This window comes from Apium graveolens, chromosome 4 (genome assembly GCF_009905375.1).
Source record: "Apium graveolens cultivar Ventura chromosome 4, ASM990537v1, whole genome shotgun sequence".
NCBI classification, from domain to species: Eukaryota; Viridiplantae; Streptophyta; class Magnoliopsida; order Apiales; family Apiaceae; genus Apium; species Apium graveolens.
Genome location: NC_133650.1, coordinates 81,697,184 through 81,769,272, shown reverse-complemented (window position 1 = coordinate 81,769,272; position 72,089 = coordinate 81,697,184). Strand labels below are relative to the sequence as shown.

The following is a 72,089-nucleotide window of genomic DNA, read 5'->3' as shown; positions in this document are numbered from 1 at the left end:
TAAAATATTTTATAACATATCACAGATAATCAAAAGATAATAAAAATAGAATTTTCAAAATTTTAAAATAATTTTCGAAACACAAATGATACCCGTTTTTTAACGAATAAACGAAACAACACGCGGGTGAAATTAATCTCAAAAATTCCCAAAATAATTTTAAAATTCTCGGAATATTCCAAACTTAAATAAATATGAGTTTCATAATTTTTAAAGAATTTTGGAATTAAATACGGATTTAACAAATAATTATAATTAGAAAATCATACATGGCTAAATAATTGAGGAAATGTTGATTTCTCAATTTTAAAAACTCCTAAAAATAATTAATAAAATTATGAAGCCATAAAATGATTTTAGGGATAACCCAAGTATTTATGGAAATAAATCCTGAATTAAATCACCTTTAAACACAAAAGTAACGCAACACAGCTTCACGACGAATTATACAATTAATACACGAACACCACAATCACACATAATCAATTAAAATATTAACAAAATAATATCCAGCCGACTGAACCCATACACATATTTTATTTATGTAATTATTTAATAATTACATATTTAAACAATAAAAATATACGAGTCGTTATAATCTTTCCCCCTAAAAAGATTCTGTCCTCAGAATCTGATTTTTAACCAGCAAGTGAGGATATTTGTCAAGCATATCTGACTCTAATTCCCAAGTAGACTCTCCGACTCGAGGATTCATTTAAAGCACATTCACTAGGGATATAGACTCATTCTTAAGGACTCACTCATAACGATCTAGGTTCTGGGTCGATCATTCCACGCAAAACAATTTGGATGAGAGTCCATTGGCTCCTACTCAACGACTTAGTTCAAATCAAGAATATATCGCTTTTACAATAACATGCAGAACACTTTATGAATTGCTGTAACTGTAATTTCAATGCTAACCCATGAGCACTTCATCTATCTTCCTCGATACCCCACGGGTACATATATTTAGGGCTCAACTCGCCCCTTCTAACTAAACCTAACCAATTTCTTTCAAGGTAAAATTTTATCAACACCCACGATCCTACTTTTATATCCATACTCTTTCGATGCAAATCCTTCTTTCTAATCTTCATAGGGAAGTCCTTAAGCGCTCTATACCGACTTTCTCATTCTTTAGATAGCTGAGGATGTTATCAATAAATACAATTTGCTTGTCCAACCACTCCTCATACACCATGTTCTTTAAATTCTTAGAGATGACTCTTACACCTGTTACTTCACATGATATCATCAAATTTGCAACACTCATAACTCGTTCACATCGCAATCTTTGACATGTTCTCAGGCTGGATCTCGAGTAAATTCCCAAGAAGTTACACATTTCTTAAACTAATTTACATAAGTAATCAATTCCTGATAGAAGTTATTTATTCTTATACTTCGCTTTGTTAAATTTCCGATAATCGGTACACAATCTCGTAATTCCGTCCCTTTTCTTTTTCCAGCAATATCCCTAACTTATTTCTTCCTTTCTCGCATGATTGAAAGAACTTCTTATATTGCTTCTATACACTTACAATTCGCTTCTTCTAAAAACCATTCATTACCTTATCACATGACGACCAGCCCGATCCTAAAATCACATCAAACTTTACTAGTTCGAAGGGAGTTAAATCAGGTGCAACTACATTCGAATTCTAAATGCTCGATCTTTTAGTCCTTTTAAAATTTCTGCCTCTAGCTATGCTGGATGTTGGCCCTTGAAATGTAGCATCTTGAGTAACCGTTCTACAACTCCTTGCAATATGCCCCACTTTTCCACAATTATAACACGTAACTCCCGGATTTTCTGGATTACATTCCGATGCATATTGACCCTTATGTCCACACTTGAAACATTGCACATCCTTTTTGCATGAACCATTATGTCTCCTATCGCGGGACTTACAATCCACTGTTGACTTGACTGATGGAGCTGGAGTGGAAGCAATTGAAGTAGCATTTGACCTAGCCTGAAATAAACTCTGTCTCCGGAATCCCTTACTCCTGTTTCGGCCAAACCGATTCTCAAACTCCTGACTGGATCCTCCTTGGTCTACCTTATTCATAACACCTTCCGACTTCCTTTTCTTATCACTTTCTTCCTTAACAACCAGCTTCTGATCACTTTCTACTACCAGGGCGGCCTGAATCATAGAGGAGTATGTCTTAAGTTGCAATGCCACGACTCCTCCGTGAATCTCAGGCTTCAACCCTTGCTCAAACCTCCTTGCTTTTGGAATCTCCATACTTACATACTCAGGTACTAATCGGGCCAATTCTATAAACTTGGCCTCGTACTCCAACACACTTTTTTCACCTTGTTTCAATTCCAGAAACTTGACTTTCAACTGATTCCTTAAACCATCGGGAAAATACTTCTCCAAGAATAATTCGGTAAATCTTGTCCAAGAAACAGGGCCTTCTCCTTCCAACGCTCGAGTTGACCCCCATCAATAATTTGCTTTATTCTTGAGAAAGTAACTCACATAATCGGTCTTAAGATCCTCATTTACTTGCAGGAGGGTAAATGCCTTTTCCATTTCCTTTAGCCAATTCCTGGCAACAACAGGATTTACTTCACCCTTGAATTATGGGGGTTTAACAGACTGAAAGGATTTAAAACAGGTAGTTTGGTTTAGCTCTCCTTGTTGATGTTGTTGCTGCTGAACCTGGTGGATTAACTGCAACTGTTGTTGCTGTTGCTGGCGCAACAAATCTAGAATTTCATTTATAATTGGACCCTCCGCCAAACAACTACTATCTTCTTTAGACTGAGTAGCTTTCTTGGGTGACATTTTCCTGAAATATAACAGGGAATTTTTTCAAAATCATAACAAGATTGTATATCAAAATGTCACCGTTCAAATAGTGCACTTATGTCAGGAAAATGCTGCCCAATCAAAGCACCCATGTTTTTATTCTTAGGATCCATTTGTAAAAGATATCTAGATTAACAACACTAGCAACATTAGCAATGATAACAGTAGAAAAATCAACAACAGTGCAGAAAACTAGAATATAAAGGTACTCAGCATCATGGTATGCCCTCTCAGTGCAACCACCAAGCCACCTTCTAGCGCCATTAAGTTACAACACTAACAGGTTTCCTATACTGCAGGGCTAGACGGGTTATACTAGGCATCACCCCATAAAGGGTAAACTGGTGACTCAAGTTAATCTTAATAATCACAGGCTTGGCTAACGCACTAGTTTGAGCTTCAATCAACCATCCTTCCCAAGGCGACTTCTTATCTCTTACAATTGATCTATCTTCCACGGAATCAGCTTTTCTAAAGATACAACCTTCAACATCGAATCATGAATCCTCTCTTTTAATTGATCAATTGGAGTATCAACAGAAACATCAGTAACACATCATAGTATACGTTGTATCTTTAAAAGTAGGGTATTTTCCAAAAAATTGAGCGGCATTTCCTCTATATTATTGACTACCAGTCGGACTCAAGCCGACACCAATAATCAACCAACAATCCCTATCAACCCATCAATATCAACCATACCACCACCCCACTCCACGGTTCGCGATACTGTGACACATAACATATTAATAACCATATGTATCACTAACCAACTAATAAAACTGGAGTTGGCTATTTCAGCCACAATTACCAACAAGCAACCTCGCAACTAGGTCAACTTAAGGACCTCTGCTAGGCCTACTAGTCCAAGTTTCAGCCAACCATTCTTCTAAAGGCGGTTCCCTATCATTTGCCATAGACTCGACAATCACTGAATTAACTTTTCTAAGACAACAACCTTTTCCAAAGGCTCACAAATCCTTACTGTTGCCATTATTCCAAAATAGCAACCGGATACATAACTTTTATTTCTCCTGACGATCAATCCTTCGTTTACTCCCCACAACTAGGATGATCTGACCACGGTGGTTACCGAAGGAAATTCATTGCCATAACATACCCAATAAAATTTCAAAATCAGGATAATCCATTCTAAAAGAGATGTGAAGGAGATGCGGATATGACTGGGAGCAACTATACAAGTACGTAAGATGGTCCAATCTTAGTACCATACAGTTTACAACACATAATTCGGTGGCGTCCCACCAGACCCTTTGTCACACAGACAAACAGTCCCATCATATGTATTGTTTACCCCAATCAACCGATAGAACCTCCAAGGAGAGAAATATAAGAGTTCAAGGTATAAACCTCAATACTAATCCATATTCACTATAGGACTCGGCTGACATAGGCAAGGCGCTGACTATTACCCTTCCACCTGAACTTTCATGGTTAAATTCAGCTCGCTCGAGAAAAGAAACTAGAAACCTCAACTAGACATTGCTAACGATACCTATATATAAGGGAGACTTACTAAAATCTAGGGCAGTTCCAGCCAATCCCCAGCAGACATCAGGGTTACACCTTCGAACCCTTGACTAAACTCACGGACTCGCTCCTCTGGTTGAGTTGCTGGCTCATATCTATATAGAATAAACCTTCTTGCACTCTTCTGACTCTATTCCTAACCTAAATCGGGGACTCAAACCTGTAGCTCTGATACCAACTGTGACAGCCTCAACCCCGGGGTCAGGAGTTGATGTCACTAACAATAATACTAATAAACAATATAACCCAAATTATTAATTATACATAATTTCGACCCCTTTACCAAGACCTTTTCCAGGTTTAAGTATGACTTAGGTTACAACCATCACAAAACCAACTTACTAAGGAAAATTCAAACAATACTATCTTTATTCAGCAACTCAACAGACCCACTTAGGTCCAACACAACTACCTCAGAGGAGCCTGACACGGAAGGAACTGGAACTCTGCCCCGACTACCACTGAAGAATCTCTTAAGTATCTACAATACATATATAAAACATTTTTGCAAGGGTGAGCAATCAATTGCTCAGCAATACCACTATATGAATAATAATCAAAAACAGTTTATGTTAAATAATTATAGGAACAGAAATCATAACGTGCTAGATAACAAGTAAAACATGTGTGAACTGGATATCCAAACTAGCATGCTCTATAAAACCAAATCATTAGTTGTGTGTTGTGCATAAATATCAATTTCAATTTTTAGCATGCTTCTTTCATTTTCAAATCTTACGTCCCATCACAGGACTCATAAAACCATTTGTCCCGTTACAGGGATCCAAAATCATTTGTTCCGTTACGGGAACCATAAAACTTATCCCATCACAGGATCTATAAAACTTGTCCCATCACAGGACCTATAAAACTTGACCCTCTCCGGGAACCTCAAATCACCTGCTCAGATATAAAAGTATTGGATGATCCCTGGTGAGACAGCTGATCAGGCTATCCTATGAAAACTTGTTCCGGAACTCAGAGACTAGCTAGGTCTCTGTCACACTGGGCTGGTGGTTATAACAGGGTGCGCAACCACTTCGCCTCTTACGCTAACTTCCAGGCCGTTACGGGCCTTCTGCGCACACTCATCCAATTATCTGATCATTTTTTTATCCAGTTTTCCAAATCACTTACCTATCTCTTGTCAAAACAATTATAACACAACACATTTTCCCAGAACATTTTCATTTTATCCAAAACTTAGAGATAGGTATTTTCAGAAGTTACTTTTTCCCCAAAAACACAAGTTAATAAAATAATTTGAAACCCAGGGGATACGTAACTTAAATCGTTTTGTTCCAGTACGTAATTTAAATCAACAATTATTCATATATACTGAACCGTAAAAGATTTGTCCAGGGGTACTTGCCTTGCAGAGCTTTACAAATAATATTGATTGACCTTGAGCCGACACGGACGCTCAGACTTTAACGTCTAACCACTAGATTACCCTGGATTCGACTTCAACACTTAGGTCCTTCGATTGGAACCTTACTGAACTTGTCGACAGTCCACTAGGCTATCCAACGCCAACTCCTGGACTTTCCGACTAGCACCTACAAAGTCGAAATACCCTAATTTAGACTTTCGATTATGCTTGACATATCCTCGCTAACAATCTACCCGAATGTTAACAAAACTCGACTCGTAATACTTCATATAATCAGACACGTATCAATTAGGGTTCACATTTTCGAAAGTCGGTTCAGTGTTCAGTATTTAGAAATAGGCATATTTATCCTTTATGAAATTAGGGCTATCGATATTCGTAAAGTATTTCATCACAACACATAATCAGATTTCGTATAAGGTATGTACATATAACTGATCGACGTCCCGATAGTCATTGGGTACGGCCCCGTATTTTCGTAATTATATTTTCTCGGAAATCGAGCAGCACCTCCTTTGAATATCGGCTAACCCGTGAACATCCCGACGTCCAACAAACACAACTACAATCAATCACAATCTAAACCAAACCACACATTTCAGCCATCAATATTAGTCCAAAATTCTCAATTACCAACTAAATACAATTATTAATTATTAGTCCCATTTTATAATTTTAATCACATTTTATAGTTTTATTCGCAATTCGCATTTTAAATCGTATTTTGTATTTTAAATTGTAGGACTCAGAACAACATCATCACTGTCCACCGTCGACTCGTTCTAAAACTCATTGTCGACGGCGATAAAATTTACGGGTTCCCGTAAATCCCGGGCATCCTACGTAAATTCCATCGATTAACTAATAATAATAAAAATTCTGCACCAAAAATCTTTTCACGAAACAAACTCAAATTATACAGAATAATTAACCAGTCATCAACAATCGGCAAGGAAAATAATTGAAAGCCGGAAAAGTGACTGGAAAAAATAACACCACTGAACAATTGAACCAACACATACACACACACAGCCAAACACACCCAAACACACGCACCCACACGCACAACGCACACACAGCACACTCACACACGCGCACACGCGCAACACGCACACACACAATATCACACACACAAACCCACATACTCACACTACACACACATATACACGACCACATATATATATATATACAGCCAAACGGAAACCCACCGGAGAAACAAAGGCGGCGGCCGGAAACCGCAGAAACAGCAGGCGGGGAGGGAGGAAATAGAAAGGAGGGAGAGAGAGAGAAGAAAGAGAGAGATGGAGAGTTGCAGAGAGAGAGAAGAGATCGAGACTGGAGGGAGAGGGAAGTCGAGAGAGATTGATGGGGAGAAAGTGACATGAACTGAAAGATATAAAATGGGTTGAACCCGATTTTACAAGCCCTTGCCCCTTTTTTTTATTATTATTATTTTTTTTACTTTCATATAAACCCCGCAATAAAATTTTATCTGACCCTCACTTTAACTATTTAACGAACAATTCACGGGTAATTAAAACCCGGACATTAATAAAATATTTTATAACATATCACAAATAATTAAAAGATAATAAAAATAGAATTTTAAAATTTTTAAAATAATTTTCGAAACACAATTGATACCCTTTTTAACGAATAAACGAAGCAACACGCGGGTGAAATTAATCTCAAAAATTCCCAAAATAATTTTAAAATTCTCGGAATATTCCAAACTTAAATAAATATGAGTTTCATAATTTGTAAAGAATTTTGGAATTAAATACGGATTTAACAAATAATTAAAATTAGAAAATCATACATGGCTAAATAATTGAGGAAATGTTGATTTCTCAATTTTAAAAACTCCTAAAAATAATTAATAAAATTATGAAGCCATAAAATGATTTTAGGGATAACCCAAGTATTTATGGAAATAAATCCTGAATTAAATCACCTTTAAACACAAAAGTAACGCAACACAGCTTCACGACGAATTATACAATTAATACACGAACACCACAATCACACATAATCAATTAAAATATTAACAAAATAATATCCAGCCGACTGAACCCATACACATATTTTATTTATATAATTATTTAATAATTACATATTTAAACAATAAAAATATACGAGTCGTTATAATATTAATGACTTACTAATCATAAATTTCTCTCTACATACAACAACAGATTCTGAGAAGATAGGTGTGTCCTGTAACACGTTGGATAATAATATAATATTTTAGTGATTCATTATTAATTATAATATTCTCTCTCATCATCAATCCCTAATTATAATATTAGTCATGACGATCAAATTATTACATTTTATCTCCTTTATTTTAATTATATTAAAAGTATATTTCACTAATTTCGATAAATTACCAACCGAATTATTAATAAAAATGACTTTGTCTTGCAAAACAAAGCTGAAAATAAGTTTTTTTTTATGAATTAATGGAGTAAGACAGAGAGAGTTACATATGTATTAAAAAGACTACTTTCGCTCTTCGTAATTTTTTATTCATGTTACAAAGTCAGGCCCGTAAATGAACCCGCCGCGTTTTTCCTTAACACGTCGAGTTTTACTTTCTTTTCTTAACAAACCGAGTTCAGTTGAGATTTCCTGTCAAATAAAAAATTGTGTTAGAGCTTGTTACAGGCTGCACTCGAATTTTTATGGAACGGAAGAGATCCGAGCCGAGCTGAACTTGAGCCTTTAATGAACCGTTTGCGAGCAATAATATTTATTTTTAAAAAAAATAGCTAAACCTATTTGGACCAACTTATAATTAGTTTCGACACAATCAAAACTCAAGTTTTAATACATTATCCTACAATAATCTAACTTAATCGTGAATTGAATATTTTAGTGTAATTTTAAACTTAAAATATTAAAAATATTATTAAAAATTAGAATACATTTATGAGCCACAAATATTAAAACTCGACTCGAGTTCGTTAAAATTAACATATATATTTTAAATTATTAATGAACAGAACCGAACGAACCCTTATCGAACAGAGATTTCGATCTCCTCACAAACATCATGGTTCGTTCACGGCTATATCCTCCCTAACCACATCCTCAGTTCCCATTTACATTTTATTTTCGGAAAAAATTATGTCGCGTTCTCTTTTACCTTTTCTTGATAAAAGAATGTAATAGAGGCACAACATTAATAAAAACTTTTACTAAAAAATGTTGTTACTCCTTTTTTGTACAATAACTGCAAACAAATGGTTTTGCATTTTGGAAACAGGTAGTTCGGTACGGGTTTTGGGAAGTAAATTTATATTTTTATAAGCTAAATTAGTATTAGTATATTAGAATAGAAATAACGTGCAAGCACCAAACCCATGCAATTAACATATGGATTTCGGGGATGACAATTGGGAGTTTCGATATCGATGTTAAATGAACGAGTTCTTATATTATATTATTTTAAATCCCTTGCGATACACGGCATCTGTTAATATTTAAATAAATTTTAAATTTTATTTATTCAAATTATATATTAATTTTAATATATTTATATAAAATATATAATAATTATAAATATATAATAAAAATAATAAAAGAATTAGGAAGCAGATATAATTGTAGTTTAGTACGACGGGTTTTGGTCGTTGTTTAGAGGGATAAGGAAACTAAGTAATATAGCATTTAGTAATTTAACACGTGTATGACACTATTTATTTTTAATAATTAAAATAGTGCAATAAATGTTGAACCAAAATATCCTATTCTGGCTATTATATTATATTATAGATTTTAATTAAATGAAATTTGTGTAACTATCATGAAATTATTTTTTAATGTTAGATTTTTGGATTTTGGGCATAAAGAAGAGGAATATCATTTTTGGTGTTCTTTAAGCAAGGAAGAGGGACGAGAATAGAAGTAAGGAAATAATAAGGATACATTATAAAGAAAAGCAACAAAGTAACGAGTTGAGACCCTTCCATTTTCATTACAAGTCAAATGATCCCCTTCAACCCACAAAAGTTTGCATAAACCAAATTCTTTTCATGGTAAACTGAAATTTAAACACGAGTGCAACTTATGTATCACTAAAAATGGTTCAAAGCAGTAAAAGCTCAGTCACCCTAGTAGTCCAGTAATGTCTTCACTCCTGCCTTCACCACCCATCCAGCACCAGATTTACCAAAAGATGCAACGCTGATTCAAACTCTTAGGACAAGCTATCAATTCTACAAGTGAAAATCAGAGCATATAAAGATTGGTAAACTGTAAAAATACACACACTAGAGCCAAGTCAATAACTTGTCCATACCGAATGAATTGTAGTGTTTGTTTTATACTGGGGAGTTACTAGATGGTTGTGGCAAAAACAATTCAACAAAGAAGCTGCATTGAAAAAATTTCAGTTCATTGACAGTCATATGAGCTGCTGTTGTACATAAAGCACAAACAAAATCACCAAACAATAATCGTACCAGAATATCGTGTATTGATAAAACTAGGCAGTTGTAGAGCATTGAAGTTCGTCATTATAAATCATGGATTCATGATGTGAATGGAATATGATTCTAACATTCATCTACAGTATTGCAAGCACAAAATAAAGCATTAAGACTAGGTAACGGGCACGCACACATTGAACCAACTCCGAACTACAATGTTGAAGGAAGAACACATTTTATTGCATGCAACTGCATAAATTACAAAGATAGTCTTTATCAAAACGAAACACATTAAAACGGTCTGTCATGTGTATATACAATAATTAAATAAACCATGACACTAAGCTACTCCATTGATGACAATGAGGAAAATAGAAGATTAAAGAAAGTTTAGGTAACTATAAAACACAATCTAGTTAAGGCTGGAGACAAATGTATGTCGTTGCTTCTTGTTGTTGGAGAGCTCGTCCTCATGTGATAACTGTGAATCTTTTTCTTTCCTAGAGAATCGTTTCACCTCCTTCAAAGTACTGTTGTTGCAGCCCATAAAAATAATCGAAGTTTGCCACCAGATGAGTAATTAAAGCCTTTCTTTCTTTTTCTTGCCGCTGTTCTTCCTGCTCCTCCTCAGATAGTAGTTGTTGTTGTTACTGCTCCACAGGTACTACTTGTTGTTCCTCCGGCTCTGCAAGTAATACTTGTTGCTCCTCATGCTCTACAAGTAATACTTGTTGCTCCTGCTCTACTTCTTTTCCTTCTGGTTCTGCAGGTTTGCTAAAGATGTTATCGTCGGAAAGCTCTTTCAATGCCACAGCATCAATTTGATCACATGCCTCCCTTTCTTCTTCTTCTTCTATGTCCAAAATTGTGTTCAATGTCTCCGTGTAAGACCTCCATTCTTGGTCCAATACTGGGTCCGCCTGTAGTTCTGCCTGGTCTTCTTGGGGTTCAAAAGTTTTTTTCAGTGTCTCAGTGTTAGACGTCCATTCTTGGTCTAATAGTTGGTCCGCCTGTGGTTCTGCCTGGTTGGACACGTAATGATAAGGAAACCCCTGTACTACCACATCTGAACCAACAAGCTGTTTGTCATCAAAAGCAATACTCTCCTTGATAATCCCAAATCACCCCGGGGCCTTCTCATTGCCGGGCCCGGACTCAAACTCCTTTTGGACGGAAATGGCGGCGGCGTGAGGTGTAGCTTTAGGGTGGGAACCTACAAAACAGAACCAGAGGGGGTGGGGTCCCCGCGGCACCTCCGGCGTGGGAATGAGAAAGGGTTTTAAGGAGAAGTAGGGCAAAACGGGGATTATGCGAATATATATTATGGTGTACGCGTGTGTGTACGTATGTATAGGTGAGAGAGGGAGTATGTGAGATTGTAACCTGTAACCTTCCTTCTGTTCTACCTTTTATAGGCCTCCTACTAGGGTTTAGGGGTTTGTACCTTTTAATCTAGACCGTAGGTTGGCCTTTTGGACTATAGGGCGTCTGGACGTCTGGGATGCGTCAGAGTACTACCAGATCCGGACCGTAGGAACGTTCTGGATCCCGGATACCTGGACGGTGGTGATGTTGCCACGTGTCCTGGGCCCTTCAAGGTCAAAGCGGAGTACTCCCTGGGCTCTTGTACTTGGGCCCTGGGCCTTTGTTATTGGGCCTATATTATTATAGGCTATCATTTGCCCCCCACTCCCTTATGCGGGTTTACCCGGATGGGGGAGTATAGTAGTTATACTGTAGAATTTTGGGTTTTTTGATTTGTTGCCCCCTAACCCCGGGGTCAAATGGGGATGAGACTCCGGGGTTGACTTGGCTATTTGATTTTGAATTTGAATTTTGGGCACGGTTTGGTGGGCAAGTACACTCTCGATATTTGATTTGACCGGACTCTGAAAAGTTGACGCTGCAAATCCGGGGTGTCAAACGACTGTTGGGATTCCAGTCGGGGTCAAAGATACATACGTTTTATCTGTATCTTTTGATTGTGCTAGTTATTTATTTTCCCCCTTTTTTTGCCTAAAAAGACGCGCCGTGACATGATTGCGGTAGTGGTAATAACTGCTGCAGTATTAAATTGACGCCAATCAGGGGGTGCCACGTGGCCCCGACTATTCCCTTAACCAAAAAACCGCTCACATCTTCTTTCTTCCTTCTATAAATACTGGTATTTTCACTCCCATTTTTATTTTACGCAAACATTTCCACAGAGAGAGCTAAGAGAGATTTTACAGAGATTTTTGGAGCCTTTGTTGTTGAAGCCGCATTTCTTTCTCCTGCAAATTTGTAAGTTTTTGTCTCCTTTCTTGATCTTTCATGTTCTACCACCGTGCATGCCATAGTTTTATACTGATTTTGCTTCGCCATTGTGTAGTTTTTGTTCCACCATTCTTTCTTGAATCTGTGGTTGCTTTGCTGTTTTAACCTTCAATCTGTGTAGTTGTATAGGTTTTGCATATCTTTTTCAATGGTTGTGTGCTTGATTTGTGTAAATAACATGGATTTTGGTAGTTTTGTATGCGAATAAGTGGGTTTTTAGTAGTGTAAAAAGTTGAAGGGCCCGGGGTGTGTTCTTGATATATGTTTTTGGTTGTATGTGTATATATATGCTGTAGATCTTGTTTCTGAGATAAGATACATACGCGATTTGTTTCTAAACTCTTCTGTTTTTTGTTTTGTTTTTGTTGTTGTTAGGTTCGGGTTTGGCATTGACTCGGGGGTGCGTTTATATAGATACACATAGTTTATGCCAGGTACCCATTTTAAACGTACAGCTACCCTTAGGAGTCGGTATCCCGAACGGCCTAGAGGTTTAGGCGAACTTAACTCCTTCTACCCTTCATCTTCTTCTTCCAGTAGTAGCTCCGTAGAGATGCCTTCCCGGGTTGACCAGCCCCAACAAGTTTTGGCCCAGACACTAGTCTTAGGTCCCGGGGGTACCCTCTCCAATCCGGATGGGTCTTGGGAAGATGTGGACGAATACTTTGTCCAGTGCCGAGTGAATCCTAAGCCATTGGGATTTTATTACCGAGATTTGTCAGAGGCATATGAGGGCCCAGATGGGCTTGGTGGTAGGGAGCCTTATGATGAGAACGATATGAATAGGAAGTTTTTTACCGCCCCAGGGACTAGGTATGAGTGTGGGGCGGTTCATAAAGAAATTCAGGACAAGTACACAGATGCCGAGGTAGATAGTGCCCTTAGGCTCGCATTTAACCTTGAGGATAAATATCAATGGAGATGGCCCGAGGAGCACGAGAGGGTATATCACAGACCGGAGGGGGGATGGGTTGGTATTCCCTTAGAGCACCTCCGGGGCATGCGCCTCGGATTACATCAATTCACCAAATCCTTATGCCGGGATGTTTACGGGATTCCTTTCACCCAGCTGGCCCCGAATTCGGTGAAGTGGATAAGTTGGTTTCTGGCCTATTGCTATGCCAAAAATTACCTCCCTACCTTTAAGCTATTCCACCATATTTTTAGGATCAAGAGGTCCACCTCCCGACCCATATACGAGTTCTTGTTTAGGATCGAGGACTGCGGATATCCTTCCGATAAGATGGTCCTCCCGGTCAGCATGCTAACATCGTTAAAGGGATGGCACCAGGAGTTCATTTTTGTCCGGGGTGGGGATCTGGAGTTCATGCCACTCCATAAACTCAAAATTAAAACAGATAGATTTCCGGTCCAGCGGCTCGGGCAAGCAGCTCTCGCGATGGTTTACGCCTTCTGTGGGGCACTTGGGACGCAATGGACCCGGGATACTTTTAATAGCAATGAAAGTATGCATGCTGCCGGCTGTAAGTCTTTTGCCTTAGCTTTATTTTGTTATTCTAACTTTTATTGGTTGTGAAAGGAATATGTCCTAAGTCCAATCATGTACTAGGATTGAGGAATAACTTTTTATGTAATCTGTTTTGATTTCATTGATATTAATAAAAGACTTGTTTTGTTTTTATTACGGGCTCTATCTATTTAAGTGTTTAAATAAGATATACCATAGTTTAGAGTAAAGCTTTTTATGGATTATGATGAGATCATAATAGTGAGACCTAAAAGATGATAACTCTAAACTTAAATAGTTCCTGATCATAGGATTACTAACTGGTAATTAATAATCCGCAAAGATCGGTACACACTATGCTTTCTTCATTATGAAGGATGTCTGTTCTCATAGACATTTGTGTGGTGACACTATAGCTAGTATGTAGGTGCTTATTATAGAATAAGTTCACTGAACATGACTCGCACAGCTGAACAACTGATGGAGTTCACTCACGTGTCAGCAGTTGTTCACATAGTGATAATTGTACAAGTATCCTTAGACTTGAGGTCATCATAGTCATCTTGTGTACACTGAACTATGCTTTGGTTTAGTTCTTAGTCTCCAGGGACAATTATTAGGGCTCTACTGGGTATAGGAATTTGTACACGAAGATAGTGTATGATCAATAAATGATCTACCCCTTCCAGTGAAGAAAGCGAATGTTCAAGGCTGATCCACTTATGCTAGTTCAGGAATCTCTGGCCAGAGTGAATGAAATTAGAAAGGAGTTTCTAATTTGAATAGAACTAAGCATAGTAAATGGTAAGCAAGTGATTGAATTAGATAGGCTTGACACGAGATCCATGCCTTGTATTTAATCGGGACATTGTAGGGTAGAAGGAGTTTATTGTACGGTAACTATTCACTGAATAGGTTCCTGGTATTCTAAGCAGTGAATTCGTATTATCCGGATAGTCGCGATATGCTGAGAAGTATCCCTCACGATGTAGAATAAATATGATTAATTAATTAATCATATTTAATAAATTAGAGAATTTATATAAATAATGATAAAATAGTTTTATTATTATTTATTTCTACTACCGGCTTAATATTGAACCTACAGGGTCACACCATAAAAAGAGAATGATTTAATGGTGGAGGAATTAATTAATAATGGCTAATAATTATTTATTTATGAAATAAATAATTAATTGGCAAATTTTATAATTGATTAAATGAGATTTAATTGATTATAAATTAATTAAGAAAAGTTCTTAATATTATTAATTAAGAATTTAATTTTTGGAAATTAAATCAAGAGAGAGAATTATTTCTAAAGTGTTTAGAAAAAGGATTAGTAATTAAAAGGTGTTTTAATTATTAATGAGAATAATAAATGAGTTAATAATAATAATATTTTATGGGAAAATTTCAGCTGAAAATTTTGCCTATAAATATACTATTATAAACCCTATTTTTTTATTCTAACCTGAAATCCAAAAGTTTTTAGAAAACCTAATTCTCTCCACCTCCTCCTCCTCCTTAACGTCGTTTTCTTGGTGGATACCGGTGGAGTGCTTCACATTTGAGGAGCAGCTGCTAAGGATCTCTGATCGTTGCTTTTGGATCGCTATTAAAGGTTAGTAATCGATCCATATGTTTTTACCATAATTTATATGCTTTTATTTGGATTTTGTATGTGTAAAAGTATTTTACCATGCCTCCGCTGCGATTAAAATCCAACAATGGTATCAGAGCATAGGTTGTATGCATATAGATCTGTGGTAAAAATTTCAGAATTTTATGTGCTTGTATGAATTATTTATGATTTTTACAAGTTATATTATGGATTAATTTTGTCTGATGAGAAATCGTTTCTCAGAATAATTTTGAATGTTGATCTGGGTTCTACAAGTGTTGTAGATCGTCTGGGTATTTTTCTTATATTTTTATGACGTATAGATTTTTTATTATGAATTTTTGAAGTTGTTTTAATTAAATTCGTAATTAAATAAAGATATATATATATATATATGAATTGTAAGTATGTATATATATATGTACATCTGCTTGTCTGCTGTCATTTGTTGAAGCAAGAAAAGCACGGAAGCACAGTGATGAACAGCTGTCAGGCGCGGCGATCGAGAGAGAAGACGGCGGCTGTTGCAGGCGCGTGTGGCGCACGCACGCGCGGGGGGGTGTCGTGCATTCCGGGAATGCGTTACACCCTGTGGCACATTTTTGCATTCCGGGAATGCGTTACACCCTGTGGCGCATTCTCGGAATGCATTACACCTTTTAATGGCTTAAAAGGGTTGTAACGCATCACCGGAATGCGTTACAGGGCTTGTAACGCGTTCCTGTAATGCGTTACAGCCCGACTGTCCACATTAAATTTGATTTTTTGGGAGTTTCGTAACTCCGTTTTGGGCGTGCAATATATCGTTGGATTCGTTTTTCCGAGACGGATCTAATGGAGTGATCAGATTTTAGTTTATATAATAGTTTTGAACTGTTTATATTTCCGAAAGTGTTTTAAAGCTATTTTTTAACTATTTTAACTGCTTTTAAATGCTTCATGTGATACATAGAGATGTATAATGCTTAGACCAATATGCTAGATGATGTAACATGCCTACCTTGATGTTTATGCATGTTGATATATGTGATATATGCTTAGTTTATCATGCGATGATAGATTTAGGTGAACTTAAATGAACATAAGGCGTTTGTTAGACAACCTAGTATAGTGAAATTGTTTCATAACCTTAATAACAATATTATAAATACAATCATGAGATTCTTGTATTTATGAAACACGTAATTGAATATGAATTTTAGATATGAGAGAAAGGATGATTCTGTCAACAACAGATTTCTATCTGTAAGAAAGGGTTATTAAGTGACGCCTCTTGACAATGCTCCACCCGATATGGGAATCATCTGATTATCGATTATTGATTTGAAATATTTAATTTAAAAGGAAGAATTTCTTTATAATATGATTATGATTGTAACATAATATAATCCCTTTAAAATTAAATAATATCAAGTAGTAATTGGCCAATGATACAACGGGCTTGTGTCGGTCATAGCCTTCCAACATGATAGAAAAGTAGTTCTCATTTTTGAATCATTGTCGGTTCGTGCTACAGCAGAGGGCTTTGATTTCGAAATAAGAAATACTTGTCTATTACATAGAGATGTGTACATTGAATAAGAATCTAAAGGTCGGTACGTGCCACAGCCGTGGGCCTTTGGGGACTGATTCAACTGTACGGAATGTTGGGTTAGACTTAACTTAGAATATTGAGTTTGTCGTGCCACAGCCGTGACTCAATTATTCAAGAGGCTAAAGTTTGATTAGGGAATAACATTAGATGTAATTGACAAAAGTTGTCTGCCTATTGAATATTACATGGCGGTTCGTGCTACAGCCGGGGTTGTGTAATGGAATGTAGGATCCCTATTCCCACTAGCATTATGAATGCTTAATTTTTCACGTAGGGGGTTGAATAAATTAGATAAACTATTGGGAGCCACTTATGAATAAAGACCCGATTCATATAGTGTTTTAAAATGAAATTGAATATTTGCTAAGTGTTGTTATGTGTTTATCATTTATAGATTTACTTTGTACGTCATGTCTTCTGCACTATCACTCAGGAGCATACTAAATGCTCACAAGTTGACTGGTCCTAATTATGTCGACTGGCTTCGAAACTTGAGAATTGTTCTCAGGACTGAGAAGCTGGAATACGTGATTGACTCACCTAAGCCTACTGAACCTGCTAGCGATGCGCATAATGATGAACATGTTGTGTATCGTAAGTGGATAGATGATGCAAATGTTGCTCAATGCATTATGCTAGCTTCCATGAACATTGAGCTACAGAAGCAACATGAGCATATGGATGCTCACACTATCCTCATGCATCTACAAGAGTTGTATGATGTGGCAGGGAGGACAGCTTGATATGAGATATCGAAGGAGCTGTTCGGTTGTAGGATGTATGAGGGATCATCTGTGAATGACCATGTACTTAAGATGATCAATTTGATTGAACGTCTAGGACAACTTGGTTTTGCCATGGATGGGGAGCTGAGCCAAGACTTGGTCTTGCAATCGCTTCCGAGTTCGTTCTCGCAGTTTGTTGTGAACTTTCACATGAATAAGTTGGATGTTAGCCTGCTTGAACTCCACAACATGTTGAAGACTGCGGAATCGAATTTCCCCCCTAAGAAGAGTTCTGTTCTTCTAATTGGTGAAGGTTCCAATCCTAAAAAAAGGAAGAGGAACTCTTCCAAGAAGAAGAAAGTAGGTGAAGAAAAGCCGGTTCCACCAAAAGATGAAGACCCCAAGAGCAAAGTTGTTTGCTTTCACTGTAACAAGGTGGGGCACTGGAAGAGGAACTGTAAGGTTTACCTTGCAGAATTGAAGAAGAAGAAGGGTAGTGAGACTGCTGCTTCTGATTCAGGTATGTTCATGATAGAAGTGAATATGTCATTAAATCAAATTTCTACTTGGGTATTAGATACCGCCTGTGGCTCTCATATCTGCAAATTTGTTGCAGGGACTAAGGAGAAGTAGGACTCTTAAAGAAGAGGAGGTGATTCTACTGATGGGAAATGGAGCAAGAGTTGCTGCTGAAGATGTAGGATTATTTCATTTTCATATGTCTACGGGCAAGACTATTGTTTTAAATAATTGTTATTTTGTTCCCTCGATTGTGAGGAATATTATTCTCATGTTAGATTTGGCTGGATTTTTATTTATTATTGAGAATAATTAATGTTCTATTCTTAGAGATAATATTCTTTATGGATGTGGTACTTTAAATAATGGTCTGTATGTATATGACATAGAGCATGATTTACTTCAGATTGAACAAACTAATAAAAAAAAGGGATGATAAAAATCTCACTTCATTGTGGCACTGCAGTCTCCATTTAGTAGACATGGAGAGAGGGCTGCAAATTTGCTAGGAATGGTACACACAGATGTATGTGGACCAATGTCTACGCAAGCCATGGGTGGATTTTCATACTTCATTACTTTCATGGATAATAGATCTAGATTCGGATATGTGTTTGATGAAACACAAGTATGAAGCCTTTGAACAGTTCAAAAAGTATAAGTATGAAGTGGAGAAACAAACCAAACATAGTATTATAATTCTTCGATTAGATCGAGGTGGTGAATACTTGAATGAAGAATTTCTGGATTATCTCAAAGTAAATGGTATAGTCTCCCAGTGGACGCCTCCAGATTGGTATCTGAAAGGAGAAATCAAACTTTGTTAGACATAGTTCAGTCCATGATGAGCTATGCAAATCTTCCAGTATTCCTATGGGGTTATGCATTGAAAACCTCAGCATATTTACTGAATAAGGTGCCTTCCAAATCTGTTCCTCAAACTCTGTATGAGATATGGAAAGAAAGGAAACCGATTCTTAAACACGTTAAGATCTGGTTGAAGCGCCTGAAGGTGTTAAGCCTATTGGGTGCAAGTGGGTATATAAGAGAAAGATTGGAGCAGATGGCCAGGTGGAGACCTATAAGGATAGTGGCAAAAGGATTTAATCAAAGACAAGGGATTGACTTTGATGAAACCTATTCGCCTGTAGCCCTGTTAAAATCAATTCGGATTTTGCTTGCAATTGCTGCTTACTACGACTATGAGATCTGGCAAATGGACGTGAAAATGGCCTTCCTCAATGGGGAACTTGAGGAGGAAGTGTATATGACACAGCCGGAAGGTTTTCTTTCCAAGGGAAGTGAACACCTAGTGTGTAAGCTGCTGCGAACCATATATGGTTTAAGGCAAGCTTCTCGTAGATGGAACACCCGTTTTGATGAGACAATCAAAGAGTTTGATTTTATCAAAAAACATGGATGAACCATGTGTCTACAAGAAGGTTAGTGGGAGCGCGGTAACATTTCTTGTATTGTATGTGGATGACATACTTCTTATAGGAAATGATATACCGATGCTGCAATCAGTCAAAGTATGGCTATCAAAGAACTTCACCATGAAGGACTTGGGAGAAGCATCCTACATTCTCGGTATGAAGATCTATAGAGATAGATCTAGAAGAATGATAGGTCTTACCCAGGGTACATACATCCAGAAAGTGCTTAAAAGGTTTAGCATGGAAAACTCCAAAAGAGGTCTCATACCGATGAGTCATGGAGTGTCCCTTTCTGAAAAAATGTCTCATAAGACACCTGAGGAAAGAGAGCGTATGAGTAAGATTCCTTATACTTCAGCAATAGGATCTATCATGTACGCGATGTTGTGTACAAGGCCTGATGTTGCTTATTCAATTAGTGTGACGAGCAGATATCAGTCCAATCCAAGTGAAGACCACTGGAAAGCAGTGAAAAACATCCTTAAGTACTTGCGAAGGACTCAGGACATTTTTCTTGTTTTTGGCGGTGAATCTGAGTTGAAAATAGAGGGTTATACTGACTCTAGTTTTCAATCAGAGAGTAATAACAAATCCATGTCAGGGTACGTGTTTACTCTAAACGGTGGTGCGATAAGTTGGAAAAGTTCCAAACAGTCGACAACGGCTGACCCCACAGCGGAAGCGGAATATATAGCTGCAAGTGAGGCTGCAAAAGAAGCTGTTTGGATGAGGAAATTTGTTTCTGAGTTGGGAGTTGTCCCTAGCGTCAAAGAGCCTATTGTGTTGTATTGTGATAACAACGCTGCAATAGCTCAAGCCAAGGAACCTAGGTCTCATAAAAATTCCAAACATGTCCTACGGCGCTTTCATCTGATTAGGGAGATTGTTGAAAGAGGAGATGTCAACGTCGAGAGAGTTGACACACATAACAACGTAGCAGACCCACTCACAAAGCCACTTTCTCAGAGTCACTTTGATCGTCATAAAGACAAGATGGGTATTAGATACCAGAGTGATTGGCTTTAGTACAAGTGGGAGATTGAAAGGAATATGTCCTAAGTCCAATCATGTATTAGGATTTAGGAATAACTTTTTATGTAATCTGTTTTGATTTCATTGATATTAATAAAAGACTTGTTTTGTTTTTATTACGGGCTCTATCTATTTAAGTGTTTAAATAAGATATACCATAGTTTAGAGTAAAGATTTTTATGGATTATGATGAGATCATAATAGTGAGACCTAAAAGATGATAACTCTAAACTTAAATAGTTCCTGATCATAGGATTACTAACTGGTAATTAATAATCCGCAAAGATCGGTACATACTATGCTTGCTTCATTATGAAGGATATCTGTTCTCATAGACATTTGTGTGGTGACACTATAGCTAGTATGTAGGTGCTTATTATAGAATAAGTTCACTGAATATGACTCACACAGCTGAACAACTGATGGAGTTCACTCACGTGTCAACAGTTGTTCACATAGTGATAGTTGTACAAGTATCCTTAGACTTGAGGTCATCATAGTCATCTTGTGTACACTGAACTATGCTTTGGTTTAGTTCTTAGTCTCCAGGGACAATTATTAGGGCTCTACTGGGTATAGGAATTTGTACACGAAGATAGTGTATGATCAATAAAGGATCTACCCCTTCCAATGAAGGAAGCGAATGTTCAAGGCTGATCCACTTATGCTAGTTCAGGAATCTCTGGCCAGAGTGAATGAAATTAGAAAGGAGTTTCTAATTTGCATAGAACTAAGCATAGTAAATGGTAAGCAAGTGATTGAATTAGATAGGCTTGACACGAGATCCATGCCTTGTATTTAATCGGGATATTGTAGGGTAGAAGGAGTTTATTGTACGGTAACTATTCACTGAATAGGTTCGTGGTATTCTAAGCAGTGAATTCGTATTATCCGGATAATCGCGATATGCTGAGAAGGATCCCTCACGATGTAGAATAAATATGATTAATTAATTAATCATATTTAATAAATTAGAGAATTTATATAAATAATGATAAAATAGTTTTATTATTATTTATTTCTACTACCGGCTTAATATTGAACCTACAGGGTCACACCATAAAAAGAGAATGATTTAATGGTGGAGGAATTAATTAATAATGGCTAATAATTATTTATTTATGAAATAAATAATTAATTGGCAAATTTTATAATTGATTAAATGAGATTTAATTGATTATAAATTAATTAAGAAAAGTTCTTAATATTATTAATTAAGAATTTAATTTTTGGAAATTAAATCAAGAGAGAGAATTATTTCTAAAGTGTTTAGAAAAAGGATTAATAATTAAAAGGTGTTTTAATTATTAATGAGAATAATAAATGGGTTAATAATAATAATATTTTATGGAAAAATTTCAGCTGAAAATTTTGCCTATAAATATACTATTATAAACCCTATTTTTTGATTCTAACCTGAAACCCAAAAGTTTTTAGAAAACCTAATTCTCTCCACCTCCTCCTCCTCCTTAACGTCGTTTTCTTGGTGGATACCGGTGGAGTGCTTCACATTTGAGGAGCAGCTGCTAAGGATCTCCGATCGTTGCTTTTGGATCGCTATTAAAGGTTAGTAATCGATTCATATATTTTAATCACGATTTATATGCTTTTATTTGGATTTTATATGTGTAAAAGTGCTTTTACATGCCTCCGCTGTGATTAAAATCCAACAGGTTGCCTGTATCCGGGACTGATGTTTTGCTGTTCTTCTTTTCAGGTATTCCGAAGCTGATTCCCTATCCCCCAAACATGTCTGCTCAGCTTAAGGATCTGTCGGCCAAGCTGCGAAGGATTGGAGGGATGACGAGCTTAGACTCCGGGAAGAAGAAGGTTGGCGAGGGTGATGATGCAGCCCGGAAGGTGGCGCCGTCTCGTCCGGGGAAGACAACGATCGTAATCAACGAGCCCCGGGTCGAGGACGTGCAACAAGGGGATGTGACAAGGGTCCCCGCACCCCGGAAGAGGAAGAGTGCTCCCACGGGTTCCGGGGAGAAGGGTGATGATATATCCGAGGGCCCTGTTTCGAAGAAGGCTGTTGTTGACCTGGTCCCGGATACTCCAGAAACTTTGAAGGCCCTGCTTGTTAGCTTCACCCCGGAGACTCGCCGGAGGGAGCTGTTTGAGAACTATGCTAGCACGGCGGAGAGGAAGAAATACAGGAAGGAGCCTCTCGACGACTTCTTGGTCGGGCTTCAGGAGGATATTACTGCTGTAAGCCCTTTTCTTACTTGCCTTGTTCTTGTTTTCTTGTATTCATGTCATGTAATTGCGATTTATAATTTTTTCAGGCTAACTCCCGGGTTGATGGACTGGTTTACATAACACGGAGCCTACAGGCGAAGGCTGATGCTGCCGAGGTCTACAAGACTGAATCCGAGAGGCTCTCCCGAGAGATACAGGAGTTGAAGGAGGCAAGTGCAAAGGAGGCTGCTGCTCATAAGAAGCTTCTAGACGAGATCCGGGAGAGGTAGAACTGTGCCAAGGCTTCTGTCCGGGAGATGAGGGCTGAAAACAAGAAGCTGAGGGATGATCTTGCCGCCCGGCCCACTCCCGAGGAGGTTCTGGCAGGGTTCCGGGGCACTCCCGCATACTTCGAAGAGCTGAATGACAAAGCGCTGGAGAAGATCCAGATCTGCTGGAATGTTGCTTCGAAGTACCTCGGCGAAGAGCCTCAGGGTACAATAGACGTCTTCTTGGAGAAGTATATTGAAGAGGAGACCCGGTTGGAGCAGGAAAAGGAAGCTATCCGGGCAATGGAGTCCGGTGTCGGAACGTCTAGTAACATCCCTCCATCTCCCGGATCGCCGCTTGCCCAACAGCCTCTAGTTCCAGAAGGTGATCCCGAGCAGCCTACCTCTCCTCCCGCCGAGCCTGCAACAGAAGCTTAAAGACTTTGCCATTTCTTGGCATGTAACTTTCGTTTCTTTGTTTTTAGTACTGTATGAACTCAGCCTGTTGGTTAATTTGTCTGTAATTTAAATGACTTGGATTTGCCCCCCGGGTGTGTTTCCCCGGGGTTATTTAATATGATCGTGCTTTTCTTTCTTTCCTTTCTTATTGACTTGTGTATGTTAGGAAATTTTTAAAGTACACATGGGTTGTGTTTTTGCGGACCCCGGGTTAGGGTAAAAATATTTAACTTGTAGAAATTTTATAAGTACTCATGGGTTGAGTTTTTACAGGACCCCGGGCAGGGGTAATTCTCCATTTGATAGAAATTTTCAAAGTACACATGGCCGTGTTTTTGCAGACCTCGGGTTTGGGTAAAAATATTTAACTTGTAGAAATTTTATAAGTACTCATGGGTTGAGTTTTTATAGGACCCCGGACAGGGGTAATTCTCCATTTGATAGAAATTTTCAAAGTACACATGGGCTGTGTTTTTGCAGACCCCGGGTTTGGGTAAAAATATTTAACTTGTAGAAATTTTATAAGTACTCATGGGTTGAGTTTTTACAGGACCCCGGCAGGGGTAATTCTCCATTTGATAGAAATTTTCAAAGTACACATGGGCTGTATTTTTGCAGACCCCGGGTTTGGATAAAAATATTTAACTTGTAGAAATTTTATAAGTACTCATGGGTTGAGTTTTTATAGGACCCCCGGCAGGGGTAATTCTCCATTTGATAGAAATTTTCAAAGTACACATGGGCTGTATTTTTCCAGACCCCGGGTTTGGGTAAAAATATTTAACTTGTAGAAATTTTATAAGTACTCATGGGTTGAGTTTTTACAGGACCCCGGGCAGGGGTAAATTTCCATTTTATAGAAATTTTCAAAGTACACATGGGCTGTGTTTTTAAATCTGATGGTAGATAAATAAACAGCATAATGAAATTGATTCAAATTATGGAATGCTTAAAGTAGAGTTTTTCATTCATATCGAAAACAAAAATTACATTCTGGGGCGAATGGGAATAGTGCTTACATCTAAATATCATAGTATAAATATAGAGGTGTTCCCAGAATGTGCACCTTTCTCTTACTGGTAGAATTTCCTTTGCCGGGTTCCGTGCCAGGTGTTGGGGACCTCGGTTCCGCTGAGGTAGTTCAGCTTGTAAGTTCCCGGACGGAACACTTCCTTGACTATGTAGGGGCCTTCCTAGTTCGGCTGCAGTTTCCCTTGATTAGTTGGGTCCGAGGCTTTGGTGTCCCGGAGCACTAGATCTCCCGCCACATATTCCCTTATCTTGGCCTTCTTTGCAAAGTAAAGCTTTGTTTTTTCCTTGTAGTTTTCCATTTTTTCTATGGCCCGATCTCTTACTTCATTCAGGAGTTCGAGGTTGGTTCTGAGGCCTTCTATGTTGGAGACCTCGTCAAAGTTGGCCACTCTATGACAGGGGGATCCGGTTTCTACCGGTAACCGGGCCTCGGTACCATAGGCAAGCTTAAGGAGTCTCACCGGTTCCCGTCCGGGAGGTAGTTCTGTATGACCATAAAACCTTCGGGAGTTCATCCGGCCAGTTCTTTTTAGAGTCTTTCAATCTTTTTTTCAGCCCCCGGAGTATGGTTCTGTTTGTGACCTCGACCTGCCCATTTCCTTGTGGATGGGCCACAGATGCTTTTCTGTGCCTTATCCCGAGCTCTTTGAGATAGGCTTCAAAATCCGAACCCACGAACTACGGCCCATTGTCTGAGATTAAAACTATTGGGATCCCGAACCTCATCACAATCGTATCCACAAATTTGATGCAATCTTGCTGATTGATGATTCTCATAGCCTTGGCTTCCGCCCACTTAGTCATATAATCTATTGCTACCAGAACATAGCGAAGATCCCCTTTTGCTCGAGGGAAAGGGCCCATGATGTCAATTCCCCAGACAGCGAATGGGATCGGGGAGAGAACGGACCCGGGGAGGCTTGAACCTTGTTTCGGCACATTGCTGAACTTTTGGCACTTGCTGCATTTCTTCACATAGGCAACTGAATCAGCGTGGATTGTGGGCCAATAGTAGCCTTGTCTGATGACCTTGTAGGCTAGAGCTTTAGCGGCTAAATGATCCCCGCAGATTCCCTCGTGCACCTCCCGGAGACAATAATCTGCCTCATCCGGATCAACGCACTTTAAAGTCGAGGCAGAGAAAGTTCGTCGGTATAGCTGATTATCTTCCAAAAAGAAGCGAGAAGCCTTATACTTGAGGTACCGTGCTTTGTTCTGGTCTTCCGGAAGGGTGTCGTCCTTAAGATAGGCTATGTAAGGAGTCATCCAGTTATTCAGGCTACTAATACATAATACCTCGGGCCGATCGATGCTGGGGGCTCCGAGCTCCTCGAAGTAAACCGAGCTGCTTAAATCTGAAGTATTCTGGACGAGCTTGGACAGTTCGTCTGCCTTCACATTTTCCTCTCTGTTTATCTGCAAGATGGTTGAGTCCGGGATGGTTTCCAGGATTGCCCTAACCATCTCCTGATACCGGGCCAACTTGAGATCTTTTGCGACATATTCACCATTGGTTTGCCTTACCACAATCTGAGAATCACTATAAATGGTTAAACTCCTTACTCCAAGGGATTTGGCTAACCTGAGTCCGGAGAGTAGAGCTTCATATTCAGCCTGGTTGTTCATTGCTTTGAAGGCGAAGGTTATGGCCTGCTGGATTGTGAATCCGCCCGGGCTGGAAAGGATCAGGCCGGCTCCGGACCTTTCGGTTGTAGCCGAACCGTCGACATGTAGTGTCCAAGGATCCCGGTTGCTGGGCCCTTCTTCTTCTCCGGATTGGGGTTTAGGTGTCTCCGGGACATCCGGAAAGGTGCATTCCATGACGAATTCGGCCAGCGCCTGGGCATTTATAGCTGTCCTCGGAATAAATTTGACATTGAATTGGCTCAATTCAATCGCCCAATTGACTAATCTTCCAGAAGCATCTGGCTTATGGATGATTTCGTGAAGCGGTTGATTTGTGATTACTCTGATTTCCCGGCCTTGGAAGTATTGCCTTAGCTTCCTGCTCGAGTGCACAAGAGCCAGTGCGAATTTTTCCAAGTTTGGGTACCGGGTTTCAGCGTCTTTCAGGACTTGACTTATATAGTATACCGGGCTCTGTGAACCATTTTCCTCCCAGATGAGTGCAGAAGATACCGCTCTTTCCCCGGCTGCAATGTAGAGATAAAGAGGCTCTCCGGGCTTTGCTTTTGACAGAATAGGCGGGTTCATCAGATGTCGCTTGACTTCCTCAAACGCTGCTTGGCAATCCGGGGTCCAGTCGATCAGTTTTTTGTTATGGGCTCCTTTTAACAGCTCGAAGAAAGACAGGCATTTCTCTGCCAATTTTGGGATAAATCTTCGAAGGGCTACTAGGCATCCTACAAGCTTTTGAATGTCCTTTTGAGTCCGGGGGACTGTCATTTCCATTATAGCTTTGATCTTCTCTGGGTTGGCTTCAATTCCTCATTCACTGACCAGAAAACCAAGAAATTTCCCGGAGGGGACCCCGAACGCGCATTTCTCTGGGTTCGGCTTCATTTTATACTTCCTCAAATTGTCGAAACACTCCCTGAGGTCCTGGATGTGCTCTGGGATTGTGACCGACTTGGAGATCATGTCGTCAACATAAGATTCCATGTTCCTGCCCAGCTGATTTTGGAAGATGGTATTCATCATTTTTTGGTATGTTGCCCCGGCGTTGATTAACCCAAACGGCATCATAACAAAAACATAGACAGCCCGGTGTGTAATGAATGCCGTTTTCGCAATGTCTGCCGGATTCATCTTGACCTGGTTGTATCCCGAGAAAGCATCCATGAAGCTTAGCATTACATGGCCCGAGGTTGCGTCTATCAGCTGGTCAATGTTGGGCAGGGGGTAGAAGACTTTAGGACACGCTGAATTGAGGCTTGTATAATCCACGCACATTCGCCATTTTCCATTGGGTTTCTTGACCAGCACAACGTTTGCTAGCCAATCCGGATACTTAATTTCACAGATTATGTCTGCCTTTAACAACTTTTCAACTTCTTGGTCAATTGCCTGCTGTCTCTCAGGGGCAAAGTTCCTTCGTTTTTGCTTTGGATCTACGTCCAGGCTATGCATAGCTACGGATTCATCAATCCCCGGCATGTCTTCCGGGGACCAAGCGAACACGTCAGCGTATTCCTTTAGTAGATCGATGAGCTCCTTCTGGAATGTGGTTTCCAGGCCTTTGCCAATTTTAATTTTTCGGGTGGGGTTCCCGGGTTCCAAATCTACCTCGATTGTCTGTTGGGCAGGTTCTACCTTCGTCTTCTCCTTGTTCTCTACAAATTTCTGAATCCGGGCATCAGCGTTGGTTACGCTGTATCCGGAGTCCTCAATCATATTCACATCCAAGCGGGCCCTTTTACTAAGGTGCTCTCGATGCTTCTTTCTTCTTTGTCCCTTGGTAGAGACATTATTTTCTTCCGGTTTTCCGGTTCCGTTTCTGCCATGACAAGTGCTTGACCATCGCATCTCCCTGCCATCTCCCTGTCTCATTTCAATTCTCCAACACCTCCCGGGGTGGGGAATTTGAGTTTTAAGTGAATAGTTGAGGGGATTGCCCTGAGCTTGGTGATAGTGGGCCTTCCAAGGATCATGTTGTATGAGGAGGTTACGCTTATCACATAGAATTTCATCATATGAGAGACCTGTCGGGGTGCTGTCTCAAAGATGATGGGGAGATAAATGATGCCCCGGATTGGAATCATCGTGTTCCCAAATCCGTACAAGGGATCTTCGAGACAGGGGTCCATTCAGAGGTGGCCGAGCTCCATCCTGTTTAGTGTGTGCTCGAATACAATATTGGCAGATGAACCATTGTCAACTAGAATTCTTTTTACCTCGTTGTTTGCGACATCAAGGGTTACCACCAATGCCAAGTTGTGATCTGGATCGAGCCCCTCATAATCAGAATAAGAGAAGCAGATCGACTCTAAAAATTCTTTTTACTAATGATTTTTTTTATTAATATTGTCTTTGTATAAAATTTCAAACTTTTACTAATTTTATTAATTTTTATATATATGTTTTTAGTAAAAATAAAAATTTTAAATTTACATTTATATAAAATTTTAAATAAATCTAATTTTGAAGTTTTTATTTTTTTTTGTTATTAGAGTAATGAATACACGTGTAATTATTATTATATATCTTGATAATAATAGTTGTATAATAGAAACATGTTTTATTTATAACTAATAACATATTAATTTAAATTTGTTACCAACGGCATTTGAATCTGGGACTTTCAGTATAATAACATAATTATTTCCGGTTGAAAAAAATCTGAAAGTCATTATTTTTATGACCAAACCATGTTAAAAAGCTATCATACAAGAATTTTCTGAGTTGCCCTTTGTGTACATTGGTGCATACATATATTTTAATTGGTGCTGTTTATTTGAATACATGCTATTTTTTGTACATTAGTTACGTTCATTTGTCCATTTAATTAGGCGCGCTTAATAATTTTATGTGTTGGTCATTTTCAGTTATTTTTATATTTAGTTTTTACTAAATTTGATTGTGCAACTTATTTCTAATTACCTAAGACGAACAAAAATATTTAAGTACCTTACTATGATATAGCAAGATGTTCAATGTTATTCCATGATCTTTATGCATTAATATACCTTGTGTGTTTTTAAGATGCTATGACTAAAACTGATTGTAATTTTTCCTTCATAGAAGTCAATTTAGAATTGTTAATGATAAGTGTTTGTATACTAAACCAAGTTCAAAGATTCTGGCACTCAAATTTGTAGAGCAAAGGAATGTGCATTTTAGGATCCTTTCTTATAGAGTAACCTAGTTATATAATAATAGCAACCTATAATAGTTACTGACTTGTAGGCTTGCACTTTCAAATACATAGATATGCATAACAACAGAGATCTTGTGGCCATGTACAGTTGCAATTAGGTGAGATATACATTTCCTATCTCGGATAGTCTTTTTACTGACTTACGAAATGATCACGAATCTAAGGAGAGGCCTACAGAGCCACTTGCCCGGACAAAAACAATTAATCTTAGCAACAGTAGATCCTACAAATTGTGACAACTTTCTTGTATATATTGCCACCATTAAAAATTTTCTTTGGCTCCACCACTGAATTTATTTATGTATTGCCTTGAAATACCCCTCTTGTGAAATAGTGTATTTTTTGTGCCGCTCAACCTAGTTATGCCTTTTTGAAGATTTCAATGTCAAATGAGTTGATTTTAAGTGTATGTTGCACAACCTAACCCTAGTTGCAGAAGTGCAGCAAACTTAAAACTTGTTGCAGACTAGTAGAGGCCTTTCAAGAGAATCGAATATATTAAATCGGCTGTTTTCGTCTCTAACCTGTGCATTGTATTAAAATGTCCAAACGCATAATGACAGTACTAGTGTGTCTAGGTTGCGATCCGTCAAAGAAGTTGCTACTAAATACTGTATATACACTATAAACTTTTGGCCTAAATGATCAATCTCGACATTATATTTTTTATATTTATTTTAGTTTTTTTTGTCAGGGCAAGCAATATTTGCATAATATTACTGCAAAACTTTTGTGGTTCAATTACACTTGCATAATTTCCATTGTTATCTTACTTGCCTGGCGATCCTAATTAGTTTAATTGTTAGGACATATATACGATATTATCAAAGATTGTTAAAATTTGTTCTGTGATATCTTTTATAATTAGGGCATATGACAAAGCTGCAATTAAGTGCAACGGAAAGGAAGCCGTTACAAATTTTGATCCTAGCATTTACGAAATTGAACTTCATTCTATTGGTACATTCATAATAGAGTATTAGTCAATCATTTCTGATCCGCCAGTTCAATTATGTACAATTTAATTAAATGTTTTAAACATCCACGCAGAAACTTCTTCTAGTAATCAACAGGATCACAATCTTGACTTGAGCTTGGGTAGTTCGGGCTCAAAGCAGAAGGAATCGGGAGAGGATCACAGCCTCAACAAGCATGGGATCAGGGATCAACATTCAGCCTCAATTGGATATTCAATGAATAGTTGGCAGAACCGGGGCATGAGGCCTATGGTACATGTAGATATTCTTGCCATTCTATTCGAATTATAATTAAAAGTTGAATCTAAATTCAAGTTGACATGTACATGTTTTGACATTGTATGCTTTTGCTATTGTGTGGATTTACAGCTCAGTCTTCAACAGCAAGGATCGGGTTTAAGTCAATTGGAATCACAAAGAAGAGATGGGTACAATGAGACGGAAACTTTGCAACTTTTGAGCCAAACTCACCTTCAATCTCCGGGTTCAGTAAAGCCGCATGACATGCACAGTGCATACTGGAATAATTACATGAAAGCCGGTGAAGTGCAGCAAGGAATTCACATGTATCCACCTCAGCACAACTCCAACTATCAAGTGGGTATCCTAATGCTTTACTATACTCGCATTTCTTCGATAATTTCATATATATATATATAAGTTGTATAATAGAGTATATTTTAATTTAAAATGGCAGATGCAGTTTCCAAGCGGCAGCAATATTGGAGGACAATCATCTACAAGAGATTATCATAATCAATGGCAATCCGGTGGTCCACAGACACTACAAGAGTTTCCAATAATGCCAACAGAATTTTATAACAGAAATCATTCCGTTGCAAATTAGTAACAAATTGCTAACGGAACTCACAATATTAAAAAATCAATATAATAGTAACGAAGACCCAACGAAACAGTAACAGATATTTAACAACGGAAAATTTTGTTGGTAAAATAAGCGGGAAAAGATCCTGCGCAATTCTACCAACGGAACTGCCAACAGATTACTATCAGATATTTGCTAATGAAATAGTAACGAAATTGCAATGAATTAGTAAGGAAGTGCCAACGAAGAATGTTCCGTTAGTATTACGTTACGAAGTCGTTACAAAACTAGATCGGTTAAAATTGCTCGCATTTAATATTAACAACCTACTCGTTAGTAAAAGCAGTAGTTGAGCTGCATCTCTCATTTCTTAACTTTTATTCAAAAATCAATCTACTTCCATACTATTTTTCTCATCTTGTTCAAGATCTGATCCTCACAAATTATCACAACATATCTCTTTGGAAAATATTAAGGTAAGTTTATTTTTATTATTTTCGGTAATTAACTTGTGTTTTGAGATTCTTAAACACAGATAGCTAGTATTTTGTTTGCATTATGTAGTTAGCTTGTAATTAATTTTAATTAAAAATGTTTTGCCATGTCCTACGTTTTGTAAAGTTTTTGTTTCTATATATATCTCCCCCGAAGCATAGATGATAATAAAGTAGTTAAGTTCCTAGTTTTCTAACAGTAGTACATATTTTTTATGTTGTTAATGTATTGTGCTTTTCAATTTTAATTTTATAATAAATCAGTTTAACAAGTTTTTGGATGGGAGATTGGGCGTTCTGTAAACCCGATTCATGCTGTCTTTTTTTATTCCATGCTCACTTTTCCAAAAGTAAAATATGTACATGTATAAATATTTGAATTATGAATGTTTTTTTTAGGTTATTAAAAGTTAAGCATGGATAATAATAGAGGTTGGATGTATCAAAGGATTGATAGTGGAGGATATTTAACTTCGGCTTTTGTAAATGGCTTGGAAAGCTTTATGGAATATGTTATATCTCGAGAAAAATCTATGAATGGAACAAATATTCAGTGTCCATGTTTCAAGTGTGAGAATGACAAATTCTGGAATGCGGAGACAGTAAAATTGCACTTAATGAAGAAAGGGTTTGTAAGAGATTATTATGTGTGGGATCGACATGAAGAGCCATATGTTTCTAGACAAAGGGCAGAGCAATCCTCCCCACATTACTCCAATAGAAATGGTGAAAGAGATGATGATAACCTAATGTACAACATGGTGATGGATGCTGCTGGTCCAAGTTTTAATCCAGAAATTCCAAATGCAGAGGCACAAAAGTTGTATGATATTTTGAAATCTTCATAAAGAGAGTTATATGAAGGTTGTGAAACTTCTCAGTTGTCTGCCATGGCTCAGATGTTGAGTTTAAAATCTGATCATCATTGGTCAGAGGCATGTTATGATCAGACGTCACAGTTCTTCAAAGGCATCTTGCCTCAAGATAATGCATTTCTTGATAGCTTTTACAGTACGAAGAAGTATATGGAAGAGTTGGGGCTTCCTTCAGAGCATATTGATTGTTGTGTTAATGGATGCATAATATATTGGGGGTAAAGATATCAACATGGAGTCATGTAAATTTTGTTCACATCCGAGATACAAAACAAGACTTAACAAATCCAAGAAAGAGAGAAAGAAAGTGCCTTTTAAAAGGATGATCTATTTTCCATTGGCACCGAGATTGCAACGATTGTATGCTTCACCTACAACAGCAACCCATATGAGATGGCATGCCGAACATGATCAGGAAGAAGGTGTAATGCGTCATTGTTCAGACTCAGAGGAGTGGAAACAATTTGATAGAGCACATCCCTCATTTTCCTCAGAGACGAGAAATGTAAGACTAGGACTTTCTGCTGATGGGTTTCAATTATTTGGTGCAACAGGCAGACAATATTCTTCTTGGCCAATTATAGTGACTCCATACAATTTACCTCCGTGGATGTGTTCAAAGGAACAGTATTTGTTTCTTTCCGTACATGTGCCCGGACCCAAAAATCCAAAACAGAAGATAGATGTTTCCTTCAACCACTGACTGCTGAGTTGAAAATATTGTGGGAAGTTGGCGTGAAGATATGGGATAATTCTCTTAAACAAAATTTTCATATGCGAGCTGCATTGATGTGGACTATTAGTGACTTCCCTGCTTATTCTATGTTGTCTGGATGGAAAACTGTTGGTCATTTAGCTTGTCCTCATTGTGCTCATGATCATAATGCTTATAATCTTTCCCGTGGTGGAAAGACTACATGGTTTGATAATCATCGAAAGTTTTTACCAGCCAATCATCCATTCCGAAAGAATAAAAACTGGTTCACAAAGGGAAAGATAGTGACTGAAGTTGCCCCACCAGTGCGAACAGGTGAAGATGTGTTTCAAGAAATTGAGTCCCTTGGTTTAATGAAAGTTACTGATTTGGGTAGTAATGAACACAATGCTAGAGTCATTAAATCTTACAACTGTGGATGGAAAAAAAGAAACATCTTTTGGGATTTGCCATATTGGAGAACATTATCGATTAGACATAATCTTGACGTTATGCATGTTGAGAAAAATGTCTTTGAAAATATCTTCAACACTATCATGGCCATTGAAGGAAAAACCAAGGATAATTCAAAGGCAAGAGATGATATTGCAACTATTTGTCAGATACCGAGTTAGTAATTGATGAGTCGACGGGAAAGTATCCAAAAGCATGTTACAGTTTAGATAAAAAAGAGAAACAAAAAGTGTGTGAATGGCTGAAAGATCTGAAATTTCCAGATGGATATGTATCAAATATGGGACGTTGCATCAATATGAAGAAATACAAGTTATTTGGAATGAAAAGTCATGATTGTCACGTATTTATGCAACGGCTTCTTCCCATTGCTTTTCGAGAATTTCTTCCAAATAATGTTTGGGAGGCAGTGACAGAGTTAAGCCTTTTTTTTAGGGATCTCACTTCAACTACTTTGAGGGTTAGTGATATGCGAAGACTTGAAGAACAAATTCCTGTTATGCTTTGCAAGTTAGAGCGCATATTTCCACCAGCATTGATCGACTCCATGGAACATCTTTTAGTGCACTAGCCATATGCAGCACGCATTGCAGGTCCTGTACAGTATCGTTGGATGTATCCTTTTGAAAGTCCCAGAAATGATCCAAATGGAGGTGAGGAGAGTTTTAAGGGAAATATTTCTATATTTTCTCATCCTGGACGTTCACATGGGAGTGTAAGAACTCGTTACCTTGATGATCGAGAATATATGGCGGCACACAACTACATCTTGTTTAACTGTCCAGAGATTGCACCATATACCGAGTATGATTATTTTGTCATTATCGCATACGTACTTACCTCTCCCTATTAATGAATATTAGTTTTGTTATATGATTTTTTTTGTGTAATCAGGATTTTCATAAATCAACTTCGGGAGCATAATCCACTTATGTCTAGTGTTGAAGTTGATCGATGCTTGGAAAGTGATTTTGCAATGTGGTTCAAACATTATGTAAGTTAATTGTTGCTTTTATAAATAGTATTAGATAACTGCATATTAACTGTTTTTTCGTATGCTAATAGTCACCGCTAATGATTCTAGGCTCAAAATCCATTATTGGTACCAAATGAATATGTTCGGGATATTTCATCTGGACCTTTTCGTTCAGTTAAGTCGGTATCAATTTACTATGTGAATGGGTACAAATTTCACACTCGAGAATATGGGGCTGATAGATCGACATTCAATAGTGGAGTATGTATCAAATGATCGAATTACAATGAGACATTTAATGATTATTTTGGAATAATTAAAGAGATTTTAATTGTCGAGTATCCTCGCTCACCAGTGAAGAAAACTATTTTGTTTAAGTGCGAATGGTTCGATCCTACACTTAATGTTGGTACAAAAGTTCATCCATGTTATAATATGGTTGAGGTCAATAAAAGACAGAAATTGCGTGTGTATGAACCATTTGTACTAGCAATGCAGGCCATGCAAGTTTATTTTTGTAACTATCCAAGTCTTAGACGAGACAAGGTTGATTGGCTAGTTGTATGCAAAGTGAAGGCTCGATCACTTATTGAACTTCCTCAAACCCCAACATCACATCAAGAGCCGTTCCAAAATGATATCCCTACACATTTAAATGATATTAGTATAGATGATATTCCTACACATGTAAATGATGATAGTGGAGTTGAAGTAGATTTGGATGATGGTGATGATACTCCGGAAGAAGAAACGGAATATGAATCCGAAGAAGACGGATCTTCAAAAACGGAAGATAGTAGCAATTGTGAAGATGATTATAGTGATTTTTCTGAATAATTGTAAGTTTTATTCATAATTATAATTTTTATTCATACATATATAATTATCATAGTATATGTGATAATATTACAATTATAATTGTAAGCTATTTAATACATATACATACATATTATAATAATATATTATATATAATATGTTACAAAGTATAGGTAACAAGTTATCTAATATTATATTTTAAATAATAATTATGAAAAATATAAATACAGGACATAAGTTGTTGGGTTGGGGTTTTTAGACAGCAACGAGGGTTCCTATGTGTGAAGGGGCGGCGACAAGAAACTAGGGTTTTTCATCAAGCTGGAATGAAGATGAAAAAATTGGCATCTCTTATAGATGTATGTATCTTATATTCATTTCCTTTTCATGTTTGTGTATTCAATTCATGGGATTTCATTTCTCTTTCTTATATTTTGTTACTATATGTATAAGTATATATATATGTGTGTAGTTGATTGAAAGTGTCTAAAATAACAATTTATTGACTCAGTTGACTCAGTTGCTATTAATTGTTGCTGTTATTTTCATCGATTATGCTTTTTTTCTTTTACTTTCTATTAGTTTCTTATCGTTTCATTGCTTGCTTCTGTTTCTCTGTTATTTGTTTAAGTATCTCAACTGGTGTAAGTTTAATTCATCTGATTCTCTGTTATAAGTTTAATTCATCTTATTAGTTAACTTATTTCATTTGTGCCTATGATAGAAACTTACTTGCAACAAGATTGTTTCTCTGTGCTTATAAATTGGCTAATCGAACATGTTAACTTTCTCTGTGTTTGTTTATATATGTTTATTTACTCTATTTGCAGCACCCTATGAGTCATGATGGAAGTCCTAATGAGGGTATTGTTAATAAGGGTGTTGGCTTTGCTAGGTTTACGAATCCTAAGAAACGCAATGGAGAACCAAGTGATGGTAAGGATGCTTTTGCTCTGGTGAATAAAAAAATGCAGCGGGGGTGCAATCATTGGCAAGGAGGATGGCTTTGCTCCTAATAGTCATGTCACCAGATCATTGCCAGATGTAGAACCACAACTTGTATGTGTAAAGCTGATTTTAGTAAAGTTTTATTATTAGCAAATTTTTCTTTTACTTTTTATTTAGTATCTTTGAATTACCACTACTTCATACTATATGCTTTTATGAATTGCATACTTTTTATTAAACTTTAAATTACATTGCAATCCGCCTGAGAGGTTTTGTATGGTGCATTGATGTTTTTGTAATATTGCAGATTTTGAATAAAAAGAAATGCAGTCAAAGTGCAAATACTGGAAAGAAGGATGCTCCTAATAGTCAGGTCTCTAGGATAACAGTTGACAAAGCCGGTGACACCTTCCAAGTAAGTCACGATCTGGATTGCACTTTTGTATATAGGCCCCCTTAAGAGTGTTTTGTTTTTTATATTATGCAATATCTGTCATTAATAAATTTTATTAAGTATTTTGTTATCTTCTTTATTACAGCCACAAATGATGAGGTTTAGGAGCCCTGCTGAAAATGTAATGATTCATTCTGGTCAGGCCGTACCAGCTCCTAATAGTCAGATCTCTAGGACAACCGTTGACAAAGCCAGTGACACCTTCCAAGTAAGTCGCGATCTGGAATTTGTCATGGATACTGAGTATTTTTCTAAATTTGTTGATATAATTGTGGATTGGTCATACGTTGTGTTTGTCTTGTATATCTAATCTCTAGCATACTGTGTGTTTGTCTTACATCACATTAAAAGGTTGCCTTGTGGGTCACTTGCATTAACGGTGGATAATGTGTACCTGAAGTTTAACTTTTGTGCAGAGTGTGTACTTGACTTTGACTGACTGACTTTGAATTCTGGTGTATTCTTACTAACCTAGTTGTTATGAGTTAAATATTTGATTATTTAATCACATGTTTGTTGATTAATTAGCCATTGATTATACATGAGATACGTTGTCACTAGTGAATGAACGATACGTCGATCTGTATGGGATCATAGTCCTTCCAATATCTCTGGTGTACAGAGGTCTAATGGTGCTTCATCGTCGTCACTAGTGAATGAACGAAATACGGATGATAAGAAGGTTGATGGTTCTATCCAAGTTGGGAAATTTTCCAAAATAGTTGATACAACAGAAATGTCGAAGGGGCCTCAAGATATTCCTGGTCACTGGTTAGTTACAGGGGCTAAGCTTGGGGTAGACAAGGGAAAAATAGTTTTGCGCGTAAAATACTCTTTACTGAATTACTAATTAGGTTGTTCTAAGACTGTAGTTACCTTTTTTTTCCCCATTTCGTTAGAGAGCATAGCTAAGCATTCTTTGCATAGGTTGAATATTTTGTTTCCAGTAGCAATTTCTTCTTTTCATTATTTTTAGTCACTTCCGTTGTATATTTTTTAATAGATGTTTCAAAGAATTTATATGAACTTTTTTCCCTGAAGTGTTTTTTCCATGTAGTTTTTAACAGTGGTAACGCATGCTTGAGTTACCGATTAGGTTTTAAGTGGTGACCAACCGGTCATTTTGGCTCCCTATTATTGCATATTTTTAATCCTACCTTGTGGATGCTTGTTTTCTCAAACAAGAAGATTGTAACAAAATGCAGAGTTTATAAGTATTGTTAAGTAGTATATGGTGATAAATCCTGAATTTTAAATCATGATAAACACATGTTCGAATTTGTGTTTGTTTCACTAATTGTTATGGTTTTTCTGTGTGATCTTTAAGTTAGCATCTTTACCTCTGTTGCTTTGTTACCCACTGTAGCCGTACTTGGCACACAATGCTCCAACTTGTGGAAGGATTCCAAGATATCATATAAGCAGTCCTGTTAATTCCAAGATATCTTTAAGACTGATTATCGATATATGTATATGCATTTCTGTGACAACTTAGATGAAACACCAGTTACTATGCTATTGGTCTAATGAAATGCTATTGTTCTCAATTGAATATCATGATGTATAACAGTGTTTTGTTTTTTATATTAAGCAATCTTTTCATTAATCAATTTTATTAAGTATTATGTTATCTTCTTTATTACAGCCACAAATGAGAAGGTTTAGGAGTCGTGCTGAAAATGTAATGTCTTATCCTGGTCAGGCCGTACCACAGCTCTTTCCGGAAAGCCTTCAAAAGCTGAATCTGGACAGCGTGTTCCCACTCAATTGAAACAGCGTGTTCCCTCCAAATTTGGACAACCTGTTCCCTCCAAATCTGGACAGCATGTTCCCTCCAAATCTGGACAGTGTGGTCCCACCAAATCCGGACAACAGCCAGGTAACTGTATTTTATTGACGCTCAAGTAGAATTTTTTTATGCTCTCAATTTTGCTAATTATTTTTTGCAGAAGATACAACATAAGCGAGAACCTACCGCTGATGTGTTGTTCTACATGACACATACTAGAAATGTGAAGAAAAATATCCCAAATGGCGATATTGAAGATAATGGCTTGGATGACGAGGATGGCGAGAATGGCGAGGAATTTGAGGTTGTATGGGTTGATAAAAAAAGTCAACAAATATATGTGAGTGCTTTTGATAAATCCGTCTCTTCTTCGTAAATTTAACTGTGAACACATTTTTTTTTTTGCTTTTTTCCTATTTTCCTTCGCTGTTCATTTATATATAAAATATTATTCCTTCATCATTAGATTATGCTTATATAAATAATTCTTATCGTGGACCTGGCAACTCTTGACTTATATTAGCAAATTAACTAAATCGATTGTATACGAAAATAAGTTAATTGTGTGTAGTAAATAGTTAACTTTATGAAAATATGAATCACTGCTTAAACTGATATTAAGTTAATTGTGTCTAGTAAATTACACCTAGTTCTTAAAAAATAGAACTACGAGAGAAGTTGCATTTTTAATATGCTATATTTCTTATGTTTAAATGTGTAATGCAGTTTATATTTGGCTTACTGTTTTAATACTGTAACGTTTATTGATTCACCATAAAATACTTAAAAATGTGTAAATGCGGCTTACTGGTTATTTTCGGAGAAACTAAGTTTGAGTCCAGAGTCCCAAATAACTTTCTATAGAATCAGTGAAATTATTTAGTTGATAATTAAGATGGCAGGAGCTCAGTTTTAAACCAAGTTATAATGTAATGTTTGTAGCTAATATAAGAGGATTTTAGCATCCTTTCGGAAAATTAGTCAAATTTTTATGAAAAATTAATAGTAACTTTTCCGTTGTCAATACAATGACAGACTTATAAAAAAAGAATAACCTCTTTGTAAATTTAATATATTGTTAGCAGGAATAACCAAGGATCATTTATATTGTTATGCAAGGATCATTTATATTGTTATATGCAGGAAACTTTTTTAGTACTTTGTGAGCAGCAAGAGAAATCTGGGGAGCCTGTAGATAGAAATGCACTATTTCTCAAAGCAGTTGGAGGGCCTGATAAGAAGAATAGGGTGTATGGGCTTGGTTCATCACAAAGCATCTTCTACAAGCCGAAGACTATGCATTACCCTTCATCTTTTGCCACTGAAGAAGAAAACCAACAGCTTAAGCACCAGCTAACAGAAATGAACGAACGGATGAAAGCGGTGGAAAATCAGTTAGCCGCGATTATCGAGTCTAATTTAGCCCGATTCCTCGTTCCCCTGCTGATTTAGATGGTCAAGATGATGGCAATTAGTATTTGATTTAGTATATTCACTATGCATTTTGACCTAGACTATTTATGTTGCATTTAAAATATGGACGCATGATTTTGTACTAGTTAAAAACTACTAAATTTGGTAATTCTGCATTTGGATTTGACATTGGTATGGTGTAGTTTTTGGGCAGATGGTAAGACTTTGGAGAACATTATACTCATCTGCTATTTTTTGCTCATCTTGTATTTGTTCATCTTGTATTGCAAGATGATAATACAAGATGATGGTTTGTTATTAATGAAACACAACTATCCTTTGTTATCTTTTGTTGAATGTGTACTTTGTTGAATATGTACAGGTTTAGGGAAATAAAATTAGAATCATAATTTTGTTTGGATTCTATTGGTAAAAATGTGTTATTTAAATTGTTATTAAATTTAACAACAGATATTCTGTTAGCAAGTCATCCAATAGATAAGCCATTGTTATTAAATTTACAATGGATAATCTGTTAGCAAATAGTCATTAAACTTAACTATTAAACTTAACTACGCGGGGAAATTTTGATGGCATTCTATTACTAAAGATAGTAATGAAATATTCTGTTACCAAAATTTACCAACGGAAATTTGGATGCCATTCTATTACTAAAGATAGCAACAAAATATTCTGTTACCAAAATTTATCAATGGAAATTTCGATGTCATCCTGTGACTAAAGATAGCAATGAAATATTCCGTTACCAAATTAGTTGGTTTATCGCTGGATAAAAACCGAGAATTCTGTTATTATGCTGTTGTTATTCCGTTGTGAAATTACTAAGGAAAAGTAATTCTGTTAGCACTGATTTCCCAACGACGTTAACTCCAACCGATCATTTCGGTTGTCATTCCGTTGGCAGATTGTTTTGCCAACGGATTCCCCTGACATGCTAATAGAAATTTTGTTGTTAGATTTGAATTTTCTTGTAGTGTTACAGGGCTCCTTAATTAGATTTTGAAATCGATCTGATACATTTTACAAACTGAGATTCTGGGTCCTATACAGTGTCCTCCTAATCAATGTACAATCTGAGTTATGTACCTTGTAGCGATTTAGGTGCACATTGGAAATTTTATTTCAAAAATTTGTGGATCGCTAAACGTAATCTCAAACCATGCTTCTATAAAAGTAGAATATAGAAGAAAAGGAAATTCACTCGTTTAGCTACACAAGTGACAGATATCTGGCAGCCTTGGCTTGCTGCCAATAATTTGAAATCTGAGGTAAAATTTCTCCTGCCAATAATTTGAAAAGTGGGGTAAAAGTTAGGCATCAACCTGTAATTTTCATTTAGTTAATGGTGCAAGGTTAATGGCTCTTGACGTACGCCAGTATTTTAAAAATCGGGAGTAATTTGTGGCCACTAATTTGTTATTTTTAAACCAAGGCCAATGTTTTGCTAATTTATATAAACTTTAGCCACACTTATATGCTGCTTACTTTATTTCTTGAATTCTTATTTGGTGATGATTACTTGACATCAGAGTTAGAATTTAGATCACAGGGGTTGAATATATTGGTGACTAGTGTGTTGTTCTGTTTTAGGAACTCCATACCCATTGACATTCTGCAGATTGAGTACCTATGAAATTTTACAACAGTCAACGTGAATACTGGTTTAGCAAATACATAAACATAGGCAATTTGTATCACCAGGGACTGAGCTTTCTCTCATATGTGTCAGCAATTTGACGGAAATACATTTCGAAGTTTAGTGACAGAGGAGATTTTCTCCCAATAATATGGAGGGATACAGTTACTAGGGTCGAGATTAAGAAGTGTAACTTTTTATTAAGATAAGCTAAACGGTAATCAACTAAATATTAAATAATTTTTGAGGACATAACTCAAATTACATGCAATTTTAATTAGTTACATTATTATGTAGCAGGATTCATATTACTCAAGTCAGCTTCCTCCCAACACTCAGTAGCCAGACAAGGCATGTTCACTCAGCAGTAACATTCCCAGCAGCCCATTTAGATGGACAAAAAGTCATTACAAACTCATCTGATTCACAACTCACCAACGGTGCAGGTGTATCATACGCATAGCTATAATACCAAGGACAAGCTTCTTTAAAGATATGTGAATACACGCTTGGCCTGCACTTCTCTGGACTCCCATACTCGTTTCTACAGCAAAACTTGTCAAGATTGTAAGCTAAACAAGCACTTTTGCACGCCACAACTTCCTTCTCATCGTTCAACACTTGAAGCTCTTCTGGGCAAATCTTGTTCATGTTTTTAACGCACCCTCCAATTCGACAATTAGACGAATAAGGCTTCGTCATAACAGAAACAGGAATATTGTAACCATCAACTACACTTACATCGTAAAAACTTGGTTTTGATTTGTCTACTTGAAGTGCAATTTGCACAAGTGTAGCTGGTGGGAGGCCTGTGCTTCCCTTGCACTCTAGCTTCCCATCGCAATCGCCTGTTTGACAACCTATTTTCCAGTTGCTAGCGAAGTTGCAGCCAGTTCTTGCCCATATGCGCCCTGTCCAGTCTCCGGGGACTTGAATTTTCTTAAGTTGGCCCGGTGAAAGATAGAAGCCGCCTTTTGCTATAACTGGATGGCCTTGGTTTGCAGCTGTTGCAGGCCATATGGGAAAAGGACATCTATTGCTTATAGTAAATGTGCATGCTTGAGCTACCTCATGTCCTGCATACATATGCGCTTAGTCACTTAGATAATATGGAAAAAACATTATGCAAATTAATAGGCTGTGATAAGCCCACAGACGCACACAAAAATTAAAAAAAATTAAAAAAAATTATGAAATATACATACCGGTAGTGAGAAAATGCGATATAAGGAAAAGGGAGAGAGTGTAGGATGATTTTGTCAACTTCATAACTGTTGGTTGTTGCTGAGAAAGAAGATTAGGTTCATGATGTTACTATATATAGGTGGAATAATATTTTTAATTGAGATTATGAACTTCGATTGTACTTTAAGATATGTAACAGACAGTCTTTGCAGGAAAGGAAAGAGCCAACTGTAACATAATGTGGCTTCCTCTGATTCATTATCTTCAGTTAAAAGAATACATTGTAGGTGGAAGTTGGAAGTTCGTCTAAGCTGCAGCCTGCAGTAGTGGAATTAAGAGTTCTTTGCTTTAACATAAGGCAACACCAACAGAAAGGAAAATTATATTGTAAAATCTATTCAGTTATATAACTGGAGGTGTATTGAAAAACAGTATTGTAGCTCACTTAAGAGGATAGGCAACATGATCATATAATGACATGCCATAAATTAAGTCTTTTTGCGTACATTCAGCTGTAGTTGGACAAGTTGCGTTAAATTGCAGTCCAAGAACAATTAACGCTACTTAAGGAACTAAACATTTCTCGTGTTAATGTTGGCTGTCGAGTCGGATTGCGCCAATGCTTTTAATCTTGTATGCAAGGCATTAGAGGTGGCCACACGATCGTGCCGTGCGTGTCGTGCCGAATTTTCGGCGAGCCGGTTCGTTTAGCTATGAACTCGTGAACAGCCCGTATGATAGGACGAGCCGTGCCGGGTTCGGGCCAGTTCGACAGACGACAGTTCGTGGACGGCTCGCGATTCACACGAGTTAGACGAATTTAACGGTTTACACGAGTTGTAGGCGGATGAGGGGAGACGACGAGCCGGGCTGCTGAGTTTGGCGAGCCGAATTACACTGAACACTGTAATTTTTTTTTAATGGGATGCAACTTGATTATTTAGTTGATTGACAAATGACATTTGACAGAAGTAAGTTGTAATAATATAAATTATATTATTAGCTACAGGCTACAGCTAAACAATATAAATTATATTATTAGCTACAGGCTACAGCTAAACAGACACAGTACACACATGACACATACACACAGATTAATATAAATTGTATGTGTGAACAGAGGAAATTTCCACACATTATCTTCTACTTTGAATTGATAAAACCAAGACAAGCACACTATACTTACTTTGTTACATTTGATTTGAAGAACAACTCCAAAATAGATTAATAGATTTGAAGCGCGTGCCACTAACGCGCGGGCCGTGCCGAATAATTCGTCAACTCGCAGGCCGAGCCGAACAATTTCTCATTTGTTTATCCGCAGGCCATTAGACGGGCCGGTTCCGGTTTTACAATTTCGAGTTCGTGTTCGGCTCATCTTGATAGACGATTTGTGCCGAATAATGAACCGGCACATGACGAGGCGAGTTAAACGAATTTTTGGCGAGCCGAATCTCGATCGTGCCGAGCCAAACCGTTCGTTTGGCCACCTCTACGGGGCATTGTACAAGATCTAATGATCTTGAGTTTCGATCAGGAGAGTTGTTAGTTTGAGCCCTCAAATTTACTTTCTTGAGAATTGAAAATTTTCAACTTCCGCCAGTTGTCTCTTCATAAGTTAGATTCGTCCAGTCAAACTCCCTTATTGTTAGATCTGCTGTTCTGGCAGATTTCGTAATTCATGGGTTGTCACAAAAAATATAGATTGTACTGTAAATCTTTTAGAACCCAGCTATAATTAATGTCTGCAGATTGTATTGTAAACACTACGAAGTTTACAACTAACGTCAGGTCCAAGAAAATTGGTTCCTTGCAGTTTAGGTCCTCCAAATTTTCTCAAAACAACTTTGGTATAAATACTTCCTTCAAAGCATACTGGGTGTGCGTTCCAGAACTTAATTTAAATAAAGTCCTAAATGGGGCGTAAGCCTATTCCAACTTCCGGCCATCAACTTACCGAGGCAAGTCAAACGGTGTCCAAACTAAATCCTTAAATCTATACTATACTATAATAACGAGAATGTGGTTGTTTTGATTATCCACATTTATAATCGTCAGATCTTTTTAATCAAGTGATAGATTCAAATACTAAAAGTATATACACTACACAACCTTTCAGGTTCGAACCCCATCAACATAAAATATTTATATTATTATTTATATACTATTAAATCTCCGAGGTTCGAAACTCACCAACAACAAATATTTATTATATAGTACTCAAGATTCAGATTCTAATGATCCAAAAATTTATTATATAGTACCCAAGATTCAGATTCTAATGATCAAAAAATATTATTATCGGTGGCAAAAAAAATATTATTATAAATTTTATTAATATAAAAATATAATGAAAACATCGCACGAGTTGTAAAACTAGTATATTATAAAAATAAAACTTAACTATGACATGCGAAAATATGTTTGTCTTCAACAATACTACTTAAACTTGTTTCTTATATAATATTCTACTATTAAATGAATATTTAATTAATTAAAATATAATGTAAAAGAGAGAAAGAAATGATAGTCCAATAATATATTATAAAATCATGATTAGAGGATTCTTAAAAAATTTAAAATAATGTTAGAGTATATTCAACTAGCTCTTAATATATAGCCTCTGAAGTTTGAAAAATAAAGAGTGGTGTTTAAATTTGAACTCCAAGAGACGACTCCTAAGAGACTCTTTAAAATCTTAATAGTCCATTCTTTCTTCCCATTTATAAGAGCCTCCAACTAGCACTTAACTAATATTTTATAGTAAATTTTATAAGATATACTCTCTCTTTCCACTTTATTTGTACTTTAATGATTTCAAGTTAATTTTAATAATATAAAATTGAATGAGGAGTGGATATAAAGAGTATTGTTGGAGATGAATGTAAACTAAATTGCTACGAGCTAATAACTTTTATTCTATTTAAGAGTGATCTTAAGAGTTTGTTGGAGATGCTCTTGGTTCTTAAAAATAAAGAGTGAATGGATGATTTTTGTGATTTAAGGAATCACCAAGAGACTGTTGGAGCATAATTTTTGTCCTCGTTTCTTAAAATTCTACTTAAGAGTTTGGATAATTAGTCTTTAGAGCAACTCCAATATAATCCTAATATATTCCTTAAAAATATTATTATAAATATGAATCCTAGTGTTTTAGAATATTTTATTTTAGTTCAACTTCAACAACATTCCTTATAAGAGTATCCTAATAATATTTTATTATTATATTTAAACTCTAGTTATGCATTTGAAATGGAGAAGGTGAGAGAAATGATTTTTTTTTATTATTAAAAGTAAGATAAAGAATCACTAGTGGTTCCTTATAACTAAGGCATGTGTGGAGGATGACAACTTTTTAAGGAAGTAATATGATGTTGTTGGAGCTCTATTTTATACAAAATTCCTTGAATTTGGGTTTAGGATATTAAATAGCTAATTTATTCGAGTTGCTCTTAGACTTGCTTTAAGGGGTCATTTATTTTCATCTCAATCTCTCTTAAATTTTTTTAATTGATATTTCTTAACGATTAAGATAGTTTGGCTTCTTTCTTTTAATTTCTTAATGGTTGATAAACTTCTCAATCTTTAAGAAGAAAAATTGCAGCTCAACAATTAAGACAATTACGCGGTGTTATGATATTTCTTTGATAATTAATTATACACACATATATCATGAGTAAAACTCATAACCTGCTCCAAAAGAAATACGAGTTCAATCACCCCAACAACAGTGTCATGGTTTTAGTTTGACAAGAATGCTAATACTACTTCACTGAACTTTATTTGCGTGTTTTTACTTTTTTGATGAAGACATTTTCCCACTTTTATTTTAGTATATATCAGTAAAATGAACATAAGCCTTACCGTTTAAATTTTATTAAGGATAGTCTTACCAATAATACAAATGAAGGGTTTTTCGGTGTATTTTCCTTAAATGAACTACAAATTGAAATACTATATGTGATGTAACATGTTGTGCAAAACAGTATTCGAATTAGTACTCCATTTAAAAATATTTCGTAGAATTAGAATTTGTGCAAGAAGAGAAAGGGGGAGGCGGCCGACGGAAAATCTCGGACGGCGGCTCACCCGAAAGTCTGCTGATCAAGGTGAGTAGGTGAGTGAGGAAGGGGATTAAGTGGGGAAAGAAGATGGAGGTATTCTAATAATTACACAAATAGATTAATTGTTTAAAAATAAAATAAATGAGTTATTTTTTTGATGTTTTCATGTAGGACAACAACTCGTGAATAATGAGTATGCAATGGATCGAAGAAAGGACGCACAAAAGGACGGCATGATCATGACGTTGGATGGTATGATCGGGGCAAATTGAAAATTTCCACAAGTAGCTTGTGTTGGAAGATGGGAGATTGTGCATGATCATGCTAAATATTACATGATACGCTTCTTAATAACAAATAATTTAGTTTTAATTCAGATTTGGTTTTAGTTCTTTTCCTTTAGGGTTTTATATCCTTACCTATATAAATATCATAATTATGTATTGGATTATTTTCTTATTTTTATCAAAAACCCTTGAGAGTTTTTACATCTTTCTTGTAAATTACATAGTTAATTTTTCGGATTCGTACTTGCGGATACATATTTCGTCTTTCGGATTCGTACTTGCGGATTCATGTTTCGTCTTAAGAACTAGCGCTTATTTTTTTATACTTCCGTATTGCCTCACTTGGCATGAGAACATGTTTTATCCGTTTTTTCGTTACTCAATTCATTATGGGAGAATCAGTTACAAAAAAGATCGTGGACGGCTTTACTGCGACTCTCAAAATTTTGATAGACAGAGGGAGACTATGTTGATGTAGAACATAAAAACCTTAACCAACAAAGTAGTGTGTAATATTTCGTAATTTTTAGATTTAAAATAATAAAAGAATAGTAAATAAAAAGGGATTAAAATTGAATTAGAATATTTTAGAAATATTGTTAATTGAAATTAGAGTTTGCATGCCTATATAAGAAACCCTTGAGAGCAATGAAAATTATGAAAATTGTAAAGTCGTGTCAAATTAAAGGTACATTTCATTTTGTTTCTCGTACGAATTTTAATAACTAGGTCTGACAGTCTTGACATGTTTTTGTATGCTCATTGAATTACTACTTAATATATTTGTTTTATATGTGGTAATGTGGTTATGTACGTGGATGAGGTAAACTTAATTTAAAAATAGAGAATATAGATCCTGAGATTCAGGATATATTTTCTAAAATCATAAGAAAAATATAATAAGCAATAAATCCGTCTGAATATTTACTTGCCATCTTTATTTTTATTTTTAAATTACGAAAATATATATTTTAATATCTAATATAATACACACGGATGATTATTGACTCAGGGAAATTTCCTAAAATCTATCTTCAGATCCTTATTCACAATATTACTATGCTTGTTGTTCTTAACATAGTTATAGCACATGACTATTATTTTTAATGTATAGTGGTCTTTTGATTTGTTTAATTTTTTATATGCACATGACTTTTATTTTTAATGTATAATGGTCTTTTGATTTGTATATTTTTTATATACTTTAATTAATCTATCCAAAATAATTGAATTATGATTGGTATTTATACGATTATTAAATGCTTATTAATCAACGTGTGCATCGAATATTATTATTTAATAAGATTAAATAATCAACCAAAACGTGAGATCATTGAGTTAGTTATGACATGTTTGCATGCAAATCTATTATTTATCTATTATTTATATAATACAGGGGTTCAGTTGAGCAAATTTTATCATAAATACTCTAATTAATATTCATGAAATATTTTTTTCAACCAATAATGCTCATTCATTATTACATAATTAATAGCTATATTTATATCTAACTCATTATTAATAAAATTTAATCATTAATACTTTCATTAAATATTCTTTTAACCATTAACATATATTCATTTATACCGATACATTAATACTTTTTTTTACATTTACTCTAAATTAATATCTATTTATACTTGAAAATTGATATTTATATAACATTTTCTTACACTTATTCCCTCAATTAAGATATACATATATTAATAAGTAATACATACATAATTAGAAAAAATAATAATACATATATATTAATACATACATATACAAATATACATGTATATATACATGTGCATATATAACAATATTTTAGTTAAATATATTTTTGATATAAAATAATAATTATAATTATAATTGTAATTATAATTATAATAATATGAAATAATTACATGTGTGAAACTTAATTACAAATTCATCTTATTTAATGGGCGGTGGCCCGTATAAATAAAATAGGAAAAGACAGTCTTGCCGAATCCGGGACAGATGTGACAATAATGGCGAGCAAACACGACAAATCAAGTGTCCTATCAAGTAAATACGTCACAGCAGTTAACGTAACTTTGTGTTGCGCAAATCTAGATATCGAATCAACTTTCATACGCGAACATCAACAAGGTATGACATTCATACGCTAAATAGAATCCAAATAATTTTCATATATACATTAGAGGTTACAACGTATACTTTAAATGAAGATTGTTTACTCCAGAATGGGGTATCCATGTAAATAGGATATGTCACCGTAGCTCACTTCCATTCCAATAAATTTGTATTTATTTGTCATTTGAGTTTTCAAATTATCTAACAAAAGCTATGAGTACAAGAAAATGGTAAAAAAATAACATTAACTGAAGAAGATGGAGAATTAGTGGTGGTAATTGAGATATGTATTAACTTAGTTCATTAAATGACTTGTAATGGTGAGTTATCAAGTATAAGTGTAAATATGGATAAGAAAGAGAATAGACGAGGAACCACCTGGAGAGAAGTCGTTAGTGACGGCTATATAAGACGAAAAAAGAAGATGGTGATGAGGTTGGGGGTATGAGTATGCATAAATACGCTATTGTAGTTATCGTATTAGATTTAGGGCCAACCAACTGAAAACATGTATATTAGGTCAAAGTATACCCAAAAATGGGTATATCAATTATTTTCTCTTATTTTTATAAATAAGTGGACATACATTTGAATTAATTTAAGTCTATTATTACAAAAAAATTGTTATTTGTCATCAATCTCAATGATGTTCGTCACACTGTTTCGATGATATTTCATCAAATAATTTATTAACATTTACCATATATCACATTTATACTATTAATTAGATTCATTATAAATATACAGATCAAATACTAAAATAGATAACCAAAAAAATATATGTATTAAGCATACATGTGCATTTTAACCATTCGTACATATTATTAAAAAAATTATAAAATACCCAAGTAATACTATAAGTATTATATTCGTATGGGACAAATAAGTTCAAATTCACATAAAGTTAATAAAATAAGGAACTTTCATTTATATAAGTACAATGCAAACATGTAGTGACATTAAGTGTTATATGACTCATCGATCACATGTTTAACACATAAAATAATTCCGATCACATTTATAACAAAATAACATAAATAATTATGAACAAGTTAATACTTTATAAATATTTGAAGTATGCATATGTATCGTACTGGCTAAAGATTAGTTTGTGTCTAAGTAGTGGACCTCCAAAATAGATTCTTATTTTACATCATCGCCAAGTCCGATTAATACAATATCCCCTTTCTCAAGTGGTGTTAATTACTTCTTTGAACTATATGAAAAGAAATTGTAACATCCCACATCAATAAAAATAAAAGTATTTGGGGCATTTATAGATACGTGTGAACAACTAGTGTGTACCAAATCTCTAGCTTTTTCAGACGGACTTGTGGTGGGTTGTTGGGTCCGGGATGCATTCAGTTATGGGCTTGGATGTTATAAATGGTATCAGACTTCTGTCATGCTGGAAATGCAGAGGCACTGCCTGGGTTCCGTGTGTGTGTTTATGAGATCGACGAGGATGTCGATCCTATAAGATAGGGTATTTGTAATATCCCACATCGATAAGCATAGGAGTATTTGGGACCTTTGTGGATATAAGTCAACAACTAATATGTACCAAATTGCTAGCTTTTTTGGACTGACCTCTTGTGGGTTGTTGGGTCTGGTATATATTCGGTTGCGGGCTTGGATGTTATAGAAATAAATTCATATATATTTATATATATACATATGTTAGGTCACACTTTCACTGTAGAGGGGGTGAATACAGTGTTTATTACAATCAAATCAAACTTCAAGAACTTATGTAACAGAAAACAAACTTTATTTAAACAATAAACTCTGTTACAATCTGGAACTGTTATCTCTCAGTGATGAACAAAATATCACGAGAGCTGCTAGAGTTATATATAATAATATTCTCGATAATGATAACACTTATAGTGTAAACCCTATGTCTGTGTTTATATACTACACAGTTACAAGATATTCGCTAATTGATATGGAATATAATTCTGCTTCCTAAAATATATCAATCAGATATCTTCTATTCCAAGTATTCCATTCTTCACGGAATTCCTTCTTCATGCATATCTCTTCTTATGTTTATCTTGATCTTCTTAACTTTAATCAGCTACTGTCCTTATCTGATCGTCCTTCAGCACTTAAGTTCTGATATCTATCTCCTGATAACATAAGTACTGATATCCCTTAAGTTCTGACTTCCAGTATAAGTACTGATCAGTTAAGTACTGATTTGTTCTGTTCAAATAAGATCTGAAATCTAAACATAAAACATATTAGCCATGACATTATCAAATATATCTAACAATCTCCCCCAACTTGTAAATTAACAAAATATACAAGTTTAACAGATATTTGATGATGTCAAAAACATTAAGTACAAATGCATGAGAAATAGACAAGATAACTACAACTTACAGTCCTTAAAGTTTTTACCAATTCAACTTCTGATAACAACTTCAATCTGTATAAATATCAGAATTTAAGCAGTTGTAGATCTTCGACTTGGCTTCATCATTTTCTGATCTCTCTGATGTCAGGAGTTGTTCTGAGATAATTCTTCAACAAACATTTCTCAGCATATCTGAGTTCATCAATCATTCTCCGTTTGACATCTTTAAGCTCTGCAGTATCTTCACCAGTTTGAAATATTGCAGCTCTGAGATCATTAATCTTTGCTTTTCTCAACTCCCGATCTAGTCTTATGACATAAGCTTTATTAGACTCTAGATTGAATTCAAGCCCCTTAATACCAAGATATGTTCTGATCTGTGCAGTATTAGGCTTCATATCAACAATATCACCATTGTGATTTCTGTACTTTGGAACATATCTGCTGTCAGACTTAACAGAATAAAGTCTTTTCTGTCTCTGAATCTGTTCCTTTAAGTAGTTTGCAGCAGTCTCTGTTATTCTGTCATCCACTTGAAGTAAGAACAATACATGCTCCAATTCTTCAAAATACTTCAACGGAATGGCATTTTGTCTTATATGATAAACCCTACCATCTGTCATGAAATACAACATGATGTATTCTTTCAAGTAAGTATGGTAAACCATCTGTACAGATTCTAGTTGATTCAATCTCTCAGGAGTTGCTCCAATACCTGGTTCACTCAAGGAAGTTGGATCATCGGTAGTGTTGTGTACTCTTCTTTCATCAGCACTTCCCAATCCAGTTTTATCTCTAGCTTCCTTTCCAGTAACTACTCTTGCTTCAAAACCACTTGAAGTAGTCTTCAAAGATTGAGTCTGTTTTGCTTTAGTGAATCCTGGTAGGAGTGTTTTAGATTTATTTTCTGATATCAAGTTAACTTGAGCACTGTCAGAGGTTACTTGCTTCTTCTGAATATCAGAACTTACAATTTCTTGACTCTGAACAACTTGAGCCATGTCAGAGGTTGTTTTAAGAACTTTTCTTGAAGTCAGAGCAAGATTATCTTTTCCATCAGTAATTTCTTCTTCCTCAGGAGGTACATAAGGCTTGATAGGTTCACCAACCTTTTCTTTACCTTTGGATCTTGGATCTATCTGTGGTTGTGATCTAGCCAAAGTTTCTTCAGTATGTATCCTTTCTTTGATCACAATGCCTTTAGGTTTTGGAAGTAACTTTTTACCAGAAGCTTCAGATTTAGATGTGACTTTCTCTGATTTAAGTCTGGCTTCTTCTTCCTTTAAACTTTCCAAGTCCATCCCTGGATTTTCTTGAAGAAATAACTGTCTTGACATTTCCTCATCAAGATCTAGAAGTTCATCAGAACTTATCCTTTCACCAGCAGCAGAACTTATTCTTTTCCCAGTATCAGAACTTGTTCTGTGACTAGCTTGTCTTGATGTAAACCTTCTACCTTGACTATGACCACTACCCATTCCAGAGTTTCCTTGGTCATCTTTTCCATCATCCTTTCCTTGCAGTGACTTGTTGGTTTTGCATTTGGACTTAATTACCTTCTCCCCCTTTTTGGCATCAGCAGGTAATAAAAGAGAGATAAGTAGTTCCACTGAGGTCTGGATTTCAGTAAGTTGCGATTGCTGAGAAGCTTGATTTGTCAGAATTTGATCAATCTGAGCTTGTTGCTTCTCTTGAGTTTTCTCAATATAAGCAACCCTGTCAATGGTAGGTTGGAAGAACTTTTTCTTATCAAGTTTCCAAACTTGTTCCTGTTTAATAAAGTTCTCCTGAATCTTGTGTAGCTCTGCATGAGTGTTGGAATGAAGACCTTGTAGATGTTTAGTACTCAATGCAGTGACTCTAAGCTGGATTTTAAAATCATCAGAATGTAACATTTCATTAGCTTTAGTCAAGTGCTCAGCAAGATGTAAAGCATTTGGAACACATGAAACTGAGTTCCATTCCTTAGTCCACTCCTGACCTGCAGGAGTTTCACTCCAAGGTACTGGTGTATCCCTGATAACAAACTCCTTTAGCAGTTCAGACTTAGGAAGAGTCAGTGGAGGAGTATGTCCTGAAGGACCTGCTGCATCAGCATCTACAGTTGTAGCAGCTTCACCAGTATCTCCAACATTTGCAGCATCAGAACTTAAAGAATCAGTATCTTCTGATAAGACAACTGTATGAGTAGCAATGGAGGCTTCAACATCCTCTAATTGCTGATCTGATACTAAGTTCTGATCAACAGCCATATCCTGATGCTCACCTAAAATCTGATCATCATCTTGATGCAGAGAAGGTGTTAGTGATAACTCAGGAGTTTGAACAGCATCAGTAACAGGTGTTGTGGAAGGATTATTTGCTGTTGGAGCTTCTAAGAAAAGTATGTCAGGCACAACCAAGTTCTGAATATCAATTTCAGCACTTGTGCCTGGATCAACAAGAGATATAGAAGGTGAATTAGCCTTGTCAGATACAGGTTCCTGAGATGGAGTTGATGGAGAAGAAGTGACTGGAGCAAATTCCTTGTCTTGTGAGATCAGAGATTCCTGATCCCCTTCCTTAGCTGCTTCCTCCTCATCATCTGAAACTGGCCTCTGTGCCCTCTGTTTCTTGTACTTTCTTGTTGATTTGGATTCCTTGGGAGTTGCAGGAACCGTCATACGTCGAAGCCTCTTGAGAAGCCTAGAACCCCCAATTGCAGAATCCTTCTGAGAAGTTGCCTTCTCAGCTTCATATATCATAGGTTCTGAAGATGGAATCTGATCCTCAGAATCTGATTCATCTCTCAAAGTAATCCTCCTCTTCTTTTGAGATGTTTGAGGAACAGTCTTTGTTCTCTTTGGCTTAGAGGATGTAGGCTTCACAGTAGGTGCTGAAGAAGAAGGTTGAGCATTCTGTGAAGTGGAGAGATAGGATTTGAGATAAGTTCTGAGGGTAGGTTGAGTAGAATGAGAGGTAGGGACTGAGGTTGATGGATTTTGGTTATGGTGAGTTGGTTGAACATTTGAGTAAACAGATTTGTAAGTAGCCGGGTCAGCATTTACCAGAATCTGTTTCACAGACTGAGGAATCTGTAATTGTCTCACCATTGATTTCTTTGTGTCAGCATTTATCAGGTCGTTAAAGTACCTTTTTGCAACCTTAAAAGGTGGGGTTTGAGTGCTGACTAACTGGGGTTCAGCAGTACAATACGTATAAATAAGTTGACAGAATCTAGCAAAATAAACAACATCTCGATCCTCTGTCATCCTATCCCCAATAAAACCAATTATTCCAGTTGCAAAATCAAAATGAGTTTGATGGATAATAGCATACCCGATGTGCTGACTCAGAATTGGGATGGCATCAAAATTTGAACACTTGTTGCCAAAAGCCTTGGTGATGCAATCAAAGAAGAAACTCCATTCTCTTCTGATATTAGCCCGTTTCAACTGTCCAAGTTTCGTCAGACTCTTTTCATATCCCAAATCAGTCATTAACCCCCGAAGTTCTGATTCCTCTGGTATAGAGAAAGTACAATCTTCTGGAAGATGTAATGCTCTTCGTACTATACCAGGAGTGACTACATAGGAAGAATCACCCACTTGGAAGATAATACTGGGAGTTCCTCGTTTACCACCATCATCAAAAACTCCAGTCCTCCAGAACCGCAGAACTTGTTGACTTGAGTATAATTCAGGCTGAGTTAAGGCGTACCCAACCTCACTATGTGCAAGAAGATCTTGCACAAAATGCAATTCAGATGGAGCTTCAGCATGATCAAGAATTGCAGCATAGTTGTTTGGAACAAACTTTGCTCCATCAATGATTAAATCCTTTGGTGCCATGTGAAAAAATATTGAAATTCAAGTATGCCTGTTAGGTGTTTGAGATAATGTCTGTATGAAAAACCAACGTGAGAAAAAATGAGAAAGAGAGTAAAAGTAAGAAGAGAGATAAAGTATAAAGAAAATAAAAGATTAAGGAAATCTTCTCTCTGTTGTTCTTATACTCTGAAAAAAAATGTTACCGTTGGACACCTGTCAGACATGCAGTAATAACGGATAGTTACTGGGCTCGAGAAAACAGGAATGATTACTTATCCAGTTGCCTTGATTCAAGGAAAAACCATTTCAGTTATCAAGAGACACAGATTTAATTCAAAATTGAAACCGTTAGCACTGATTGAATTGATTTTCACTGCAACATTAATATTCTGAAAATGAATCATGTTAAAAATGACCTAGATAATTTCGATGAATAAGTGCTGACAAAGAATCAGAACTTAAATAAAGACAAAATTTAAATGGTCATCAGAATATCAAGCAGGATTTAACAACTCAGAGACAAAATCTTGAAGTAAAAACAGTTTTCATTAATATATCAAGTCAATACATATATGAAATAGAAATTACATCAATACAAGATTTTTCCTAAGCTTCTAATCCTAACGTCAACAGCTTTAGTCCTAGCTAAGAAGCCTGACAAAGCTGAGGATGAAGAAGAACAGGAAGAAGACGAGATTAAGTCATCCTCCTCTTCCTATCTTCGACAAACAAGATAGCGAGTCGAATGATTCGCTCTTGCTGACGGATAGCTTCCCGCCTTTCCTCCTCCAGGCGCTCCAGATGGCGATGATAATCCATCTCGAAGAATAGAAGGTGAGCCAGCACCTCCTGTGGGACAGAGTCCCAGATCTCCTCAGGAATGGCTGTTATATGCCACTCCTGCTGCCACTCGGCACAACTGAGCTCCATTGTGAAGGTTTGTGTGTTCAAAAACATGTTGTATCGAACCATTGTGTTTTTGACAGAAGAAGGAGGATAAGTGTGTGAGAAGAATGTGATGAAAAGACTGATGTGAAGTGGTTGCATATATAGGCAAGAGAATGCCAAGAGACACAAAGATATTGAATGCAGACAGGTAGAATTAATTCTACCTCGTCTCCCTAGACCTTGAAAAAGAATAACAGTCATTGGAAAAGGAATGGGCACATATAACAAGAGTGAACTGTTCAAGGACGAGTGCCATTATGTTTTAACCATAGACTATTAATCTTCCACTTCAACATTTCGAAATTAATCTGAGACTGTTACCAAATTTTACTCACAGATAAGTCAAGTAAAGGGTTAGACTGAAAAATCAGAACTTAGACCTATACCAGAACTTAACAGTCATCAGAACATAATGTCTTAACTCGAACAAGGAATATCTATCTTAGTAATTACTCATACAAGTTCTTAGTTATGAACATCAGAACTTAATCATCAGAACGTGTAACTAGAACTTGTCCTCAGAATTTGTGCAAAAGTGACACAATGACTGTTTATCTAAAATAACATAGACCACCACATAAATTTCATCATTCATATGGAGTGATGTGTGTGTGCATTAAGCTAAATAACAGACAAAGAGTAAAGTCTGATCTACTTCAGTACATCTTAGAAATAAGTCATAATTAAAATTTTGCTAAAGAACTGTCATTATCCTGAAACCTACTGATAAATGAGTTCATGCATGAGTCCACCTCTACTGTTTTTGTGCTAATTTTATGCATCTTTTGAAATTCTATTTTACAGAGGCTTCTCAGTGTAAGTGAGTCACGACTGTTTATTAGAATTTATGCTATTATCAGAGTATTTCTCCAGTAATCATAGAGTGTGAACAGTCACCAAGAAAAATATTTTGCTTTTCTAATGCATATTTACTTAATACCAGCAATGCACTTGGGTCGTCCCATTCACATTTTTACTCTAGATCTCAAAGGAGTACCTGATATTATTTTTTTATTCTTTTCTTTTTCTTTTGATAAGTGAGGTTTATCAGCACTTAGTACATTCAGCAGTTTTACTAGAATCAGAACTTAAACAGATGAGTAGCATTATTCTAATTTGGGACTTAGTAATAAGATATACAAAGTAAACTTAACTAAGCTCAGTTATCAGAATTTGCTTGTGTCATAAGATTTCCACAGAAATAATTACTTCTTTCATGGGATCATTTGTTTATTGAAGACTAGTAGGTCAGTATCTAGCACAGTTATCCTCATAGGATTGAATAGTTACTGAAACAGACATATCACTTATCAGAGTTTAGAAACATATATCAGACAACAGTCAGTACTTAAAGACATTTATCAATTAATGCACAGAATATACAAAGAGATTAATTCTGTAAATACTGATCATAAAGTCTGATAACATAGAACAAGTTTAAGCAGATTTAGAGAAAGAACCTGAAATCATTCCAAGTTCATTTACCAATTTTGAAAAGGTAGCTTCACACAGTGGTTTTGTGAAGATATCTGCTACTTGTTGATCTGTGGGAACAAAATGCAATTCCACTGTACCTTCATCCACATGTTCCCTGATGAAATGGTACCTGATGCTGATGTGCTTTGTCATAGAGTGTTGAACTGGATTACCTGTCATAGCAATAGCACTTTGATTATCACAGTAAATAGGGATTTTGAAATACGTTAACCCATAATCTAGTAACTGATTCTTCATCCAGAGAATCTGTGCACAGCAGCTTCCTGCAGCAATATACTCTGCTTCTGCAGTTGATGTGGAAATTGACTTTTGTTTCTTGCTATACCAAGAAACCAACCTGCCTCCAAGAAATTGGCAGCTACCACTTGTGCTTTTCCTGTCAATTTTGCAACCTGCAAAATCTGCATCTGAGTAACCTATTAATTTAAAATCTGATTCTCTAGGATACCATAATCCTAGATCAGCTGTTCCTTTAAGATACTTAAAGATTCTTTTTACAGCTGTTAAGTGAGGTTCTCTTGGATCTGCTTGAAATCTTGCACAAAGACAGGTAGCAAACATGATATCTGGTCTACTAGCAGTTAGATAGAGAAGTGAGCCAATCATACCTCTGTAATCAGTAATATCTACTGAATTACCAGTATCCTTATCCAGTTTTGTTGCAGTGGCCATGGGAGTGGATGCACTTGAACAGTCTTGCATTCCAAATTTCTTCAGCAAGTTTCTGGTGTACTTAGATTGACAAATAAAAGTTCCTTCTTCACTCTGCTTGACTTGAAGGCCCAGAAAATAACTAAGTTCTCCCATCATACTCATCTGATATCTTGACTGCATTAGGTTGGCAAACTTTTTGCAAAGTTTGTCATTTGGAGACCCAAAAATAATATCATCAACATAAATCTGGATCAGAAGTAAGTCCTTGCCATGGTTGAGATAGAACAATGTTTTGTCAATAGTTCCTCTGTTGAATCCACTTTCCAGAAGAAACTGAGCTAAAGTCTCATACCATGCTCTAGGAGCTTGCTTAAGTCCATAAAGTGCTTTATCAAGCCTGTAGACATAATCTGGATGATTGGAATCTACAAAGCCTGGAGGTTGTTCAACATATACTTCCTCTTCCAATTCTCCATTGAGAAAAGCACTTTTCACATCCATTTGAAAGACAGTAAACTTTTTGTGAGCAGCATAAGCCATGAATATCCTTATGGCTTCTAACCTAGCAACTGGAGCAAATGTTTCATCATAGTCAATTCCCTCCTGTTGAGAATATCCTTTTGCAACCAGCCTTGCCTTGTTCCTTACAATTATGCCATCACTGTCAGTTTTGTTTCTGAATACCCACTTTGTACCAACAACCGATCTATGCTTGGGTCTTGGCACTAAGGTCCAGACTTTGTTTCTTTCAAATTCATTCAACTCTTCCTGCATTGCTTGCACCCAATCAGCATCTTGAAGAGCTTCTTCCACTTTCTTTGGCTCAGACTGAGAGAGAAAAGAATTGTAAAGACATTCATTCGAAGTACCTGTTCTAGTTCTGACACCTGCCTCAGGATTTCCAATTATTAAATCAGGTGTATGTGATTTTGTCCACTTCCTTGCAGATGGAAGATTTTCTCTAGAACTGGATGCTCCCCCATGATTCATGCTGTCTTCGGTTTCATTTTCTGATGCTCCCCCTGAAACTATGCTCTCTGAGTTGGATCCTTCAGTATTTAGATTTTCAGCACTGTCAGTACTTGGCTTATCAGAACTTGACGAATCAGAATTTGAAGAGCCAGATGTATGTTCTGATGCTTCTTGAGATGTGATAATATCTTGAGTATGCTCCCCCTGCATTGGTGCATCTTCCTTTGACGTAGTCACCACAGTTTCAATAACATCAGAGTTTAATCCATCAGAATTTACAGTATCAGGACTTAGACTGTCAGGACTTGAGATATCAGAATATGAATCGTCATTTTCAAATCTCAGCTTATCATGATCAATGCAATCTTCAAGTCCAGTGATCTTCTTGTCATCAAAAGAGACATTGATAGATTCCATGACCACTTTTGTTCTCAAATTATAGACTCTGAAGGCTTTTGTAGAAAGTGGATATCCTACAAAGATTCCCTCATCAGCTTTTAGATCAAACTTGGATAGCTGTTCAGGATGAGTCTTGAGAACAAAACACTTACATCCAAATACATGAAAGTATTTGAGATTTGGCTTCTTGTTCTTCACCATCTCATATGGTGTTTTTCCATGCTTGTTAATGAGTGTTGCATTTTGAGTAAAACAAGCAGTCTGCACAGCTTCAGCCCAGAAATAGGTTGGAAGCTTTGCTTCTTCAAGCATTGTTCGTGCAGCTTCAATTAGAGTTCTATTCTTCCTTTCAACAACTCCATTTTGCTGTGGAGTTCCAGGAGCAGAAAATTCCTGCTTTATTCCATGATTTTTGCAGAACTCTTCCATTATCAAATTCTTGAATTCAGTGCCATTATCACTCCTCAAAATTTTCACAGAATCTTTGATCAATTTATCCAGATGTTTGACATGATCAATCAGGATAGATGCAGTTTCACTTTTTGTGTGCAAGAAATACACCCATGTGTATCTGGTGAACTCATCTACTATGACCAACGCATATTTCTTCTTTGCAATAGACATGACATTCACTGGACCAAATAGATCAACATGAAGCAGATAATAAGGCTCAAGAATTGATGATTCAGTCTTGCTCTTGAACGAAGATTTTCTTTGTTTAGCCTTCTGACATGAGTCACAAAGACCATCAGGAACAAACACTGATTTTGGCAGTCCTCTCACAAGATCTTTCTTGATCAGTTCATTTATCTTGTTGAAGTTTAAATGAGAGAGTTTCTTGTGCCAATTCCAGCTTTCTTCAGTTGAGGCTCTACTCACTAAACAGATTGCAGAACCATCAGAACTTGTTGAAAGCTTAGCTTCATAAATGTTACCACGCCTGAATCCCTTCAGAACAATTTTTCCTTTAGATTTACTAACTATTTCACAATGTTCTGCAAAGAAATCAACATGATAACCTCTGTCACAGATTTGACTTATACTCAGTAAGTTGTGTTTAAGTCCTGAGACCAGAGCTACATTTTTAATAATGACATTCCCAAGATTGATATTGCCATATCCCAAAGTTTTTCCAATGTTGCCATCTCCATAAGAAACACTTGGGCCAGCTTTCTCCACAAAGTCTGATAGCAGGGCCTTATTTCCAGTCATATGTCCTGAACATCCACTGTCCAGAACTAAAATATTTTTCCTGTTGCCCTGCAATCAAAAAGACCACTAATTATTAGTTTTAAGGACCCAGACTTGCTTGGATCCTTTGGCCTTTTTAGGTTTGTTAACATTTGCAGCGGATTTAACATCAGATTTTATGTTAACAGTTTTCTTATCAGAACTTATACTAGAAGGAACAACATAAACTTTCTTTAAAGAAGGTTTTATTTGATAATAATCATAGTACAAACTATGATATTCCTTACAAGTATAAATGGAATGCCATAAACTACCACAATGAAAACAAGGATTTTGTGGTTTGTATCTAACAGACTGACTCTTAACTCCTGACTTTGTAGATAAGGAGTTAATATTCTTATTCTTCCTGCAAAAAGAAGCCAGATGGTTAGAACTTCCACAGTTATGACATGCTTTCCTAGGAGCATCAGGAACAGATTTATAGTTATTGCTTTTATTCACACCTTCCTTTCCATTCCTGTTTTTCCTAGGTGATTTTACCTTGTTTGCATTCTTAACATCTTTCAGCTTATGCTTAAGCTGCTTCTTTGTCATTAAGCCTATGTTAACTTCAGCTGTCTTTTCCTGTTTTAGTTTGTCAGAAGCTAATTTCTTTTTAACTTCTGATTTCTCATTTTCGGATTTTTCAGTTACAAACTTAACAGGTTTTAACTTCGGCTTTTGCTTATCAACAGGCTTAATTTCTACAGTTCCTTTTTTATTTTCTCCATAGCCTAAGCCCTCTTTCCAGTTTTCACTGCTTAGCAAATTTTGAGTTGTTTTGCCAGAGTTAGTCCAAGTTCTGATAATCTCTCTCTCCTTTTCTAACTCAGTTTTTAGAGATTCATTCATTTTTAGCACTTCATCCCTAACATAAAAAGCATTATCTCTATCCTGCTGAGTTTGATGAAACATGACTAACTCTTTTTCTAAGAAATCATTTCTTTTCTTAAAAGCAAGATTTTCAGAAGTTAATCTTTCACATGTTAAAGTTTGATCTCTATAACTAACAAACATGGTTTTAAGATATCTTCTCAACTCATTAATATCATCAGTATGAAAAGCATAAGTAGTCTGAGGTACCTTTGTTTCAGCAGCTTCAGAACTGCTCTCAGAACTTGATTTATCAGCATTTGCCATCAATGCATAGTTCTCCTCACTTTCAGAGTCTGAGGTGTCTGTCCAGCTTTTCTGCTTTGTGACAAGAGCTTTGCCTTTGTCATTCTTGGTTTTCTTGCAATCAGGAGATATGTGGCCTTTCTCACCACAATTATAACATTTAACATTAGCGTAATCTCCTCTGTCAGACTTTCCTCCTCTTCCTTCAGATCTTCTGAAATTCTTCTTATCAGAACTTATGCCTTTCCTGGAAAACTTCTTTCCCTTCCTGAACTTCCTGTATGCAATCTTTGTGATTCCTTTCACCATAAGAGCACACAGCTTCATCATCTCCTCATCAGCATCAGTTTCAGGCAAGCTTTCAGAATCTGAGTCATCATCACTCTCAGAACTTGATGACTCAGTATCAGATTTTATGATAAGAGCTTTACCCTTATCTTTCTTTGAGGAAGGTGGTTTGGGGGATTCCTCTTCAACCTTGAGAGCAACTGTCCTTGACTTTCCTCCTTTTCTCTTGCTTCTTTGTTCCATCTCAAGTTCATGAGTCTTGAGCATTCCATAGATTTCATCAAGAGTTGTTTCATCAAGATTGTAGTTGTCTCTTATTGTTGTTGCCTTCAAATCCCAACATTCAGGAAGAGCTAACAGGAATTTGAGGTTTGTATCTTCAAGATCATACTCCTTATTTACTAATGACAAGTCATTCAAGAGTTTGACAAATCTATCATATACATCAGTCAATGACTCATTAGTCCTAGAGTCAAAGTGTTCATACTCTTGAGTGAGTATTGTCTTCCTGTTCTTCTTAACTGTTTCAGTTCCTTGACACCTTGTCTCCAGTGCATCCCATATCTCCTTAGCAGTCTTGCAGTTGATTACCCTGTTTGACATTACATTATCAATGGCACTATGCAATAAGTGACGTACCTTGGCATCCTTAGCAATAGATGCTATATCTTCAGCAGTGTAATCATTCTTTTCCTTTGGTACGGTCATTGCTGCTTCACCTGCAACTACAACAGCGAGCTTGGTAGGTTTGTGAGGCCCTTCCTTGATTCTATCAAGGTATTCTGGATCTGTTGCTTCCAGAAACATGGTCATCCTTACCTTCCATATGGGATATTCAGATGGTCTCAATATGGGAACTCTGATAGTCTCATATCGACTCTGAGTTGATGTCTTTGATGATTCCTCAGTTTTGGTAGGCTTAGTTGGAGTTTCTGTGTCAGACATGATTGTGTTTGGATCTTTAACTGTATGTGTGTTAACAGATAGCTCTGATACCACTTGTTAGGTCACACTTTCACTGTAGAGGGGGTGAATACAGTGTTTATTACAATCAAATCAAACTTCAAGAACTTATGTAACAGAAAACAAACTTTATTTAAACAATAAACTCTGTTACAATCTGGAACTGTTATCTCTCAGTGATGAACAAAATATCACGAGAGCTGCTAGAGTTATATATAATAATATTCTCGATAATGATAACACTTATAGTGTAAACCCTATGTCTGTGTTTATATACTACACAGTTACAAGATATTCGCTAATTGATATGGAATATAATTCTGCTTCCTAAAATATATCAATCAGATATCTTCTATTCCAAGTATTCCATTCTTCACGGAATTCCTTCTTCATGCATATCTCTTCTTATGTTTATCTTGATCTTCTTAACTTTAATCAGCTACTGTCCTTATCTGATCGTCCTTCAGCACTTAAGTTCTGATATCTATCTCCTGATAACATAAGTACTGATATCCCTTAAGTTCTGACTTCCAGTATAAGTACTGATCAGTTAAGTACTGATTTGTTCTGTTCAAATAAGATCTGAAATCTAAACATAAAACATATTAGCCATGACATTATCAAATATATCTAACAACATATATCATAAAATACATACACACACACACACACATATATATATGTATAAAATATTCAATATACAATATTCTTAAAATATATATATGATCATGTTAGTTTATATTGGTGTTTGGTTGTGTCCTTACACGCCATCGCGTGAATGAAAGATTGGTATCGAGTAAAACAGATAATCTTGTTAAGGTTTCTTTATAAAGTGTAACCAGGAGGCGCATAACATGTCCAATGATATGTATTTCTTTATACTGAATGAAGAAAGGGAAAAAATTGTTAAAGTCAAGAATAAAAATTCAAGAACACTTCAAATTCAAATAACAATTATAAAATAACATTTTATGTGAAAAAATTATAGCCGACAGAAGATAAAACAACCATATACATTTCTACATCACCTCTATTGGATCTCTCTCAGCATTGGACAAAAAGTAAATTCACTACTTATATTGTTTCAGCTTAATGTCAAATATCGAAAAACATGTCACGCACCAATGACACCACACCCCAAAAATTACTTCTCGTAATAATATACAAAAACAAATATATATCATCCACTCGACAACATGCATAACAACTTCAACTAAAAGAAAATCAATTCATGCAATCTTGAACATGCCTGTGCATTGCACGGGCTATGGAGCTAGTTAAGTTTATATGTTATATATGAATGGCCAACATCATAATGAGATTTAATGCTTTTTTTTTCTTTACTTTAAGTTGCAAGATCTTGGATTCTGCTTTCTCTTTACATGTTTAATTGGTTATTTATTTGTTAAATGTATTATTTGTGTGAATGATTAATTGATTTATATTTTGTAAATTAAATTTTTAGAATTATTTGTGTTATAATTTTCGGTTTTGAGTTGACTTCGAGTTAAGTACTGTTGTGCAAGACATGCCTATACAATAACAAGAGTAAGTCAAATTGACAGCCCTAAGATTTAGTTGTTTTATAATAAACTTTATACTTTGTATTGTATTACTTGAGTCTGTAGAATAGTTAGAAGATTAGACTAGGGTATTTTTCTGTAAACAGTTCAAGCCTAAGGAATAAACTCTGGAAGAAGATCAAGTTAGATCATGCCTCAGAGAAAAGATGAAGGAGCTTGGAGTTGAATAAATTTGTTTTATAAAAAATGTTCTAAGTCAAGATATCTACAAGTCACAGATCAAGTCATATAGAGAAGTCATTCAAGAACTCCAGAATGACTTATCGAGAAGTCCAAAATGGCTTATAGAGTAGTCTCAGAGATATCGACAAGTCAAATGAGGATATGGAGATTGGAGATCGACAAGACATTTTTACATGAAAAGAATTCAGATATATCGACAAGTCAAAATGAAGATGTGAAGATTGGAGATATCGACAAGTAAAATTATCATTAAAGATCTCAGAGATACCGACAAGTCAAAATATATATAGAGATCTCTGAGATATCGAAAAGTCAATTCTACGTGTAGAGATCTCAGATATATCGACAAGTCATTTAGCATGCAAAAAACAAGAGACCGCGACAAGTCAAATATACCTATAGAGAACCCAAAGATCTCGATAAGTCATTATACTTATCGAGATATGTCATTCCTCTATAGAACAAACTGGAGATCTCGACATGCCTGTCAAATAAAGAATGCAAACAAATGAAGATTCAAGATTATCAGTCAACAAAAAATCTATCAACCAGATTGAAAAGTATACAAAGTAGCCGGGGAGAATACAAGATCAAGGGCCAAGATTAACTGGACAAAGGGTGGTCACAGACCTGCAAGATTCTGCACAAATTTGCTAAGCCAAAAATGGAAATAGAAAAAGGTTGCTTTATAAATTGGTTTAGTTCTTTTTAGTGCAAGTTTTGTAAACCCGTGCTGCCAGTGTATAAAGCATGCATAGGTCCTTAGTTCACATGTAACAAACAGATTCACATCTATTGTATTCTCTCAAGATAGAAGCTGAGTTCTTTATATACAAAGAACCCAGGATTTGTAGAAAGACATAACTTAATTTTAATACAAAATTAAATCCAAATTAAGTGAGTTCTGAAATATTTTGTTTGTTTTTTTATTTATGCTAACATAATCCAAATGCATCTCTTATCTGCTTTGTTCACACAACCAAACAAATTCAAAAAGGCCTAAAAATATCTAAAACACATTCACCCCTATGTTGTATTCAATATCTAACAAGTAGTATCAGAGAAAAATCTGAAAGTAAACAGGTCAAGATCTTGGAAGAATGAATACACAAAAGATAAGAAGTATCAAGATACCATCCTTTATTAAAATCAACTAGAAATTATAGAAGAAAAAGATGATGTTGTTCCCAAGGATGGATAACCCAATGGACATCCAGATTCTGAAGAATGGACCTTTTATTCCCATGGAAAGGATTGAAAAATCAACAGATGTAGACATGGTAATCCCAACTCATTATGGTCCTAAAGATCCTCCAAAATACACAGAAACTGAAAAAGAAAAAGTCTCTCTTGATAGTGGCCTATAATTAATTTTGATAGAATCACTTGACAATATTATGTAAAATAATATTGTCAACTGTGACACAACCAAGCAAATCTGGGAGAAGATTGAGATACCATGTGAAGGTACAGAGGAAGTTAGGTCAAATCAAAGGAGAATACTGGTATCTCAGTACGAGGGTTTTATGGCAAAACCAAAGGAGAGTGGAAAGATTCAACAAGCTGATTAATGACTTGCAGCTTATTGACAAGTACTATAAAGCTGAGGAGGTTAACTTAAAATTTTTTCTCACCTTTCCTGACCATCTTGAAGAGAAGATATCAGCTATAAGAGAAGGAAGAGATTTGAGCAGGATAACACTGGAGGTTTTATATAGGATTTTGAAAATATATGAACTAGAAATGATTCAAAGAAAATCCTTAAGAACTGGTCAAGGGCACATTGTTGATGGAACAAGTGCACTAGTTGTTAATGACAACAAGTCATATAATGATGAACTAGGGATCTAGACACCAGGTGTCTCTAGTGTTTAGCAAAAGAACAAGAAACCAATGAAGCAAGTTATTCTGGAACTTGAAGAAGATGAGTTCTATACTTTGGATAAATTGGATGAGTTAGATCAATCCATGGCATATCTGGCTAGGAAATTCTCTAATATTAGAGTGAAGAATCAAAAGTTCTTCAAGAGTAAAGGACAGTCATCAACAAGGATAACATCTGGAAAGGTAAAGCTCAGTACAACTCTGGTGGTAAAAGTGGCTACAAAAATGGATCTGTCGACAAATCAAAAATAAGGTGCTAAAATTATGAGGAATTGGGCCACTTTGCTACAGAATGTAGAAATCTAAAGAAAGTGAAAAAGGATAAAGCCTATCTGGAGTTGGAGGCAAAGTATGAAGCTCTCTTGAAGAAGCAACAGGGAAAAGCTTACATTACAGAAGGAAAGAGTTGGAATGATATTGATAATGATGAAGATGAGGAGTTTGGAAACTATGCACTCATGGCCTTGGAGCAAGGAGAGTCATCCTCATCAAAAATAAAGGTACCAACTCTTACTATTTTTGATTTAAATACAAGTCAATATAAAGAGTTTGTTAAGAAAATGAGCATAGAGATGTTCCACATCTATATTAGCATGGTGGAAGCTACTAAGGAGGTTAGTAGGCTGTCAAAAGCTAATGAGAAGCTTGAGAGTGAAAAGCAAGAGTTTGAACTGATGCTTGTGGAGCTTGAGACAGTCAAGCAAGAAAATGAATAATAAAGAACAAGCTTAAGTGTGCAAATGAGATTGAACCTGTGTTGAGGGAAAAGCTAGAGAAGAATGAGGTGAAGCTGAAGTCTTTCGGAAATGCATCTCAGTTGGTTCGACGGTATCATAAGAAGAACAAACCAAGTGCTAACATAGCTCTTGATTTGGACTATGATGCCTTAAACAGCAACAAGAAGAATGAAGGTGACAAGGGAAAAGCAAATATAAATGAAGATGTCACAACTATATTGAGAAAAGTTGATTCACCCTTATTCAAGGCATGTGAAGTCAATTTCAGTGAAGACGAGTTGGTTATCAAGCAGGAACTTGCAGATGAAGATAAAGAAATGAAAAATGAAGAAACCACTCCTGCTACTGAAAGAAAGAAGAAGCCCGTGATGAACTAAGTCCCTAAGACACCTGTCAAGGAAGTCAAGGCTGAGAATGCAAGAAGAAAGAAAAAGAACAGGAATGGCAAGACAGGAGTAAACAAGAGCAACAATTTTACATTTGTTGTAGATGCCCCCAGAAAGAAATGTCAGAAATGTGGCTCAACAAATCATCTAACTTACCTTTGTAAAAAGGATGTTAGCAAGCCAAAACTGGGAGCCTGCAAGTACAATGAATCAAATGCAGAAGACCCTTACTCTTTTTGTGAAAAATTTGACTACATACCTTGCAACATGAAAGTGATGACAAGTTATCATAAACTAAGAGTGGATTTGAAATATGTTAATTTTGTATCTACATACAAAAAGGAAAATGCAAAATAATCTATTCACACTGTTCCTTCTGAATCAACATATTCTAATTCTGCAAATTCTGTTAGCAAGAAGAAAGAACCCAACACTGCTTGGATTGCTAAACACACTCAATCCTCATTGTGTGCAGGGCAAAGTGAAGAAGTTCATATGGATCATAGACAGTTGATGTTCAAGACATATGACAGATGATAAGGCCATGCTATCACATTTTGAGGAAATGGATAGCCCATTGGTGACCTTTGAAGACAACAACAAGGGATTCACAATGGGATATGGTAATTTAATTTCTGGAAATGTTGTCATTGAAGATATAGCACTGGTAGCTGGTTAAGAAGTGAATCTCCTGAGTGTCGGTCATTTCACAGATAGAGGATTCAATGTTTTATTTGACAAAGGAGATTGTTCAATAATCAGCAAAAAGACTGGTAAAATTGCTTTGAAAGTAGAAAGAAAGGGAAGCTTATTTGTTGCATACTTACACTCAGCAAATAATGATGGAATATGCTGCTTCTACACCAAGGCATCTGTTAAGCAAAGCAAGCTATGGCACCAAAAGCTCTCTCATCTGAATTACAAGAGAATCAATACACTGGTGAAGAAGGAGTTAGTGGGAGACATGCCAAACTTGGAGTTTGCTCAAAATAAAGTGTGTGAAGCTTGTCAAAAAGGAAAAATGAAGAGATCAAGTCACAAGAGCAAAATTGTGAATTCTATAAGTGCACATTTGCAACTCATTCACATGGACCTATTTGGACTAGTTAATGTCTTATCTATTTCTAGAAAGAAATATGCACTTGTAATAGTGGATGACTACTCAAGGTACACATGGGTAGAGTTCATGCATTCTAAGGATGAAACTCCACACATCATAATTGAACACATCAAGAAAATTAAGAAGCAGGCTGAAGATCAGAATTATGTAAAAAGATTGAGGAGTGACAATGGCACATAATTCAGAAATGCAACTTTGCATGAATTCTGCAAGGATAAGGGTATTGTTCAGGATTTCTCTACTGCAAGGACACTTCAGCAAAATGGGGTCGTTGAGAGAAAGAATAGAACACTGGTGGAATATTCTAGAACAGTGCTGCAAGATGCCAAGCTGCCAACAAGTTTTTGGGAAGAAGCTGTCAACATGGCATGTTACACTCAAAAGAGATATATCATCAACAAAAATCTTAGCAAGTCACCCTGCTCAATTTTATCATTAAGGAAGCCTATTGTAAAACATCTGCATGTGTTTAGAAGTAAGTGATTTTTTGAAAAGACAACTCTAAATATGTGGGAAAACTTGACTCCAAAGTTTTTGAAGCAATTTTTCTGGGATATTCACTGAAAAAAACTTCCTACAGAGTTTATGTTCTTAAAGCACAGATGTGACTTTTGATGATTACAAGTGTCGAGGCTTGGAGTGCCTTGATGAAAGTGAAGCTGAAGCCCTAAAGTTTGAAAATTTGAACACTGATAGTGATTATGAAGATGAAGTTGAAATCAACACAAATAACAGAATCAATGAAGAGTCAACTGAGCAAGTGAATCGTGAGAAAGGAAGCTCATCTCAAACACCTAAATTTGATAGCACAAACTTAAGGGGAGAAAGATAAGAAAGTTCTGCAAGTCATGCCTATGATGGAGAAAATGCAGAATACTCAAGTCAACAAACTCACACTAGAAAATGGGATAGGAGTCACATAAGAGATGCAATTATTGGTGATCCTGATGCTGGAGTGAGAACTATAAGTGCAACTGCTAATGAATGTCTACATGCTTGCTTTCTGTCACAAATTGAGCCCAAGAAAACTGAAGAAGCTCTATTTGATCCTGATTGGATATCTACTATGCAGGAAGAGCTAAATCAATTTGAAAGAAATAAGGTTTGGAAGTTGGTTCATGCACCAAAGAACAGAAGCATAATTGGAATTAAGTGGGTGTTCAGGAATAAAATGGATGAAAATGGGATTGTCACAAGGAACAAAGCAAGGTTGGTTACAAAAGGCTACTCACAGATAAAAGGAATTGATTATAATGAAATTTTGCTCCAGTTGCAAGACTTGAAGCAAAAAGGATCTTTCTTGCATTTTTCGCACATTCCAATTTTAAAGTGTAAGAAATGGATGTAAAGAGTGCATTTCTTAATGGTGAGTTGGAAGAAGAAGTTTATGTGCAACAACCACCTGACTTTGAAGATCCTGAATTTCCAGATTTTGTTTATCAACTTCTAAAATCTCTCTATGGACTAAAGAAAGCACCTAGAGCCTGATATGATACATTGTCAGAATTCCTGCTAAAACATGGATTCACTAGAGGAACAATTGACAAGACTCTCTTCTACAAGCAGCATGGTGGTGATATAATCCTAGTTCAGATCTATGTGTATTATATCAATTTTGGTTCTACTAGTGAAAAGTTATGTCAAAGATTCCAAAACTCATGTAGAGTAAATATGAAATGAGCATGAAGGGAGAATTAAGTTACTTTCGTGGACTTCAAGTCAGTAAAAGAAGTGATGAAATTTTAATCAGCCAAACCAAGAATGTTAAGGATTTGTTGAAGAAATTTGGAATGGTTGATTGTTCACCTGCATCAACACCTATGTCTACATCTACAAAGTTGGATGAAGATAAGAAAGGAAAAATTGTAGACATTTCAGGTTATAGAGGAATGATTGGATCTTAGTTATATTTGACTGCTAGTAGACTAGACATTATATTTGTAACATGTCTGTGTGCAAGTTTTCAAGCCAATCCAAAGTAATCACATTTGATGGCTGTGAAAAGAATTTTCAGATACTTAAAGGGGACACCAAACTTGGGATTATGGTATCCTGAGGGAACTGGATTTGAAGCTGTTGGATATACAGATGCAAATTTTACTGAATGCAAGGTTGACATGAAGAGTACTAGTGGAAGCTGTCAATTTCTTGGATAAAGACTTGTATCCTGGTATAGCAAGAAACAACAATATGTGTAAAATTCCACAGTTAAGGCTAAATACATAGCTG

The 72,089-nt window shown here is 36.2% G+C and overlaps 3 protein-coding genes and 1 long non-coding RNA gene across 7 annotated transcripts; 2 read left to right on the top strand and 2 right to left on the bottom strand.

Annotated features, from left to right (window-relative positions):
- Positions 1–25,538: 25,538 nt before the first annotated feature.
- LOC141718677 (uncharacterized) lies at positions 25,539–27,272 on the bottom strand. The gene has a single exon (XM_074521056.1). It carries the CDS (start codon positions 27,270–27,272, stop codon positions 25,539–25,541), a length of 1,734 nt encoding a protein of 577 aa, XP_074377157.1.
- A 3,450-nt stretch (positions 27,273–30,722) lies between these two features.
- Positions 30,723–31,458, top strand: LOC141716792 (uncharacterized). 2 transcript variants are annotated; one of them, XR_012573357.1, is made up of 3 exons: positions 30,723–30,932; positions 31,044–31,271; positions 31,372–31,458. It is a non-coding gene; the product is annotated as an uncharacterized LOC141716792 (long non-coding RNA). The 2 variants fall into 2 exon arrangements; XR_012573358.1 differs by having other exon boundaries at positions 30,724–30,926.
- Positions 31,459–36,057: 4,599 nt separating this feature from the next.
- LOC141718113 (uncharacterized) lies at positions 36,058–40,780 on the top strand. Of its 3 annotated transcripts, none has more exons than XM_074520480.1 (7): positions 36,058–36,188; positions 36,660–36,888; positions 37,085–37,192; positions 37,317–37,439; positions 38,877–39,110; positions 39,181–39,360; positions 40,164–40,780. In XM_074520480.1, exons 5-7 carry the CDS (start codon positions 39,057–39,059, stop codon positions 40,470–40,472), a joined length of 543 nt encoding a protein of 180 aa, XP_074376581.1. In that variant the 5' UTR covers positions 36,058–36,188; positions 36,660–36,888; positions 37,085–37,192; positions 37,317–37,439; positions 38,877–39,056; the 3' UTR covers positions 40,473–40,780. The 3 variants fall into 3 exon arrangements, with proteins under 3 accessions (XP_074376581.1, XP_074376582.1, XP_074376583.1); XM_074520481.1 differs by having other exon boundaries at positions 36,075–36,188; positions 36,725–36,888; XM_074520482.1 differs by having other exon boundaries at positions 36,086–36,188; positions 36,708–36,888.
- A 1,490-nt stretch (positions 40,781–42,270) lies between these two features.
- LOC141716791 (thaumatin-like protein) lies at positions 42,271–43,399 on the bottom strand. The gene is made up of 2 exons (XM_074518969.1): positions 43,296–43,399; positions 42,271–43,166 (listed from the first exon to the last, which is right to left on the bottom strand). The coding sequence occupies exons 1-2, from the start codon at positions 43,357–43,359 to the stop codon at positions 42,448–42,450; spliced, it is 783 nt and encodes a 260-aa protein (XP_074375070.1). The 5' UTR covers positions 43,360–43,399; the 3' UTR covers positions 42,271–42,447.
- Between the last annotated feature and the right edge of the window lie 28,690 nt (positions 43,400–72,089).

Coding starts and splice junctions, on each gene's coding strand:
- LOC141718677 (XM_074521056.1), bottom strand. CDS start 27,272: ATGGAAATGACAGTCCCCCGGACTCAAAAGGACATTCAAAAGCTTGTA.
- LOC141718113 (XM_074520480.1), top strand. CDS start 39,057: ATGTTCCCTCCAAATCTGGACAGTGTGGTCCCACCAAATCCGGACAAC. Junction 39,111..39,180: donor CAAATCCGGACAACAGCCAG/GTAACTGTATTT, acceptor TATTTTTTGCAG/AAGATACAACATAAGCGAGA. Junction 39,361..40,163: donor AAAAAAGTCAACAAATATAT/GTGAGTGCTTTT, acceptor TGTTATATGCAG/GAAACTTTTTTAGTACTTTG.
- LOC141716791 (XM_074518969.1), bottom strand. CDS start 43,359: ATGAAGTTGACAAAATCATCCTACACTCTCTCCCTTTTCCTTATATCG. Junction 43,167..43,295: donor ATCGCATTTTCTCACTACCG/GTATGTATATTT, acceptor ATATGTATGCAG/GACATGAGGTAGCTCAAGCA.